The 72,089-nt window shown below is 36.5% G+C and overlaps 2 protein-coding genes across 3 annotated transcripts; one reads left to right on the top strand and one right to left on the bottom strand.

Annotated features, from left to right (window-relative positions):
* The first annotated feature begins 505 nt into the window (after nucleotides 1–505).
* On the top strand, nucleotides 506–2,766 carry LOC135641392 (OVARIAN TUMOR DOMAIN-containing deubiquitinating enzyme 1-like). Its single transcript, XM_065156747.1, has 8 exons — nucleotides 506–628; nucleotides 990–1,088; nucleotides 1,385–1,432; nucleotides 1,845–1,910; nucleotides 2,018–2,101; nucleotides 2,189–2,311; nucleotides 2,386–2,438; nucleotides 2,516–2,766. Exons 1-8 carry the CDS (start codon nucleotides 506–508, stop codon nucleotides 2,655–2,657), a joined length of 738 nt encoding a protein of 245 aa, XP_065012819.1. The 3' UTR covers nucleotides 2,658–2,766.
* A 28,779-nt stretch (nucleotides 2,767–31,545) lies between these two features.
* On the bottom strand, nucleotides 31,546–44,755 carry LOC135639457 (uncharacterized). Of its 2 annotated transcripts, none has more exons than XM_065153213.1 (10): nucleotides 44,463–44,755; nucleotides 44,193–44,365; nucleotides 43,462–43,620; nucleotides 42,053–42,202; nucleotides 39,860–40,003; nucleotides 37,879–38,047; nucleotides 36,004–36,176; nucleotides 35,271–35,326; nucleotides 33,055–33,157; nucleotides 31,546–31,756 (listed from the first exon to the last, which is right to left on the bottom strand). In XM_065153213.1, exons 1-10 carry the CDS (start codon nucleotides 44,677–44,679, stop codon nucleotides 31,667–31,669), a joined length of 1,434 nt encoding a protein of 477 aa, XP_065009285.1. In that variant the 5' UTR covers nucleotides 44,680–44,755; the 3' UTR covers nucleotides 31,546–31,666. The 2 variants fall into 2 exon arrangements, with proteins under 2 accessions (XP_065009285.1, XP_065009286.1); XM_065153214.1 differs by having other exon boundaries at nucleotides 37,879–38,035.
* Between the last annotated feature and the right edge of the window lie 27,334 nt (nucleotides 44,756–72,089).

The raw sequence follows: 72,089 nt of genomic DNA, 5'->3' as shown, positions 1-72,089 counted from the left end.
TTGTCGTGCAAGTTCTAAGAAACTGCGCATTGATCTCCAAACTAATCCATGGTTGGCATTGTCCATGCCAAATATAGGAAAAGAGGACAACAATTGTTTACTACCTTTCTCCTCTCCTCTACACTTACAAAAAAAAAAAAAAGGGTCCAAAGTGAATCAAGTATTACTGTAACCCTTTTTAGAAGAAATACTATGATGAGGGTAAGATTTTAAGAATTGTGGACTTTTACTACATTAGCTAAATGTCCATCATACATAAATTTGATGCATCACCTGAATCAGGTGCGTCTCAATGCAACGATGCATGCGTTCGTGAGGTTACTCGTGTGGCAATCAACTATTGCATTCAGGTCTTTTTGATTGGGTTGAATCGGCTGAGTTATGTTAGACCGGACTCGGGTGTCGAAATAACTTGGGTTTGTCTGACCATATTTGCATGGCCTTATAAACGGGGCCAAATCATCTTCTTCCTCCGCACACAGACTAGCGAGGCGAAAGAGGAGAGATGTGGAGTCGAGCTTGCAGTTGCTTCGGAGGCCTGGTACCGGAGGGGAATTCGCCCGGAGGTGATGATAAAGGGCCTGATCGCAAAGGGAAGGTCATCTCACTCCCCTCAACTGATTATGCTGTGATTCTTGGCTCTTCATTACATGGATCTCGTGGAAGCTCTCTTGTTTTCTAGCCACTGTTCTTTGTGTTTGGATCATCTCATGAGTTGTGTCCCTTGAACTCACAACACTTGTTATTGCCTTTCTTTGAGTTCTTCCTCCAGTAAACTTGGAATCACAATTTCCAATCTGAGATTGGTGTGTAATTTCTTCTCTAACTTGTTTGATTTCTTTCTTGCACATTGACTCTGCTCTTCTATGAAATGATGAGGTGGTTCTCAAATTCGTTTGTGGTGTTTACTCATATTGAATGGCCTGAATGCACGAATATTTTGAGCCTTAAATGCTACAATACCTTTTCTTTTGTTAACTTTCTTGAAGGCCAAGGTGGAGGAGACCGATGAGGAAGATCTGAAGATCGAACAAAAGGTTAGGAGCAGCATCCTCTCTTCGATTCTTGACATCCTTTGGGTTCTTCAAGTAGTGTTCTTAAATGATAGGCTTATTGTGATTTGCATTCATAATGTGTTTTCAACTTTCTTGCCTGCACACTGTTCTTTATGTTGGTTTGATCTCAACTCTTCCACTCCATCTCATGAGACTCGTTACTTGATTACATCGACATGGCTTATATTTTCTGCCTGTGGCTTGTATATATAGTTCTCTTTCTGAGTTCTTTCTTGCACATGACTTTTGTCTTTCTTTAAAACCATCCAGTGGTTCTTGCTCAAATGCAATGAAACATCTGAGCTCTTCTTTTCTTATACTTCTTGAAGGCGGAGGTTGAGGAGAAGAATGAGGAGAAGCTGGCGTTCGGAGAAAAGGTAAGCAGCTCTCTTCAACTAGTTCTTGAACATGCATGCATCATGTTTCTGTTCTTTCAGTTACTTGGTTAAATTCTGGCAAGTGTATTTGTGTTACGGTTGTAATGAATGAAGGAGAGATTATTCTTAGAAGATATCCATATGTGAGAGAAGATTAAAAAAGAGAATTATCTCCTATTGGTAGTGAAAGATTGACGGAGACAATTGAATGACACATGAATTGGAGGAAAATATTAGAAGATATTCATATGTGAGGAGGAGAGACTAAAAAAAAAACAAAACTAAGAGAATAATCCCACTAGACAACTAACAATTACGAACTTCGAAATATACATCACACTTCATCAGAAAAATATACCACAACAAGGCCATATACCTTAAGCACTCTGTTGATTCTCTAATTGTACTGCAGGAAACTTTTCGCTCAATGGTAGCAGAATACCGCAGAAGTGAAAAAGTCCTGCGAGAAAAGATCCAGGTTTCATCTTCTGTTGCTCATCACCATCTCTTCCTCTTTCTTCTCGTCGACTTTACCGTCGCATATAAGATGGGAAAGTTAGGATGAGCATGTTTTCCGACTTTCAGCTGCTTCATCGACTGTATGCTTTCTTTCGGCGGATACGAAACGATGGTGCTTCGTTATACCGAAGCTTTCTATTTGCCTATGTGGTAACCCATCACAACATCTTGAGAAGTTGATGCAACTTAGTGGTTCTGCATCTTCTTATATGGTGTTTCTGTTTCTGCCGGAGTTAGGAGCACATTTGGGTCACACGAGACAACACCGAGGTCGATCGTATCGGACAAAGTCTTACACTATGTCAGTGGACAAATGACATCCGCGGCAATATCTGTGCCAACTTTGAAGAGCTGAGAGAGGTAAGAATGCTTTCCAACTCTATCTGCTTGCGTATAAGTTCTCCTTTGGTCCTTATAAGTGAAATTGCCTTCAGATGTTCCTCCAGCTGCTGTACGAGCACATCAGAGAAGAATCGAGACCACGAAGGTGATTGCTTGAACTATAGTCTCTTCAAGAACTCTTCTACATAGCGATTGAAGCATTCTGTTGCTTTGCGATCTCAGTCACAAGGAGTTTCTGTCGAGGAGCCTGAGACAGTGGGATTCAGCTTCAAGTGGGACGTTTTGCTCACCATTAAATTTCTTGTGTCTTCTCTTCGTTCAGTGTTCTCTAATGTGTTTGCTCGGTCAGTCATTTCACTCTTAGGCTATGCTGCTTCAAATGAAATAGCCAGGCAAGCTGCTGAAATCCTGTTTGATCCAGACACAGACTACGACGAGGTAGGACGCTTTAATTGGCCATCATGCGTGCATGCGCTGAAGATTCACGTACTTTTGCAGGTTCACAGCATTCTTGGCGATGGAGAAAACATCCCCTACCATAGGCAGCTCGCTGCTCTATCGGATGCACTGGGTGTGGCGGTGCGTGTTGAGTTCCTTGACACGAGACTGGATCAATTAGGGCGGCAGTCTCCGTTCCACCGTGACTTCAGCCCTACAACCCAATGGAAAATACCAAGATGGAGCAGAAAGACTTTCCCTCCTGACTCCATCTCGCTGGACGAGGTCCGATATACTCTGCTTGCAGCCCGGCGTGTTGCAACGTCAAGCTCGTCCAGCCGCCGACTGCCCTTCATAACCTTGTTGTATAGGCCCGGTGGCGCTGCAGAAGCCGATCACTATGACATCCTCTACCCGAAGCTGAACGCCATCACGGAAGCTCGCTAGGGCATGCAGACGTACGTTGATTCTTTTGTATGTTAATACGAGGACGTGAATAGTGGATTGTGAAGCCTGGAAGAACATTTTTTGTGATTTTCTGCTGGATTCTGTGGTCCTATCGCTTGTTTACATTGAGCTTTGCTACTCCAGTTCTTGTCTCTTTTACCGGAAGGTAACAACACGACAGTGTTTGTGCGAATGCCTTTTCTTTTTCACTTACAATAGGATGACACTTTCTACAAGTTCTGAGTGCTGTGAACTGCTTGCACCTAAGTCTCCTTAATTAAATGTTAGTCTAGTTGGTTTAATAATTTGGTGGGGGCAAGTTGGGCTAACTAATACCTACCGGACTCAACTGTCAAAACCTATAAGGAGGCTACCTCGACTTCTTCCCACCCACGGGGGAGGAGCTAACGGGGAATCGCCTTTGTCTGCTGCTTGAGACCCAAAACCACAGAGGAGACTGGGCAGGGGCCTGATCTCAGAGGGAAGGTAAATTGCAACTCGTTTTGCTTTTCTTTGCACTTCCCGAAAGGTTCTTGAATCCTGAATCAGTTCCAAGTCCTTGCTTCTTGAAGAGTTCTCGATGATGACCTCCAAAATCAGTGCTTGGCCCTAGCATCATGTGGGTTTCTGTGATGTCTGTATGCGTAGTTATTCTACCCATCACTGTGATTCTGTCTACTGATACACTCATAATCTGTTGTTACCTTATTTCTTTCTTTCTCGAGAAGGTTCAATCTCTTCAAGTGATTATTTGAATTATTTTTCTTCTGTGGAACAGAAAGCAGATTTCTGATGAAGGCATTATGCTGTTGTACTTGGTTTTGACATTGACCTGGGATGTGTTCTTGTTGCCTGGTACACTCTTCTTTTAGGATTGTTTGATCTCCGTGGTTACTCTGATCTGATGAAGGCATTATGCTGTTACACTTGTTGCTTCTCAACTCATGTGACATCCTTCTTTGTGTCGTCTCTTTGAACATCACTGTGCCTTTCTTAGAGATTAGAGAGCTTGCGGTGATAATCAAATACTATTTTGCTGTGTTGGGAAAAAATATGTTAAAGCGGAATATTCTTTTCCCTCTTTGTGTATCAAAATGGGTTCCTCATCAAAATATCAATTTGATATCCAAATGAAAATATCAACCAGCAGCATAAACAATAGAGCAAATAATCAATCATAGTGAGACCAAATCTTTTAACGTGGAAAACCCAATGTGGGAAAAATCACGGGACCGTAGTTCACTTCAAATTTTCACTATCAATAGTACTGATAACAGATTTATAGTAGGTGTTCTCTAGAATAACTAGAGGACCAGAATAACATCAAGAACATAGATGTTGGCTCTAGCATATCATCATATAGGATGGATCTGCTCGTAAGAAAATTTTAAGTCTCACAGAGTGGATATAGCAGGAAAGTACTTTGAAGAGGGTAAACTGCAGATCAACACCGTTAGAATTGTAGAGTTTGCTGCAAGGATTCTTCACATAAAATTTGGGCCGAAACTGACAACGTTTGGCCACCGATCATCAAACAGAAAACTCAGAAATCTAATATTTTTCTCTATATTTCTCTCTCCTCTTTCCTCACCGCACGCTGCACGTCACGCTGCCCCCTCTCTAATTTTACCCTTTCTCTCTTAATTATTGATTTCTTTGATTTGGGCTCAAACGACCCAATTTGTCCAAGCCCATATATGGGTTGGACCCAACAATTCTCCCTCTCCAGCTCATATGGTGAGCTGTACCAAGCCCGTTCTTCGCCTACATGCTTCAAGCTTCTCCTTAGGCAAAGACTTTATCAACATATCTGATCAATTCTCATTAGTATGCACTTGTCAGGACTCTAGCTTGGAGAGTCCTAATTGAGAGGGACATTCTGTTAGAACTCTAGCTAGGAGAGTCCTAATTGAGAGGGACATTCTATTAGGACTCTAGCTAGGAGAGTCCTAATTGAGAGGGACATTCATGTAGGAGGTTGTTTCTTAGAGAAAAATAAGGAGTTGTAAAGGAATAGGAGTCTTGAGTATGAGTCATATTAGGAGTTGGTTAGAAGTAGGAGTCTTGAGTAGGAGTCCTATTAGGAGTTAGAGTTTAGAAGCCCTATAAATAGTCATGTATTCCACCTCTTTTCATAAGCAATAGATGAATCTTTTCTGCAGCCATTGAGCAGCAACTTGGAGGGAGGAACCCCTATAGAGTTTCAAGGAGGCCGATCCCCTAAAGAGATCAATCCCAAGTTTAGAATCTGCAAGGGTTCTAACACCTGGTATCAGAGCAGCGTTCTTGGCATCTCGCTGCCCTTCCACAGCCATCCATCAACCCTCCACAACTGCCCAAAGCAATTCCCACAATTGCTTAAAAGATCGTCGCCAAATTCCACCATCATCATCTCCACCACCACAGATCATCCTTTGATCTCCCCGTGAATTGTAACAGGTTCTGATTTCCTACCTTACTGCTGCTGCAATTTAGTTATCCTAATTCGAAAATCCAAAAAAAAAAAATTTCGTTCCTATATTGCTGTAAATTTTCATCGTAAGTTGTTGAAATTTTTCGACGAGAATTCTGTTATCGTAACTTACACTAATTTTCTTGCTGTTACTTTTGAAATTTTCTTGATTAAATTGGACATCCTTGCTGTAATATAAACTGAGATATTGCTGTCAATTCCCTCCTCAAATCTTTCAAATTTTTTGTGGAGATTTCGTCGAGAAACCGTTGTTTCTTCGACGATAATTCTGCTCTTACAAGACAACACAATTCTGCAGCAAACTTTCACTGATTTCTATCAAACCTATACATGCCTTTAACCTGTCAACAAAAGAGAGATCTTAACATCACAGATTTGGAGTCATATACTATGGCATCTGAGGAGGCAATCAATGCTAAATTTGAAGCCTTTGAGGCACGAATGAAGGATAAGATTCGGACTCTCCTTACTGAATTTAGTTTGGGCCGACCACCAAGCCCGAAGAAATCACATCAAGGAGAGAGCTCTAACCAATCACATCATGCCCAAAGAGATGACTTCCAAGAGAGGGGAGGCTCTATGACTGACCCTAACTATTCGCGCATGAGAGTGGACTTCCCTAGATGGGAAGAAGGAGACCCAATTGGTTGGATCTCACGCGCGGAGCGATATTTTCGATACCATAAAACTGCGGATGCATCCATGGTGGAAATTGCAGCTATACATCTTGAAGGGGATGCCATACAATGGTTTGACTGGTTTGAACACACTTATGGAGTCCTTTCATGGCGACAATTCAAAGAAGGACTACTGATCCGCTTCGGACCAACTTATTACGAGAACATTGACGGACAACTAGCAAAGATCCGACAAACCTCCACCATTCAGGAGTACCAGACCAGGTTTGAAAGGTTATCTAATCAAACTCGTGATTGGTCTGAAAAATAGTTATTGGGGACCTTTATTGAGGGCTTAAAGCCGGAGATCCGGGGAGAAGTTAAGGCACGACAACCTTACACGCTTATGGCAGCCATCTCTTTCGCATGACTTCAAGAGGAGCGATTGAACCATGAAGCCCAGAGGACTAGGATCACTCCACGACCTACAATACTAAAGCCCTCAACCCCCCCTACTATCAACCGAGTCCCTGCACCGAAAAGGTTAACAAGAGAAGAACTTCGGGAGCGATCTACGAAGGGGTTATGTTGGCATTGCGACGAGCCATGGAGCCGCGAGCATCGCTGTAAAAAAGGTAGACTTCTTATGATTGAACCAGTAGAAGAAGAGGTCATTGAACATCTAGAAGAGAGTCTTGAACATAAAGAAGAAGATATGGAAGAAGAGCCACAACCGACCGATATTACGGTACACGCACTAGCCGGCTACTCAAATTCGCAAACGATGAAAGTTAGAGGCCTTCTTAAACAACAGCCGATCATTGTTCTTATCGACACGGGTAGCACTAATAACTTCCTGAGTAGTAAGGTTGCTGCTCGGATGACACTTCATATTGAAGGTTGCAACAAGTTCGATGTAAAGGTTGCCGACGGCAGAATCCTAAAGTGCGATCAAAGATGCCCGTAGGTGAAACTATTACTGCAAGACCAAGAAATTATCACCGATTTCTTCCTCCTACCAATCGATGACTATGAGGCAGTGCTTGGTATAGAATGGCTGACTACACTAGGTGATGTCTCTTGGAACTTTTCTAAATTAATTATGAAATTCTACTATAAGGGCAAACAGATCATCCTACGCGGGAAGCGCGGAAGCAACGTTACCACTGTTTCGACCCAACGAATGGAGAAAGTTTTACACAAGGTAAATGGTGGCTTTTTGATGCACCTCCGGCAGCAACCAGAGGGGAAGAAAATAGAAATTGAAGATCAAAATCTTGCCCAATTGCTTACTGAATTTGCCGACATATTTGCTGAACCACGCGGTCTTCCTCCTTCTCGGCAACATGACCATCGAATTCCAATCCTTCCGGGCAAGCCACCAGCGAACACTCGACCATACCAATATCCTCACCTCCAGAAAGATGAAATTGAAAAGATCGTAAAGGAGATACTTGAAACAGGGGTGATTTGGCCAAGTTGCAGCCCCTATTCCTCACAAGTGCTACTTGTACGCAAGAAGGACGGAACTTGGCGGATGTGCATCGACTACCGAGCTTTAAATGGCATCACCGTCAAGGACAAATACCCAATACTAGTGGTGGATGAACTTCTTGATGAATTGAAAGGAGCTCGAGTCTTCACGAAGTTGGACCTCCGATCCGATTACCACCAAATTCGGGTATGTGACAATGACATTCCAAAAACTGCATTTCGCACACATGATGGCCATTATGAATTCTTGGTAATGCCTTTTGGACTCACTAATGCTCTTTCAATCTTTCAAAGTCTCATGAATGATATATTTCAGAGCTTTCTTTGTAAATTTGTGCTGGTATTTTTCGATGATATTCTCGTTTACAGCTCTTCTCTTGAGACTCACTTTCAGCATTTACGGATTGTTTTGACGATCATTCGGGATAATACTCTTTTTGTTAAGCAACCAAAGTGCAGCTTTCTCCAGCAAAAAGTAGAGTACCTTGGGTATATAATATCAGAAGAAGGAGTGGCGGTAGACCCAACAAAAATTGAGGCAATACAAGACTGGCCGAAACCTACAAACGTGAAATTACTGCGGGGGTTCCTTGGACTAACGGGCTACTACCGAAAATTTGTTAAGGACTATGGGAAGATCAGTGCACCACTCACTTCTTTACTGAAAAAAGATGCTTTCCAATGGTCGGACAAAGCCTCTGCTGCCTTCGACAAACTTAAAGCAGCCATGACAACGACACCGGTGCTTGCACTACCAGATTTCAATAGACCCTTCATCATTGAGGCCGACGCATCTGGAGTCGGAATTGGAGCTGTTCTCATGCAAAATGGTCGACCACTCGCATACACTAGCAAGGCATTATCTCCCTCCCATCAAAACATGTTAGTATATGATAAGGAGATGCTTGCCATTGTACACGCAGTAACGAGGTGGAGACCCTACTTGATCGGCCGGCGATTTCAAATTAAAACTGACCATAAAAGCCTCAAGTACTTTTTGGAGCAAAAGATATCATCCCCTGAGCAGCAAAAATGGGTAACCAAACTTCTTGGATTTGATTATGAAATTATTTACAAAAAGGGAAAAGAAAACGTTGTTGCAGATGCACTCTCACGGCTACCTGAACAAGCTAAGGTTTCAGCCATCTCCCTTCCTACTATCGGTCTCCTCGAGGACATTAGGGAAGAATGGAAGAAGGATCCAGAGATCAGCAACATCATAAAAAAATTGGAGGAGGATCCAAGTGCAATAGCCCACTACACTTGGGATTCGAGGGATCTACGCTACAAAGGTCGCATTGTGCTTATACCTGACTCCCCTTGCATCACAATCATCTTGCATGAAATGCACTCCATACCTTCAGCAGGGCACTCTGGATTCCTAAGAACCTACAAAAGAGTGAAGCACAATTTTTATTGGAGAGGGATGAAAAAAATTATTGCTGAATATGTGGCACAATGTGATATATGTCAACAGCACAAGGGTGAAACTGTGGCAAATCCAGGGAAGCTACAACCACTACCCATACCAGACTCAGTGTGGACTGACATCTCCATGGACTTCATTGAAGGGCTGCCATCTTCCAAAGGTAAAAGCACGATTCTCGTGGTGGTTGATCGACTTACGAAATATGCTCATTTTTGTGCTGTGAGAAATCCCTACACTGCTGCTAGTATTGCCCAGATTTTCATAGAAAATATTATTAAACTGCATGGGATGCCAAGGTCCATCGTAAGTGATCATGACAGGATCTTCACTAGTAAATTTTGGACCAAGTTATTTCAGTTACAAGGCACCAAACTCAAGATGAGCACAACGTATCATCCACAAACTGACGGCCAAACAGATGTGGTAAATAGGTGCTTAGAGACGTACCTCCGGTGTTTCGCTAACGACTGACCAAAAGAGTGGGCGAAATGGCTTCCCTGGGCTGAATGGTGGTATAATACTATATATCATTCATCTACAAAATGTGCCCCTTATGAAGCATTGTATGGTCGACCAGCCCCTGTGATTCCAAAGTATGTAATTGGCTCGGCCAAGGTAGATCAAGTTGACCAAGAATTGATTGATAGGGACAAACTCTTACAACTGTTAAAAGATAATCTCTCTACCGCTCAAGCCAGAATGAAGCAGCAAGCCGACACACGACGAAGTGAAAGAGAATTTTCAGTGGGAGATTGGGTTTATCTTCGCCTACAACCATACAAGCAACTCTCTATCAACACTCGAGCCTCCATGAAGCTATCCCCACGTTTTTATGGGCCATATCAGATCACAGAGTGTATTGGAGCTGTGGAGTACAGACTTAAATTACCTGAAGATGCCAAAATTCACCATGTCTTCCACGTATCATGCCTAAAGCCCAAGTTGGGAGAACACGAGTCACCCCAGATCCAACTGCCCAACACAACTGAGGATGGAGTTATTCAAGCCCAACCATAAGCCATCCTCGATCGCAGGATCATGATGCGTCGCCGACATCCATCTACCGAAGTACTAGTGCATTGGAATAATCTACCACTTGAAGACGCCACATGAGAACCATATGAGGAGCTGAAGACTCGGTTCCCTGAGTTCATGGAATCTCAGCCTTGAGGACAAGGCTGATTTGAAGAGGGCGGGTCTGTTAGGACTCTAGCTAGGAGAGTCCTAATTGAGAGGGACATTCTATTAGAACTATAGCTAGGAGAGTCCTAATTGAGAGGGACATTCTGTTAGGACTCTAGCTAGGAGAGTCCTAATTGAGAGAGACATTCATATAGGAGGAGGTTGTTTCTTAGAGAAAAATAAGGAGTTGTAAAGGAATAGGAGTCTTGAGTATGAGTCATATTAGGAGTTGGTTAGAAGTAGGAGTCTTGAGTAGGAGTCCTATTAGGAGTTAGGGTTTAGAAGCCCTATAAATAGTCATATATTCCACATCTTTTCATAAGCAATAGATGAATCTTTTCTGTAGCCTTTGAGCAGCAACTTAGAGGGAGGAACCCCTATAGAGTTTCAAGGAGGCCGATCCCCTAAAGGGATCAATCCCAAGTTTAGAATCTACAAGGGTTCTAACAGCACTTTTTTCAATTGTAATTCTTTCAACTCAAGTACATCACGAATCCAGTGATATCTCACATCAATATGCTTGGATCTAGAATAGTATGTTGAATTCTTGGAGAGGTGAATGACACTCTGTCTGTCATAGTAAACAGTATATCCTTCCTGTTTCAAGCCCAATTCCTATATAAACTTTTTCATCCATAAAGCTTCCTTGCAGGCTTCAGTAATTGTTATGTATTCTACTTCTGTAGTTGATAGAGCAACACACTTCTGTAACTTAGACTGCCAAGAGACTGCTCCTTCTGCAAATGTCATCAAGAATCCCGAAGTGGACTTCCTAGAATTAGTATCACCTGCCATGTCTGCATCTGTGTACCCTTCTAACACAGGTTCATCATTACCAAAACATAAACATAACCTGGAAGTACCTCTTAGATATCTTAATATCCATTTCACTGTTGCCCAATGTTCCTTTCCAGGATTAGAGAGAAATCGACTGACAACTCTAACTGCATGAGCTATATCTAGCCTAGTACAAACCATAGCATACATCAAACTGCCTACTGTAGATGAGTAAGGTACTATGGACATTTCTTCTTTTTCTTTCTCACTTGTAGGATATTGTTTCGAACTAAGCTTGAAATGACCTGTAAGTGGAGAACAAACTGCTTTGGCTTTACTCATGTTGAATCTTTCAAGAACCTTTTCAAATTAATAAGTCTCCTGAGATAGCTAAATCTTTCTTTTCTTCCTATCACGAAGAATCTTCATGCAAGTATTTTTTTCACCAATCCTAAGTCTTTTATGGCAAAAGACTTACTTAGCTCTCTTTTAAGCTTTCCAATTTTTCCAACATCATGGCAAACAATCAGCATATCATCAACATATAGCAGTAAAATAATAAAATCATCATTTAAAAATTTCTTCATAAACACACAATGATCAGATGTGGTTCTATCATACCCTTAGCTCATCATAAAGGAATCAAACTTCTTATACTATTGTTTAGGTGCCTGTTTGAGTCCATATAAGCTTTTCCTAAGCTTACACACCATATTTTCTTTTCCCTTGACTTTGAAACCTTCTGGTTACTCCATGTAAATTTTTTCTTCTAAGCCACAATGAAGAAATGCTGTTTTTACATCAAGTTGCTCAACTTCTAAATTCAAGCGGGCAGCCAAACCAAGAACAACTCGGATAGAGGACATTTTCGCAACTGGAGAAAATATTTCTTCAAAGTCAATACCTTTCTTCTGACTGAATCCTTTCACAACTAGTCGTGCCTTGTATATATTGTTTTTAGTCTTCAATTTGTAAACTCATTTATTCTTGAGAGCTTTCTTCTCTTTAGGCAATTTTACTAAGTCATAGGTGTGGTTCTCAAGCAAGGATCTCATCTCTTCTTGCATGGCTTTAACCCACTCATTCTTATTCTCATATAGAATAGCTTCTTAGTAAGTTTCTGGCTCTCCCCCATCAGTAAGCATAACATACTCATGTGGAGGATATCTGGTAGATGGTTGTCGCTCTCTAGTGGATCTTCTCAATGGAATCTCAACTGGTGGTGGAGGTACTTGTTCAGTTGGTTTAGCATCATCAACTGTAGGTGTATCATCACTGGTATTCTCACCACTATCTTCTTGTTCATCTCCCCCATGATCATCATGAACTATAGGTGAAGGAATTGGACCCAAACTCCAAGGAATATAAACAGAGGTTTCTGGCTTCTCAATATTATCACCATCATCAAACAATTGGCCTTCAAGAAATACAACATCTCTGCTTCTAATAATCTTCTTGTTCACTGGATCACATAATCTGTACCCAAACTCTTCATGACCATATCCCAATAAGATACATGCTTTTGCTTTACTATCAAGCTTGGACCTCTCATCTTTGGGAATATGAACAAATGCTTTACACCCAAAGACTCTTAAGTGATTATAAGATATATCTTTTCCTCTCCATACTCCCTTTGGAACATCACCTTTCAAAGGAACTGATGGAGAAAGATTTATCAAATCAATTGTAGTTCTCATAGCCTCTCCCCAAAATGACTTTGGTAACTTGGCGTGGGAAAGCATACACCTAATCCTTTCTTTAATGGTTCTGTTTATCCTTTCTGCCACATTGTTCTGTTGAGGAGTTTTAGGAACTGTTTTCTCAAGCCTGATACCATGAAACCTGCAATAATTCTCAAAAGGACCCCTGTACTCGCCACCATTATCTGATCGAATACACTTTAGTTTTCTGCTAGTTTCTCTTTCAACACTAACATGAAACTCCTTGAAAACATCAAGTACCTGGTCTTTAGATTTCAAAGCAAAAGCCCACACTTTTCTAGAATGGTCATCAATAAAAGTAACAAAATAAAGAGCACCTCCAAGAGTTCTAGTTTGCATAGTACAAACATTAGTATGAACTAAATCAATAATATCTGATCTTCTAGATGATGGATATATCTGAAATGTAACTCTATGTGTTTTTCCAACTAAGCAATGATCACAAGATTTAAGAGATGTACCTTGTAACTCTGGTAAGAACTGCTTTCTAGCAAGAGTTTGAAGTCCCTTCTCACTGATATGTCCAAGCCTCTTATGCCAAAGATCTATACTTTCACCTTTTTGAATTGCATTAATCTCTTCTTTATGTATCTTAGCTTCCATGACATAAAAAGAGTTAATCTTCTTTCCTTTTGCCACAATTAGAGAACCTTTAGTGAGTTTCCATTTACTTTCACTAAAATAATGTGCAAAGCCTTCATCATCGAGTCTACCTATAGATATCAAGTTAAGACGAATATCTGGAATATGCCTTACATCTTTGAGTATCAATTTGCTCCCAATACTGGCCTCCAAGCAAATATCTCCAATACCCACAATCTTAGATGTACCACTCTTTCCCATTCTGACATTACCAAAATCACTAGTAGTGTAAGATCTAAAGAAATCACCATGAGAAGTAACATGAAATTAAGCACCAGAGTCAATTACCCAATTACTGTCCTGAGCTACAAGACTAACACAACTTTCATCACAAACAATAGTGATATTACCTTCAGCAGCAACTGTATTGGTCTCTTTCTCATTTTTCTTTATTTCATTCTATTCTCGCTTCCAAAACCTACACCCTTTCTTCATATGATCTAGCCTATTACAGTGAAACATTTGATATCTCTTCTAGACTTGGATCTTTCTCTATATCCATGTAGATTTCTGCTATGACTTCTTCCATGTCTTTCTTATTTTTCAGTAACAAATGCCTCAAAAGAAGATTCACCCTATTCTTTCCTTCTAGCATCTTCATTTAGTAAACTGTCTTTAACCATATCTATAGTTAGAGTCCCCTATGGCGTATGGCGTGGAGTTACAAATTATCACCACATATGTTTCCCAACTTTCTAGTAAAGAGCTAAGAAGTAGTAATCTTTGCATCTCATCATCTATATTCATTTTCATAGCAACCAACTTGTTTGCAAGACTTAGAAATAGGCTTATGTGCTCAATAATGTTACCACCATCTTTATACTTCAAATTTACAAGTCTTCTGAGGAGAGAAATTATATTTCCCACTGTCTTTTTCGCAAAGAGGTTTTCTAACCTTTGCCAAACAACATCAGCTCTGGTTTCATCAGAAATATGCTCATGCAAGTTTATATCCATCCATCTTCTAATATAGGCAATAGCTTTTCTATGTTGAACTTCCCATTCTTCATCGTCCATAGTAGAAGGTTTATCTTTAACCTTGATAGGCTTATACAAATCTTTGCAATATAGCAAATCTTCCATCAGACGCTTCTAAGTGGAATAATTTGATGAGTTCAATTTAATCATACCATCTGACTGCTCCATTTTAATCACACAAGAGAACAGTACCAAATAACCTATTTCTCTAATACCACTTGTTGGGAAAAAACCTGTTAAAGCGGAATATTCTTTTCCCTCTTTGTGTATCAAAACGGGTTCCTCATCAAAATACCAACTTGATATCCAAATAAAAATATCAACCAGCACAGCATAAACAATAGAGCAAATAATCAATCACACAGTGAGACCAAATCTTTTAACGTGGAAAACCCAATGTGGGAAAAACCACGGGACCTTAGTTCACCTCAAACTTCCACTATTAATAGTACTGATAACAGGTTTATAGTAGGTCTTATCTAGAATAACTAGAGGATCAGAATAACATCAAGAACATAGATTTTGGCTCTAGCATATCATCATGTAGGATGGATCTTCTAGTAAGAGAATTTTAGATCTTATAGAGTGGATATAGTAGGAAAGTGCCTTAGAGAAGGTAAACTATAGATCAACACCGTTAGAATTGTAGAGTTTGCTACAAGAATTCTCCACATAAAATTTGGGCCGAAACTGACAACGTTTGGCCACCGATCGTCAAGCAAAAAATTCAAAAACCTAATCTTTCTCTCTCCTCTTTCCTCGGCATGCTGTGTTCTCATGTTGCCCCCTCTCTAATTTTATCCTTTCTCTTTTAATTATTGATTTCTTTGATTTAGATTCAAATGGCCCAATTTATCCAAGCCGACATGGACTGGACCTGATTGCATTATTGTTTTAGTATTAGCTGTTGCAATTAGCTATTATTTTTGCTGATTCTTTTTGAAGGGCGAGATGAACAAGAGGGATAGGATGAGGAGGACATAGGGTTCAGTCTGGGTACTGGAGAAAAGAGTTCTTCTTTAAAGAAAGGCAACTTTCATTGAATCAGAAAAAAGGTAGAAAAAAAAGGGTTGGCGGTATTCCTAGATCGTCCAGCTTACAAAAATGTGAGAACCCAACGGTTCTACAAAAAAAATAAGGGTTAATCGATGCACTTTGCAATATAATGATCTAAGGTATATACTTGAGATCAAAGAATGTTAAAATGTTCATCCTCAACTTAATATTGGCAATTATGGCTCTCTAATACACCAAGGGGGTTCTCTGATTGAGAATCAGATTGGATCTTTTAGGTCGATAATTTGTAATTCTTGAGCATGTTGGATCTCTTTCAATATTGCGAGCGCTTCAGCCATCAATGGATTGTACGCTTTGCATGGGAAGCTAACCATGATAATGATGGATTTGGGAGGTGAGAGTAAGCAAAACCCAATACCTGCAATAAGTTCAGGAGAAGAGAACAAGTCATCACATTGCATAATATAGTCAAAAGCACCACTTCCTAAGTTTGGATCCAGAGAATTGAAATTACTAATGCCCTTAGGATATGGACATGGATTAGAAGCAAGAGCCCTCTCGACTAAAATAGATGGACTGACACGGCGACTGTGGAATCTGATCTCATTCCTATTAAGTCATAAGCACCAAAAGGCATTAACAATAAGACTTAGAATCAGTTTGGAAGAAGAACTATCAAAATTTTCCTCCTCCCAAAGCCTCTACCCAGGAGTAAAAAAAAAAAACATTAAGCTAAGACCAGTTTTAGCTTGCAATAGGTTCCAAAAAGAGAGGGTAGCAGGACATTCAAGGAATATATATATCTAGAGGAATCTTCATGACCATAACGTCCATCTCAAGACAACTTTCAAAGGAATAACTAGATTTTTGGGGAGATGAGAAGATGTAACATCGCCTTCCAACCGTGCCAAGACTCATTATCTTTAGATTTAGTTTGAAGATATTGAGAGGCGAGGCATCAATAGCAGTCAAAGTACCCAATCAATTGGGCTGCCATATCTAGATATCATCATCGGGCTCTCTAGGAATATAAATTTTTTGGATCCTTTCAATGAGTTATGAAAGAGTAGCTGTAATTTGACTACATCCCAACAATTAAAGGACAGAAGATCCGAAACCAGGCTAAAATTGCACATTTTCTCTACATTAACAAAAGCAGGTCAGAAATTTATAGGAAGATTGTCAATTCAAGGATCACTATAGATGTTAGTACTTAACCAATTTCCAATCAGTTTTCTAAATCTCCTCTGATGTCACTAACTAAGAGATTGATATTTCTATGGAACCAAGAGAAGCTTTTTTTGGCAGAATGGAGGTTCCAAGGGTGAAGATCACCATATTTAGCCTTCATGACACATACCCATAGAGAATCAGAATTGTTAAAAGTGGTCGAATCCTTCTAACACAAATTGATAGCTTGATAATTTTGTGATTAGAAAGACCTCAATCATCATAAACTTTGGGTTTGAAAATGATGTACCAACTGAAGTTTTATACGGTAGGAAGAAGGTTGGGAGTTCCAAATAAGTTTCATGCTAAATGCATTATATGATTTAGAATTGAATCTGATATATTACAGTTCAACAATAGATGAGCAGAAATAGAGTCGAGAATTGTTTAATCGGTCTCATTTTTTTTGGTTAAATGCTTGATGGAAGGGGTGGAATGCTTGATAGAAGGGGTGGAATGCTTTGAGAAGTATAGTTTGGATTTTGGAGGTTAAAGTATAAAAAATGTTAAGTGCCTTGAGGACATTGGTGTAGGATTTTTTATTAGCAAAGTTGAAAGGAGTGATCTGCATTCAGTCAACCATCAGGGGGTCTTCTTACCTAATACCTTAGCTTTGAAACTATTAGAACATACACCATTGGTTAGACAAGAGAAGATCAAAGAAAATGTGCATGAATGGGTCCAATCCATGTCAATATACTTAGCAAGAAAATTCATAGCTAGAAGAACCTCCTAAATGGCAATCATGATGTTATCATTGTTAAGACCATATCGGCACTAAGAGGGGGGGAGGGGTAAATTAGTATTTTCGACAATCATGATGAAAATTTTCATTGGATGGAAATTGATATCGGAAAAGAATTTAACTTAAAAGCGTTCGTAAATATAATAAATAAGTAAATCAGTTTACAATATGAATGAAAAGCATAAATTAAATATAAACCAGATTTATAGTGGTTTAGTCGTTGTAACCTACATCTACTCTCGATTCTTTTTCTCTCGAGGCTACTAGCTTCCACTATCGATCTTCTTTTAACGGGTGAAGATCAACTACCCTTATAACTCTTTCTCCTTTTCATAGGCCTAGGAGAGAACCTTTTACACCTATCTTTTATACCTCACTCATTCCTTAGAAAACTTCTAACTCTAGGTGAAAGAGATTCTAAATCCTAAAATTTTTTTTAATTTTTTTCTCAAGTATTCTTTCCTCCTTTTCTACTTAATTTTATGTTTTACTAAGCAAGAAAGGGTGGGGTATTTATAGACCTCAAATAATTTCAAAAATAAAGCTAAAAAATATCTCATCTCGGGTTTCTCGGATCTTGGCGGTACTACCGCCTGTAGCACTAATACTAGGTGATACCACTACCCAAACTAGTGGTACCACTGCCTGACACAGTTTGGGAAACTGTGTCTGGGCAATACCACCGGTTGACATAGTCTAGGAGATTGTGTTTGGGCGATACTACCGCCCAGTCTATAGGTGCCATCGCTTGGGTCAATTATAGGTCATTGAACGGGCCTTCCACTTAGCCCAAAATAGTCTCAATTCAGACCCAATTAACCCATAATTTAGTTGACATTGTTTCACCCTAATACCGACTTAATTAGATCTAAACTATCTTAATATAGACATAATTGATTACAAGTATGAATCCTATACTGTCCGACATGTTATTGGTTCATCCGGCGCTTCGTCCGATCCTTCAGTGCATCGTCCTCTTCTTCGACATATTGTCCAATCGGTATATTGACTATCACAACTTCTGATCTCCTTGGCATAATGTCCGATCCTTCAGCCCGATACCTGAACTCATGGCACGAAGACCTTATGGTAATACATCGACTGATCCTCCGGCTCAATATCCAATCTCCTGATATGTTTCATTCCGGCTCAATTTCTCTTACTTTAATTGATTTATATTTTCTGATCGAAGTTAGTCCTATGTTACTCAAAACATAGATTAGATCGTAAACTCATCAATTAATTTCATCATCAAAATCCGAGATGAACAATCATACATATTTTTTCTGTGATAAAAATTGACTATTAGCATGGACCGCATTACACGTAGCAATAGCAATAGAGCAAGAGTCTCTGAGGATTCTCTTTTTTTTCATAATAATGATTAGGTGGGTCCTACCCCCAACTAGGGGGCAAAGGTTAAAAAGTCTTAAAAAGAGAAGTTAAGAATAGGATTGTTAAGTACTAAACAGAAAGCCCTAAGGAATTCTTTATTGAAACCATCGAGACGTGGGCTCATGCCTAGTCTCATTTGGTGAAGAGCAACTTCAACCTCCACCGGAAAGAAAGGTCTACAAAGGTTGTGATGAACCTCCAAATGTATGGAAGGAAGAGGAGGGCACTGGGATCAATCAAGAGGTCTATGGTGTCTGAATTGTCCTATAACTAAGAATACTAAAAGAAAAATGAGCTGAGGATCTGATTGGAACAATCATTCATAATATAAAGAATTCTATTTTTGGTGTGCTTAAAGGAAGCTATTCTGTGAAAAAAAATTATGTTTATGTCCCCATGTTCAAGTCATTGAATCTTGGCCCTCGACTACTACTTTAAATGAAGTTGTCTATTGAGGGTTATGACTCTATTGTAGAGGGACTAAAGATCAGTAGACTCCTTATCTGAGAGATTACCATTGGCATCCTTGAGCTCAAGAACATAGAGCTCGACCATGCTATGTTAATAGAGTTTTCAAAATTCAATCCAATAGATTTCCTCCATTTGGATAGGGAGAAACTAAGAGTAGCAAGGCTCTATTGGAAAGCAACCATGGGATTTAGGAGTCTTAGATCAAATTGAGGAAAGGATTTGTTGGTTATATCATGGACCTGAGCATGTTCTAGCCAAAAGGTCTCAAAGCAAAAGGGTTAGAGAGTATTGTAAGAGATTGGGTAGTCATCTTAGCTAAAATGAGGGAGTAGTCTGAGTGAATTTTAGGAAAGTGGACAGTTTTCAAACAAATGAGGTATCAAAATACAAAGCAGAGATACAAGATGAAACAGTAGCATGTTTTGTTTGAATGCAGAATTACAATATCGTATCGTTCGAAGCACTTTTTATTCATACAATCGAGGAAAGGTAATTGGAGTATATCATTGGCATAAGGAGCATATCGATGACATATGGTAATTTCAAGGCATAACAAAGACGTAAGGAGCATTTTGGATATCATGAATGCAGAATTATGATGTCATTTCATTCGAAGCACGTTTTGTTCATACAATCGAGGAAAGGTAATTGGAGCATATCATTGGCATAAGGAGCATATCGATGATATATGGTAATTTCAAGGCATAACAAAGACATAAGGAGCATTTTGGATATCATGAATGCAGAATTACGATGTCATTTCGTTTGAAGCACGTTTTGTTCATACAATCGAGGAAAGATAATTGGAGCATATCATTGGCATAAGGAGCATATCGATGACATATGGCAATTTCAAGGCATAACAAAGACGTAAGGAGCATTTTGGATATCAATGGCATATGAAACAGTTCGGAACATATCAATAGTGAATGAAATGCTTCAAAACGTATCAATGTCATATAGAAATATTTCGGAAGCATAAGATGCATTTCAGAACATATCAAAGAACAAATACGAAATAGAAGCTCAAACATCGTACTCTAGCATAGTGCATGTGAGGTTTAACTCAGTGGTGGCTCCACGCCGTGATGAGTTCTCGACTCCATCCACGGGTAGCCCTTTCCTACTCGAGCCCTCTCACCCTGCCCAAGTGCTAGGTCGACTCTGAATTTCATATCAAACAGATAGAAGGTGAAGTGGGATCATAACATAATATGGTCCATCCATTTCTGAATGACCACCAAACATAAGTCTCCTACGTTTGGGAGCTCCATCCACCCACGTCTGAGTGAAGTCATAGGGGGCCGGTAGAGTATCGCGGGCTCTAAACATAACTCCCTTTACCATTTCTAGCAAATGTTCACATTTATCCCACAAACACCAGAGTACAAAGGGATAGTATGAATAATGGAATTAGCATATATTGGAAGCACATGCGGAACAACGAAATGTACATATGCCTTTCGAGTCAATACGATACAAACATAATCTTTCACAAATGTATTCAGATTTAAAAGGAAACAAAAGCAAGAGTATACAAGGATTTCAAGAAATCACATATGGCTCAATTGAAATAAGAAAGTTAGATGAATTCATTGTCCAAAGAAATGAAACTGGAAGAGGCACATATCGAAAGCAAATGCGGAACAATGGGATGCATGTGCCGAATCATTACGATGCAAACATGAACTTTAGATGATAGCTGCAGATTTACAAATAAATAAAGGACAAAAGTATACAGGAATTTAAGGTAATAATGTAAAGCTTAACTGAAGAGTGTTGGCCGAAATCGATTTCCAAAGAGAAGAAACAAGGAAAGCTCGATTCTGGCAGAATTTGATAGGGACATTTTATGAACTTTTTGGATAACCAATTATGCTCCAATTTATACAAAATAGGTGTCATTAGAAAGCTTTATTAATCTAGTTTTAGGCAAATCAAATTTAACAAGTATTGGAATTTACAACAGGGAGTTACAGATAATTTCATAGCGAAAGGTCTGAAAATATTAGCTCTGTTTTACTGAATCCATAGGGTCGATAAAAGCAGATGTTTCAGTTAGCAATTCTAATCCAAAAATTTCAAATCATGTATGTACAGAAAGAATTTTGAGTCTATCTTCGAATAAGTTATGCTTTGTATGAATCTGAGTTCACAGCAGAAAGTTATAAGTAGTTAAGCAACAAGAGGTCAGAAATTTCAGTCCCTATTTTGCAGAATCTGTAGGGTTAATTTAGACAGATGTCTTAGTAGGCATTTAAACTCCAAATCATTCGATCTTTATATCATAATAAAGATTTTCTTGTCTACTTTCAAATGGAATAGGTTTTGTCTAAATCAGAGTTTATTACAAAATGTTATGACCGAAACATTACATAGAGGTCAGATTATCGAAAAATTACAGATTCATAGCTTAATATCAAAACAAAAGAAAGTCTGGTTCTCAGTTGAAATCTTTCAAATTTTGCAGAATAAAATGGAAACAGAGATTAAGGTTACTGTGGGATGGGGTTAGAACACTTGCCTTAAAATTATTTGAATCCCAAATGTGGGAAAATTGATGAAAAACCTCAAGCTCTTCTTCTTCTTCTTCTTCTTCTTCCCTTCTCTTCTCAAACTCAAGTTGGCTGCAACTCTTCAGGTTTGTTTCTTTAACCTTTCATCTAATTATTTGGGTTTTGGCTAATGCAAAAGTTGCAAGGTGTCATGCATGCATGAAAGGGGCTAGGTGTCGTCTTTAGAGCAAAGATAAGTGGCACCAACCTTAGGTTAGCTAGTGACACATGTCCACTATTTTTTTATTTTTTATTTTTAACTTAAATCTGAATCTTTCATAAATTATATCAAACTTCTAATATTTACTCTTAGGTCCCTAGCCATAAACTTTTAATATAATATTATTTAATATAAAATAATTATTAAATAATCCTTATTTTTACAAACAAACCTTTTACTAAATTTTTAAAAATGGGGGATGTTTCAGCTAAGACCCTGGAAACCCAGGATGAGACATTTTTTTGCTTTATTTTTTAAGCCATTGGAACCTATAAATATCCCACTCTTTCCTGCATGAAAGAACACAAAAAGTGTGAACAACACCTATCTAAGAGAGGTGTGAGGCTGGTAAAAAATTGTCTCCTAAACTTGTAAAAAGGAGAAAGAGTTATAAGAGGGTAGTTAAGGTGGCCTCAATGGAGGAGGAATCAAGAGTGGACATAGGTCATGACGACCGAACAAATATAAAATTGGTGTGCACTTTCTTGTTGCTCTTCATTACTGTTGTTTTCTGCCTTAATTGCTTATCACTCTTATTCTAAGTCAAGCACACTTTCAATATATTTTCCGATGTGTTTTTATCAAGTTGAAAGTTTCAAAATATTTTTTCGATAACATTAATTCACCCCTCCCCGCCCCCCCCCCCCCCCCCCCCCCCCGTCGCTTAGTGTCATTCATGATTATAACATTTGGTATTAGAGCAAAGTTACTCTCTATTTGGTTTAAAACCTAAGAGAGATTGCCAGCAATCAAGCGGGTCTTTCTATCACTCGTCCTCCTATATTCAATGGGACATACTACACGTATTAAAAAACTAGAATAAAAATTTTCTTGCTTTATATAGATTTCAAATTGTGGGACATAGTTGAAAGTGGTTTTGAGAAGTCTTCCAAATCAATGAACGAATGGAATGATTTGAAAAAGAAGACTTTCTCTTTGAATGCCAAAGCAATGAACACTTTGTTTTATGCTCTTGATAAAAATGAATTTAATCGTGTTTCCATATGCAAAACTACACAAGAGATTTGACACATACTTGAAGTCACACACAAAGGCACAAGTAGGATTAAATAGTCAAAAATTAATTTTTTGGTTCATAGCTGTAAGTTGTTTAGTATAAAATAAAGCGAGACTCTTGGAAACATGTACACTCATTTTATAGATATCGTTAGTGGTCTAAAAGCACTTGATAAAAGTTTTTTCAATTTTGAACTTGTTAACAAGATATTAAGATCCCTTCCAAAAAGTTGGGATCCTAAAGTAACAACAATACAAGAAGCAAAAAACCTAAATAACTTTTCGTTTGAAGAATTTATTGGGTCCTTGATGACCTACGAACTGATGTGTATAGCACATGATGAACTTGAGAACAACCTTCCAAAGAACAGGAAGGACATGATACTTAGAACCAAAGAAGGCCACTTGGGTGAAAACTCTAGTGATGATGATGCTGATGATGACTTAGCACTCCTTACAAGAAAGTTTAAAAAATTCTTAAAAAGGAACAAAACAAAACAAGACTTTAAGAACAAATGTGAACTAAAAAAGGATCAAATAATTTGCTATGAATGCAAGAAGTCGAGGCACTTCAAAAATGAATGTCCCCAAGTGAAAAAGAAGCTACCAAAGAAAAAAAAGGCACTCAAAGTAACTTAGGACGATTCGAGTGCATCCGAAGATGAGGAACCAATCAACAAAGACGAAGTTACAAATTACGCTCTAATGGCTCTCAATGATGAGGTAAGTGACTCAATCAAATCTTATTTAGCTTATGATGATTTACTTATTATTTTTAATGATCTATATGATGAATGTAAGTTAGTAAAAAATATAAGTTGTTAAAAAAGGAGTATGCTTCTCTTGTTAGTATATTTCATAAATTAAAAAATGAGCATGATGATAGTATGTTAGCTTCTTGCACCAAAGTGTGATGAGACAGATTCACTTAAAAAAGAAAATATCTTACTATAAGAAATATTAGAAAATTTTAAAATAGGTAATAAATATCTAAACATGATCCTTGCTAATAAGGGTCATGTTCATAGAAAGGAAGGAATTGACTTTATGAGTAACACTTAACAAAAGCTAACTATCTTCGTTAAAGGACCTACATTACATGTCTCACCTAGAGAAAAATATATTTTTTATAAAAAATATTGTCATTTTGCTTACAAAAGTCTATTTAAAGGGTATAGTCTGTAACACCCCTGATTAGTCCCACGTCGTGACGAGTCCTCTGACTCTGTCTACGGGTAGCCCTTTCCTACTCGAGCCCCCTCACCATGCCCAAATGCTAGGTCGGCTCTGATACCAAATATCATGACCCGAGTCTGATGGGCTAATTGGCCTATCAACTTTCGTTTGGTCTAAACCACTGACCAAAATGCTTAAGCTGAAGTTGATAGTAGTATACTCATCAAACCCTCATAAGTCAATCTTAATCCTGTCCACTTTCGATGTGGGACTAATCAAGGGTGTTACATAGTCCATACAAATTAGTTTGGGTTCCTAAAGGAACCATAAATCACTTAATGATAGGTAGATCTATTTATGAAGGACCCAAGGTTAAATGGGTACCTAAAAGAAAACCCCCTTTCTTATAGATATGTCTATAATCACAAGCTAGAAGCAAGAGATGATACCTTGAAAGGCACATGACTAGAGATCCAATACACTTGTCTAAGCTCACTAACCAAGATGAAAGATTTGCCACGTTCGGAGACAACAATAAAGGAAAAATTATTGGCAAAGGAAATATAGGTAATAAATTAAACTTTTGATTGAAAATATTTTATTAATAGATGGTTTAAAACATAACTTACTAGGCACTAGTCAATTGTGTGATAAAGGTTATAATATTAAATTTGAATCTAATGCTTGCATTATATAAATACCACACATAAATAGATCTTTGATTACCTTAAAAACCAATAATGTCTATACTATTGATCTTGATAAGTTTTGTGACGAGACTTGCTTTTCAGTTTTAAATGATGATATATGGATTTGGCATAAAAGATTAGATCATGCAAATATGAAACTAATTTCATAAATTACAACTAAAAAATTAGTAAGAGATATGCCTAAAATTAAATTTGTCAAAGATAAAGTTTGTAATGCATGCCAACTACAAAAACAAATGAAAAAAATTTAAAATCAAAGAATCAAATAAGCACCTCTAGACCACTACAATTGATCCATATAGATTTATTTGAACTAATTGATATAACAAGGAGGTAGTAAATATGCCTTTGTAATTATTAATAATTATAATGGATATGCTTGGACATACTTCTTGATATATAAAAGTGATTACGTTAAATATTTTTTATAAAATTAGTTTAAAATAAAAAGGATTTTATGATTGTCTCTATTGGAAGTGATTATGGTGGTGAATTTCAAAATTATGATTTAAAAACTTTTGTGATTTCAATGGGTATAACCATGACTTCTCCACTCCAAGAAACCTTCAACAAAATGAAGTTGTTGAGAGAAAAAAATAGGAGTTTATAATAAATAACAAGAACCATTATTAATGAATATAGTCTACCCAAATATTTTTGGGTCGAAGCCATTAACATGATATGTTATGTCATGAACATGGTTCTTGTAAAACCATTACTTTCCAAAACTTTTTTTTTTTGGTAAGTATTACTTTCCAAAACTCCCTATGAATTGTGGAACAATAAAAGATCCAATATTTCATATTTTAAAGTTTTTGGTTGTAAATATTTTATTTTAAATGAAAAAGATACCTTGAAAAAATTTGATGCAAAATCCGAAGATATTTTTCTTAGTTACTCCTCTTTGTCTAAAGCTTTTCGTATATTTAATAAAAGAACTTTGGGTATATAGGAATCTATTTATATTTTTCTTAATGAGCTCCCTGAATTTAAGAAAAATAATTTTGATAATGACTTTAATTTTGATGCTTTAAATTTGAATGAAAACTCTCCTCCCCTAAGCAACTTGGATGCATCTTCTTCCAAAGAATCCTTATCTAAGGATTGAAAGTAATATATATGCTTATTCTAAGGAGCTAATAATTGGAGACAATCAAAAGGTATTCAAATTCGTTCTTCTTTTAAAAAATTTTGTATGAAGCCAGCCTTTTTATCTTAAATTGAACCAAAATATATTGACGAAGCCCTAAAAGATTATTCATGGGTTATTGCAATGCAAGAGGAGTTAAATCAATTTGAGAAAAATGATGTGTGGAAGCTTATTCCTAGAACTAATAACCATTTAGTAATTGGTACTAAATGGGTCTTTAGAAACAAATAAGATGAACTTGGTATCATGGTTAAAAACAAGGCTAGATTAGTGGCCAAATGTTTCAACCAAGAAGAATGTATCGATTATGAAGAAACATTCACTCTTGTAGCTAGATTTAAAGCCATAAGGATTCTCCTTGCCTATACTAATTATAATAATTTTAAATTATTTCAAATGGATGTTAAAAGTGCTTTTCTTAATGGCTTCATTTCCGAAGAAGTTTATATTGAACAACCACCTAGATTTGATAATATAATTTTTTTAAATCATGTTTTTAAGCTTTCTAAGGCTCTCTGTAATTTGAAACAAGCCCCAAGGGTTTGGTATGAGAGACTTAGTTCCTTTCTAATTAAGAATGATTTTTTGAAATGCAAGGTTGATACCATGTTGTTTATTAAATATTTTAAAAATGATTTTCTTATAGTTCAAATATATGTTGATGATATTATTTTTTGTTCTATGAATAAGTCTTTATGTGAATATTTTGCCAAAAGTATGAGCCAAGAATTAGAAATGAGCTTAATGTACGAATTAACTTTTTTCTTAGGATTGCAAATTAAGTAACTAAGTGATAGAATTTTTGTAAGTCAAACTAAATATGCTTTAGATCTATTAAACAAGTTCAATATGGATAGTTCTAAGGCTATTAACACAACAATCATCACTTCCACAAAGTTAGATATGAACGATGATGTAGAAAATTTTGATCAAAAGACTTATAGGGGTATGATAGGTAGTTTACTATATCTCATCGCAGCTAGACCAGATATTATGTTTAGTATTGGATTATATGATAGATTTCAATCTAATCCTAAACAATCTCACCTAAAAGCTATTAAGAGAATTTTTAGATACTTAAAAGGAACTTCTAATCTAGGATTATGGTATCTAAAATTTAAAAACTTTGAATTAATTACTTATGCTCATGCATATTTTGCTAGATATAGAGTAGATAGAAAAAGCACATCAGGAACATGTCAACTCTTAGGTCATGCACTTGTTTCTTAGTCTTTCAAGAAATAAAATTCGGCTATATTATCTATAGCCGAAACTAAGTATATAGCAGTAGGTGCATACTATGCACAAGTTATATGGATGACAAACACATTAGAAGATTATAGAATTCACTTGAAAAATATCCCTATAAAATATGATAATACTAGTACAATATGTTTAACAAAAAATCTCATTCAACACTCTAGAACTAACCATATTGACATTAGGCATCATTTTATTAGAGATAATGTTAATAACCATGATATATCTTTAGAATTTATTAATATAAAATATCAATTAGTTGATATTTTTATAAAACCTTTAAATGATGAACAATTTAATTTTACTAGAAGAGACTTAGGTATATTAAATCTTTTAAATGCATGAGTTCCTTTAATATATTTTTCGGATCTCTCAGTACTTTTTTCGAAATTGAATTTTCGTTTTATCGAGATCATTTCCTATCACCTTCTTAAAGTTTTATTCATGAATTTTTGATCCTTTATTTGATGATCTTTTCCTATGAATTTTTCCTCTCTCTACTCACGAAAGAAGAGTTTTTTTTTTATTCATGGACTTTTGAACTTGATCTTTTATGTGATGATCATTTCCTATGAATCCTTCTTCCTTCTATTTACAAGAATAGGGATTTGATTCATAAATTTTTAGTATACATATTTTGATCTTTTATGTAATGAATCTTTCTCTCTGGTTTAGTAGAAGTTTGATTCATGGAAGCTTGATTAATGGACTTTTGGTTCTTCTAACTTGATTTTTCTTATGATGAATAAATTCCTCACTTTTTCTTCTTCCTCTTCTTATTTTTATGACAAAAGGAAGAAAGAAACTTGCTAACATCTTTAAAAAAGTAAAAAAATGCTAGCTTGCACATCTTACGAAGAACCAAAAAGTACTTGCATATCGAAAGAGAAGTGCTAGCTTCCTCATTTCACAAATTTGTTTAACATCTAAAGTGGTTATCTTGCAAAGATTTTTCTTAACTTCTCATTTTACAAACTTACTAGTTTGCATAAATGGGTGTAAAACTTACTTGTATAGTTTAAAATACTTGTATAAATTATTGAATGATTCTCCTTTTTATTGATGACAAAGGGAAAGAAATGATGAATGTTTGGAATCATAATATTGTATTTGGTATCACGTATGAAGTTATAAATGGTTACAAAAGGCTTTAGTACTATATATGTGATGCTCAAAATGATTGAAAATATGAATTCTTTGATATCATGTTATGCCCAAAATGATTAAAAATATGAATGTTTTGGTATCATGAATGTTATGTCCAAAATTATATTAATTTTGGTATCATGCATAAAGTAGATGCTTTAGTATCATATAGGTTATGCTCAAAGTAATGTTGATTTATTATGAAGTGATGAAATTGTGCATGTTATACTTTAATGACTTGGAACTATGATGATGCACAATATGAAATTTTGATATATTGCATTGATCGAAATTGTTTCACTTGAATTCAAATGTTATGATTCCTTTTGAATTCAAGTTTGCCTTATCTCGATATGACATATAGATAGAGGGAGTTAAGGTTAACTCCGTCGTCAATTGGTTGTCATCATAAAAAATAGACAGATGGTTGAATCTCATATTTTGATGATGAAATCAATTGATGAATTAATAATATAATCCATATGTTAAGATAAGTGATGTAGGACTAACTACAATCATGAGATAGAGGGAGTTAAGGTTAACTCCATCGTCAATTGGTTGTCATAATAAAAAATGGACAAATGGTTGAATCTCAGATTTTGATGATGAAATCAATTGATGAATTAATAATATAATCCATGTGTTAAGATAAATGATGCAGGACTAACTATGATCATGAGATAGGCAAAACGATTAAAGAAGAATCCAATGTTAGGCCAGAGTCAATGATCGGGCATTAGGCCAGATGAATCGGGTGATACACCGAAGGATCGAATGTAGTGAAAGCTCGTTGGAAGTTTACTGGGAGTTCACCGAAAGCTTGTTGAAAGTTCGTCGGGAGTTCGCCAAAAGCTTGCCAAAAGATCGTCGAGAGTTCGTCAGAAGTTCACAGAGAGTTCAATTGAACAATTGACGTACTGGATAACTTAGATTCCTTGTATCATAATTGTTTTAGCCTTAACTATCATAGTTAGGACCTTAATTTGAGTTAGTTTTAGGAGAAATCCTACTAACTCAATTAAGGGCTAATTAAGCCCTAAACAGGACTGAATTGGATTGGTTGGATGGCTCATTCAGCCACTTGGAGTCACGTCAAGCAGTAGAATCACTTAAGGCTCAACCTCCCATGTGGTCTGGGTGGTGGTATTGCCCAGACTGGGTGGTGGTATCGCTGGTAGTTAATGCTGCCAATCGATGGTACCACCCTATTAGGCGATGGTACCATTAGATCCCGGTCTCCGAGGCTTTGTCAAGCGGTCATACTACCCAGATTGGGTGATGGTACTGCCTAGTGTCTATCTGTAGGGGGTAGAACCACCTAGTACCTCGGAAATCCGAGATAAGACACTTTTTGGCTCCATTTTTGAAGATATTGGGGCCTATAAATACCCCACTTTTTTCTGTATGAAAAAGCAAAAAAAGTGTGAACAAAAAGTCTTGAGATTTTTGTTGTAAAAGTGTTGAAAAAGTGCTAAGTGTTTGATAAGACCCTAAAGTCTTATCGTAAAAAAGAAGAAGAGAAAGGGGATGATCACTTCGAGGGGATCGGCCTCCTTGATCGCTTCGAGGGGATCAACCTCCTAGGGTTTGTCAAAAGACAAAAATAGTATTTTTCATAGATGATCGAAAAGAAGCAGTTACATCCCTATTTATAGAGTTCCGACTTTAGCTAAACTAAACTAAACATACTTAATAAATACGCAGAAAATAAAAGGAAAGCACAAAAAATAAAAGGAAAAATAAAAGGATCCTAACAATCCCGCCTCCTTTAATTCAGCCTTGTCCTCAAGGCTGAAAATAAAGGCGGTGGACTCTGGCCGAAAGTGGGGCAAAGCCGGTTGCTGGCCGGAGAGCAGCGACGGGCGGCGGGTGGGCTGGCCGGAAGCAGGGGAAGCAGGGGTACGTGGTGCAGTTGCTGCTGCTTCTTCTCTCTTTCTTTCTTTCTTTCTTTCGTTTCTTTTTTTTTTTTTTGATAGCTTCGTTGCAGCGAGAACGCCAAGGATCGTCGCTTTGATACCAAATGATAAGACTCTAAAGTCTTATCGTAAAAAAGAAGAAGAGAAAGGGGATGATCACTTCGAGGGGATCGGCCTCCTAGGGTTTGTCAAAAGATAAAAATAGTATTTTTCATAGATGATCGAAAAGAAGCAGTTATATCCCTATTTATAGAGTTCCGACTTTAGCTAAACTAAACAAACTTAATAAATACGCAGAAAATAAAAGGAAAGCACAAAAAATAAAAGGAAAAATAAAAGGATCCTAACAGTGTCCTCCTTCTTTAGCTTTGTGATCAATCTAAGAGAGATGTGAGGCTTGTAAAATGTTATCTCCTAAATTTATAAAATGGAGAAAAAGTTGTAAGAGGATAGTTAGTGTTTACCCATTGATGAAAAATCAGTAATGAATGCCATTGGTTTCAACAGAAGAGGAATCAAGAGTGGACGTATGTCACAACAATCGAACCACTATAAAATTAGTGTGCACTTTCTTGTTACTCTTCGTTACTATTATTTTCTACCTTAATTTCTTATCACTCTTATACACTTTCAACATCTTTTTCGATAAATTTTTATCAAGCCGAAAGTTTCAAATCGATTTAATTTTTACTATAGCATTAATTCAAATAGTAAAATTCTTTAAATGTTGAGATTCTAGTCCTTCGTACTAACCTCGTTTATAAGCGACGCCGCGGCGGATCATTCCTGTCGCTATGACATCCTCCGCCCCAAGTGAGGCTTTGCAGGCATGGCACGTCTTTCCCTCTAATGGAGCCCCATAGAACCCTTTGGTGGTGGGGTGTTGGTTTCAACTCTAGAACACGAGCAGTACACATTGATCAGCAGTTCGTAGTCCCAGAGTTGGTTTATATTGTCTCGACTGTGCCACAAGAGAAGCGATAATTTCTCTAATTTGCCATAGTGATGAACCGGACATTGGTATGTCGGAGATCAGCACGCAAATAAGTCTGCAGAATAACTGTCATTATTATCTCAACTCAAACAGCATTTATTTATCACGGACACATATGTATATTACATATTTTTATATATACTAGAACATTATAAACATTCATGAATTTATATTTACAGATAATTCATTCTTTTTGGAAGATAGATTCCCGCTCTCCTAAGAAGATCATCTGAAGCTTGCATTGCTAGCGATGTTACTTCTTCCTGTTCATGGAAGAAAGGGCATCATCACACTATGTTAAATCAAATCAAATCAAGAGGCTACATAGATAAACTGGCAGGCCCAGTTATAATAAAACACAACTTAAATGGAATATATTACGCAATGAAGAACCTATTTATCAATAATAATAATAATAACAAGTTGGACACCTGATTTCCTCTGTTACGTAATGGAATTGATAATAAAATATATTACGTAATGGAATTTATAATAATAAAACACAGGCCCCAGCTACAAGTTTGCATCTTTATACTTGTGAATAAGTTGGACACCTGATTTCCTCTGTTAGGCATGGCCTTTAACATCAGTTAGAGCATACCTTTCAGTATAGGTTCTTATAATGTTATCTGAGAGGATGTAAATTAGGATTTTTGCAATTTAGCAGATTAATGCAATAAGTAATAAGAATCTTAACACGTACATTATTAGTTGTCAGGAATATGATAGTCAATTAGCCAAGACATAACAAATGTCAGAAAACAAGGCAAAATGCATTACCATATTAATACAAAGTCCTAGAAAAGGTTACAGTGAGCAATAAACTAAAGCAAAATTTGCTGGGAGACACCAAAGACGAACCTAATGATGATGTGTGAAGCATTGGTCACATAATCAAAATGTTAAGTTTATAGATAATAAGATTTAATGACACTTAGCATTACAATCTTATACGGTTAGAATACATCAGCAGAATAGGAAGATGCATCAATGACTCTTAGAAATTATAATTTAATTGACAAAAGTTGCTCTTGCTAAATTACATGCAAGTAATTTGCACTATGACGTTGCAGCTCTGCACTAAAACCTTTTTTGTTTTCATACATGCTGTTATCAGATACATTTTCAAGCAAGCTATACTTCCATATTTCAGCATGAGTACTGAAATTAGTATTGCAATCGATGAGATTGTCAAAGAAAACTTGTTACTTGTGGAACTTATAAATTAAAAATGGGTCAACAGTAATGAATATGACATTAGCAGGTAGCCAACCCCTCCCCCCCAAAAATAAAGATTATTGTTATTACAATAAACACCATGTAAATGATAAACATTTGTTATACATGAAGTTTGACCTTGGAACATAATTAAGCTCATGCTTATTGTTAGCCATACAATTTTCAATACATATTATGACTTGAACTATATCAGTTATATTACAGTCTCCACCAAATAAACAACATAGTTTGACAAATATATCTATATAAGAAGCATGCACAACTATGTAAGTTTTGTATTCATTACTAGGTGGATTTTGCACATAAGAGGATGACAAAGTACCTCATTTACATTCAAGATCTTATGATCCTTCATAATCCACTGACCATTGCACATGACTGAATCAATATTCTCTGTTCGCATGCAGTAGACGAGGCTAGAGATGCTGCATGTTGGAATTCAAAAATATTAGCAAGGTTCTGTTCATGTAGAGCTACAAAAGAAATCATCACCAAACAGGCCAATTTACACATTTTGTAAACCAAAGTGTACATGAAAATGTATAAAGCCTTTCTATTTACGTAGATAAGTGTTTTATGTAGTGGTAAGGTCATAGGCAAGGAATTAAATCTAGGTCAGATACACTTTTGGTAACTTATCAGACTTGTACCACCTGATATCATTGAACAAAACTATTAAGAAAATGGTATTGCACAATATCAAGCAATATGTTTTGAAATTAATATTACATCAAAACTATAAATCCTGGTTGGTACACACCAGTCCCTCCAATATTCAAATCCTTGGTCCTAAGTTTAACTTTTGACATTGTTTATCTACTTACAAATTTGAGGTTCATTTCATTAATACAAAGTTTAATTCATATTTTGAAGTTTAGCAAAGATGGTTCTCAAATTTTCAGTGTACCTATTGCATTCAAGATAACATGAGAACAAAGTTTTGACAAACTTCTGATTGGTCCTTTACATAGGTTAAGTACTTGAGAGTCCTTTGGGTGTTGTTTGAATCCTGGTCGAATCCATGCTGATCTAGCCAAGGTTCCCAAGGACACACAAAGACCCACACAGATGCACAAAGATCTTGGCTGGATTCGCCTAGTTCAACAAGAAATTTGGATGGACCAATCCATGCGTAACTGAGACCAATCTATCAGATCTGCATATATCTATTCTAGATTCGTAACTATCCTTTCAATCTCCACTTAATTCTTTTCTTCTATGCTAAATTTGTTTATACATAATCATACTGGACATGAATGGCACCAAAGCAACAAATTGACAATGTCACATGGCAGCACATATATCACTGGAGCATCATCATTATCGGTAGTGCATCTACTGCAACTATGCTGGTGGCAATAAAGCATCATTTAACTGGTGCATTTCCTGATGTGGTCGTATACATCAAGGTCCCTCAAGAATTCAGGCAAACTTTTAGGCACAATTAGACTTCAAGAAAACCCTACAGGGAAGAGCTTGACAAGTAGGCATCCAAGCTTCACATATAATATCTCTAACAGATTAGAGTAGCCAGTAATCATGATGATCCAAACTTGTTAATATTTGTGCGTTATGGGGCACTATCATATGCACAAGGAGAATATTAGACATCTTTGATCCATCTCAATATAAGCATGGTGATGGAAATGGCAGTGGCAGTAAGCGGTGCAGTAACACTTTTGTTGACCCTTCAGCATGAGTTCCCACATGAGGCTAGATGGTGACAGTGGTGCAGCTGATGGTGTTTCTGAGCTAAGCAGGAGTACTATTTAAGATGACCAGTCTCAGCCCGACCCCAGGGCATTGGGAGATTCTTCAGCTCATTATGTAGGAGAACAGTACTGAATGTCAGTGATATTGACCCATGACATTCCCTCATATACCAAATAGGCTACAATCAACAATGCTAATAAAGTATAAATAATGCCTAGAATTGGATTGAACCAACTAGAACCAATAGGTATCAGCTACAACAACAGTGTGAACCAGAGGGAGAATATATAGCTTCCACCAATAATGAGAAACCCAAGCCAGTCCTGAATTTTGACCTTGGCATTGGCTTCAGTCTAACAGAACATGAAAACCTCAAAGCATGACAATACAATAACCATGCAGGAGATCTTCACCAATTGCTATCAAGTAGATCAAGGAAAGACAAGTGCTCTAAAACATACTGAATAAATTGATGGGTTTGGGGATCTGGTTTGACTAACTCTTAGAGTTCAATTTAAATAATTTAGTTGATGGAGTTTCTCTTTTCAGTTAGCATGACGTATTTAACTCCTACTACTTCCCAGGTAATTCTAAGAGCATTCATCCAAGTCAGTTCAGTGTGTCAGTCTGGACTTGCAGACAGAAATATTTCAGCTTCCTAAAAGAAATAAAAATAAATTCTCAGGTTATAGAAATCTTTTCAAAAAAACTTGTGAATTGCAGCTATTCTTCTGCTAGATGCAATTGAAACCAGTAATAGCACCATATTGATAAGAAAAAGAAAAGAGATATTCTTCTACGAAATCATATGAATCAAATATGTACCGATCATGCAAAGGAACCATGGTCCATGAAAAAGGATTCACAACTATCATATCAGCCTGCAAAATGATAAAACATAGACAAGAAATTTTTATGATCAGAAATAAGAAAATACAGTCACGAGCAAAGCATTCTAGAATAAAACAAAAATGATGTTGGTAGTGAAAAAAATAATGTTATCAATGAAGATTTTTTAACAATTCAGCAATCTGAACTTGTCTATTCCTGATCATATGAATTTCCAATAGAGAACAGCCATCTAATAAAAATATACTAGAGATTCAACTTGCAACTATGGAACATTTCAGCATGCCAAAATAGATTGGAGAGTTGAGGTGCAGCATAACCATGAACATGAATATTCTCTTAAAGCACAAGCTTCTTTCCGAGCCCTCCAAGGTACAAGGATGAACAAAAAGCTTGGTAAAAGAACTTGTTCAAAGGGATGATTTGCGAGGGCAGAAAGAATTACATTTGCTGATTGGCTGAGATGGTAATGGCAACCCATAGTTATGGATCTAAATTATTCTATTGCCAAAACATCGATCTTTGTGCAATAAATGAGCATCTAGAAAACCCCATTTCGCAATAAATCAGCATCTAGAAACCTCTTTGTGCAGTAAATTAGCATCGCTAATATTTTGAAATAAAAGGTGAATATGAGTCAACTGCATAATTATGCAGAATTATATAGCAATTACTAATGAGGAAAATGACAAAATGTAACTGATCTAACCTTTTTGCCAACCTCAAGAGACCCAATCTCATTGTCCCATAGCACTGATTTTGCACCATTTATTGTGACCATCTCTAAAATTGCTACAGCAGGTAGAGCAGTTGGGTTGGTTTGCCCATTCATATAAGCTTCTCGACCTTTATTTATAAGTGAAGCTAGATACATCTCATCAACTGTATGGAGAAGAAAGAAGTATTACATCCAAATACACCCAGAGGATTCAGTTTCAGAAAACATAATAAACCTCCTGATTATCAGAATGTTGACACTTCACTGTAAAGCATCAAACCAGACAGGTATATGGATTCAATATAACTTGAATAGGCCAATATGGTAAATCTTCTGATAAATACAGTGAGGATATTGCGAGCAATTTGAATATATTTGTACTTAATGATGCAGTATATAATATAATCATTTAAGTATTGCATAGCTTACTAGAAAATTGTGCTTATAACTGTTGAGATATGATTTGGGTAACAAGGATCCGTATGTTCTTAATCCTTGAAATACATATACAGCACTGAAATTAAGATGAGGGAAATTACACATTGCCATAATCCACAACGGCACAACATACTTCACACCATGGATTCTGAAAGCTGGTCAGACTGGCACATAACAATCAGTATTTATTAGTTCAGTTGTTTACCATTATGTGGACTAGTGTCTACTAGGGGGTACCAATTCATACCACCCAACAAACTTACCTAACCATCGACACATCCAGTATACCCACTATGGGTATTGTATTACACCCAGATTGGATGGTATGCATATCACACTCTTTTTTCCAAATCAACCCCTGTCCTCTCTTATCCGTTTATCCCTTAAACAGCACTCAACAGCTTTCTTTTACATTTCTCACTTTTATATTCAATCATATCCAATCAATCTTCAGATGTCAAGCGAAGGATGCATACATTTGCGAATCAGAGTATGAAGCTACATTTCATGATTTAGTGATTGATTTAAATGTTTGCTTGTTTCATGATCATTTTAAGTTTTATTACTCGTTTTCATGTCACCATTTAATTATCAATTTAAAAATATCTGATTTTTAATTGGCACCACATCTGCGCATATCTAGCATAGATCTATTTGAACCTAGGTAATTTTCCACTGAATACAGCATAAATCTAGGCAAATCTTGGCTAATCCACATGGATCTTGATTGGAACTGCATGGATCTGTGATAGATCCATCTGGATCTGACCAAGATCAGCATAGATCTAGATAGATTTATGAAAATCCAATCTAGATCCATCTTGATATGGCCTAAATCTGTAGGAATCTGTTCTAGATACACATATATCCAGCCTAAATATATGTGGATCTATACTAGATCCCATGGATCCGACCTAGACCTGCGTAAATCTAGGCCAGATCTATGGGGATCTGACCAACTTTCTGATAAATCTAGGTAGCCCACAATGGCTCTGGCCTGGTACTCTTTATGAAACTCCATGCATAAATATACCCGAGAACTCCCAATATTAAATTATGAAGTTTTGAACATATGTATCATAAAAGAGTAGGTGAATGCTATTTAGTATTTAACAAGAATCACGAACTAAAGGAGTCATGAGCTAACTTTAAGAAAAGCATAACTATGGGAAATGATCAAACAGCTAAGAAATGTTAAATGACACATCAAAATTAGTCTAGATGCTTTTGTCAAACAAACACTTGGAAACATTTTAATAGCTATATCAAGATCTCATTAAAATTGTATGATCACCAGTCTCTTGTCTGACCTTCTGTCAAGGAAATGAAAATTGGGTCATCCAGTTAAAACCATTATGGAAAAAACATTTTCAAACTGATCTGAACCAATATTCTTCTTGTCTCACAGATAAGGATTTCAAACTGTACCAATGCTCATCCTATTGTTGGATGGTGCCCCATCTGTACCAAGAGATACACAAATACCAGCTTCAAGCATTTCTTTTACAGGAGCAAACCCAAGCATGCGCATTGCAGCAGCAGGGCAGTGAGAAACCTTCACACCAGCGTTAGAGAAGAATTCGATCTGTAAAAGAAACTAGCAAACTTCTCAGTTATTTGCTTGCAGTCCTTACATAAGCTATAAGATAAAACAAAATTATGATCTACAAAAGCATCCATCCACAAACCCCTGCCAGACCCTTCTGTTCACTTATTTTTATTCAGTCTGATACCTTTTTCAAGGTACTGGCTGAAATACCTCCACTACTTGACGAACCAGGCCAACCACTTAAACTGGTTTCCTGAAACTGCTTGCTGACGCTTCTTGTTTCTGCATGGACAAGCCTTCTGCATAAAAAGGGTCCACTGAAAAGGTACATCATAGTAGGATATATGCAATTGGTAGGAATGATAAGTAGTCATCCCATTTTCTTTCTATAGCAGTGCCACCTCATCCACCTAACATTCTAAGTTTTTCAATAAAGTTCTGACAAGCCATATATAATGCTAAAGACCTTTATATTGAGGAAAACATATTAACCAAATTGCCAACTTCTCACTAGAAATCCATCAAAATTAACCCAAAATCGATCGAATTTGAAAGGAGTTGCCCAGTTTTAGCTTGCAATAGCCAATCTAACAGCCTCCAATGCAGGAGAAGAAGAAGAGGAAAGAGCAGAAGGCCAACAGTTACCACACACTGCACCCATAGGAGGGGAAGGAGAATAAAAGGGAAGCAGAAGAAAGGCCAAAAGACCGTATTATGACTGAAATAGAGGAGAAGGCATGCTGCTACCACTGGATTTACCAGATTGTCGATTGTGGCTATTGCTGTAATGTTCATCATCCAATGTTATGCAAGACAGAGGAAAAGGTTGAGGAAAAGGAAAGGGAAAGATATAGAGTAACCATTAACCTCTTAGTGAATAGAATTGACATTATATAGAAGATATCATGAAACTCAAGTATTATAATGAAACCCCACAGACACTCTTCAAATAAAGCATATTTCTGTCTTTGCATCACCCAAATTCCACTCACATAGTGATCTAGAGAAACATTGAGACCAAAAAAGGGAACATCGCGACAATAATATCTTTGTATGATACAATTAATATGCTTAGCTATCTTTTAATATATTTTCTCCATTGTTTCTCATTATTATCTTTGATATCAGTTCCTTTTAAATTTTCACTATCTTATAGAATGTGAAGGAAAATAATCATGTAACTTTTAACAATATATTTGTAATTTGTCAAATCAAATTTTATTTATCCACATTTTATTTTGTTTTTAAATTATTTTCTCTCTCAATCTCAATAAATTTGATCTAACCAATCCAGATGGTGTCAATCTCCACACCTACCTCAATCATATGAACCATGAACTTTATAAAGGCACATAATTGTCTGTGGATTTCACAATTGTTAAAACGAACCAGGAAAGAGACACCAATACATCATTGCAAAAATAATTCAATTAATTTTGAAGAAACATAAACAATTTTCTCCAGGTACACAAGAACTTTGAGGACAGTTAAATTATTTTGCTTTATTTAGGGGTTCAGAATTTGCTCTTGTTTATCAAGACCTTTTTTTTAACTTCTTTACTGTAAGATGTACCAAATGCAGCATGCAATATATCTTCTAGCTGGTTTCCACCAATCTGCCATTAAAATTCTTGTGTCATCTTTGTAATTTAATAATAGTGAATCTCATGTTATGGTAGAAACTACAACATGATTCTGGACATACATTGTTCATTCACCTCAGACTAGTTAAAATGCTAATTGGTAGGAAAACTTTAGTACATAAATCAGAAATGCAGCAAAGCATGCAGCTTGCGATATATGTATGAACTAGAAGTAGACACTAAGCTAGTAGTTATTTATAGGAACCGATATGCTCACCTCTTCTTCATTTATCCAAACAGAATGAGCTGCCAACAAGTTGCTCCGTAGAAGACCAATTTTCTCCAAGTATGTTACTGTACCATGATTAATTTTTCTGGTGTTCATCACAAGCTGATTTTCATAAGGAATTTCTGCAACATGCTATACATTCATAAAATTACAATAAGACAACTGGATGAATCCACCTTTACCATAATAACATCAAGTGTGACCTACATTAATCATCCAATTAATGGTGCCATGAATGGCCCATCCCCTATAAGTCAACAATACTTTTTAGTTTCTACAAACTAAATGTTGCCACACATTGAATTTTTACAAGATTAATTAAAAATGCATATCAACAAAATGTAGGATATGTAATGAACATAGCATAGTTTTACAAACTATAGAACCTTTTCTAATCCGACCCAAGAAATTCATCCTCAATATTGATGACAAAAGCCAAAGGTACAAATGTTTTAAGCACAATAATGGCATAGCCAATTATGCATAATAAATAGGAACATATAGCATTCTCTTTAAATTAAAATGCAAAAATAGCATTCAGAATTTGAAAGAAAATAATTCCTATATAAGGTACAATTAATAATTGAATTACACAGCTTTATTTCAAACAATCCATAGAAACCATTGCAGGCTACAGAACAAGGTATCTCTAAATGTTTGTCATTCCCATAACAGACATATCAGACAAGCATAGTCATTGGATACTGTTCAACTACTTGTCCAAGAACCACACTGAGGTAAAGATTATTTAAATAAGCATTTAAAAAGAATTCTGGATAATTGAGTGACAGTTTGTGGATTATTTCATGGGGAGTTTTGTTTTCTTGATGCTATATCTTGATGATGTATATAAATAGATAAATGGTTTTCTAGACATATTGTTTGGAATCACATGGTCAGTAACATATTAGGGTTAACAAAATCAAAATGATACAGACAAACAACAAAGTCCTAAGTCGCAATTATTTGGGGTCGGCTATATAGATCTTTTGCCGCTATTGAGATTTGTAAAAAGTCACATGATTAGTTAAGTTTAGAATACTTAAGTTTTTATTTATAGTTTCTACTAAGGTCCTTTTAGGTCTTCCTGTACTTCTTCTCACACCGCTAACAAAATTAAAATGACAATTCATTTAATTTTCATATCAAATATTCTTGTTAACTTCTTTACTTCTTTACTTCTTTACTGTTATCAAAATAACTTCTTTTTTGATGAAAAAATTTGTATTACTTTGTAACTTCTATAACTACGTATGCTAGCCCCCCAAAACAAAATCCACACCTCTATATCACTGTATCAGTGTAAGACAAATTTTACATAGCTTCAAGGTTTCTAAACGTCCAAGAATTCAAGACCTTATAAAAATGACATAAGTAGCCAATTATCAAGAGCTACTCACATTCATTAAATGTAATGTGTAACTTAAAAGTAATATAATACTTAAATGAGGCCAAACAAAATGTCAGTGAGTGTCAAATAAAGAAGCCACTCCTACCATCCTATCAAGAAACAGAAGCTATTTCACTATTAACATAACTAAGTGTAACTTATCTATCATTCTAAGTACTTCCAAGATGAAACCAGGGAAATAACTGCATGGGCATTGCAATCAAAGTCTGAATAGTCCTGCATGAAGTATCTGGTTTAATTACTAGATAAATGACCATCTCAGTGTGAAGGAAAAGACTTCAAGTTCTATGCTCTGAACATACAATCATTCCTTCCATAGCAATGAAGTTGTGGATAATATGAACAAAACTACAAGCGCCAGTTGCTGCAAAATTGTATTATGGTACACATAATGACACTGAGTTTACATAATAATGAAGAAAATTTCAATTTCTGAAAAATGCCAAAAGATCAATGTCTGATGTCAACAAACACAATTCAGCACTCCTAGGAAAAGACTCAGTCCTGAGACATAAACCAGCCTCTTCCATATCACACATAAAAGGGTGTAAGAGAAGGTTATGAAGCAATCTTAAGTTAAATATAAAAGAAATAGGATACAGAATACATGGAGAAGATCTACATGAAACAGAAATTAATCAAAATGTTTCAGAGATTGCATTGAAATCGGAACAATCTCCTTCACAGACAGCTTCACAACCTTTGCAGAACCAGAAGATAAACAAAACTTTTGATTAAAACAATGAAAACAGCTGAAAGTAAATGAATACCATATGGATGCCTGTCTTCAGTTCCTCAGCCACATCTCTTGTTTTGAGCAATAACTGATCAGTTGCATTCATAATTTGTCTCAATCCAAACCATACTCTGATACGACCATCTGCTGTATTATGATGCTTCTTGTAAAGTTCCTTCTGAGACTGTATACCAGTGAATGCATATCTATCAGTTACATGATGAACAAGAATCAACTATGAAAAAAATGAATTTGCATGTATTATTAATAGGGAACAAACTGACACCAAGTATTTAGATTTCAGGATCCTACTCTTTTGCTATTCTCGGCAAGTCATTGCCAGCCACCAGTGCCTAAAAGTGCATTGTCAATGAGGTATTGATGAGTGCAGCACACCTTTTTAAGCCCAGAGAAGGTTCACAGACTCCCACTCATGCATGTGACCGTTACATTAGTTCAGAAAGGTGGTGCCACTGGTTGAGTGAAGAAAGCCTGAACCCAACTGAGGCTAATGCCAGAAATCTCAACCATTTTTTATAGGCCAATAATTTTAATGAAGAGAGAAGATTATTGGTAAAGCTACAGAATGTCACAATCAGCAATCTTTTCAGTTAAAGTAACATATCAAAATTACAAGTTCAAAATTACACAAGTTCAAAATTACAACCAACACAAAATTAAAGTTGATTTCTGCTTTTTGTATCCTCTAACATATACTAACTTTTGTTATGTAAACAGAGAAGCCAACACTTCTATACATGAAATAGCGAATTTTTGTTGCTCTTCTAACTCTGTACATTAGGGCCTAATCCCAACAGTTCTTTTTATACAAATGTTGTACATTTTTCGGTTGCAGGCTGACTGATAGATGCTTTATTTCAAATATATATACACTAACCTTTGAACCAACAAAAAGATCAAAAGGATCAAACTTACTTTCAAAAGTTATATGACTTGAAAGATAGCTAACTAGTAAGATAGCAATATCAGTTAGCAAATAGCAGTAAAGTAATATCTGTTTATAAAAATTTTGGATAAAAATAAATTATAAATCAAAGAAATTAATATCATAAAACAAATATTATTCAATATTTCATATCATTGTATACAAAGGTACATTAAATGTGTTTATTTTACTGGCACTAAATGAGTCTCAACAAAAGACCTATTGTACAATTTTACTTCTGAACAATTGGATAGAACTGAATTAAAGAAATACATATGGCCAAATTGAACTTTGTTATCTAGCTAATCATATGCCATTTGTTTCTTTTAATATTAATCTTGATTGCCACTTTTCATTGTTCACAATGTTGACTGTCTTACCTTTTCGTTCTCTTTTATGCCCAAGCTAGCCTAGATTACATGAACTGATTGATCTTCCAACTAGAGTTTCGAACTGCGTTCACAGAAGAAAGTCAAAGAAAAAGTACAGCCTATGACCTGAATACAATCATCAGTAGAAGATGCACTCCAGTTTTCAGGCAATCCGTCACCTGTGTCCATAGTGGATTGCGTTAAACATGCACGCAGGCCCAATTCTTTTACTGCCCTGGCCATTCCACTAACGTGCTGCCCACCTGCTTCAGCAAAGCAGGTTACCTGTTTCATGAATCCACAAAATTGAGTCACACATCTCCAATATGCAACAGAAGTTACAGTTCTATGATGTGTTATGGTTTACCACCCAAGAAAATAACGCCCAATACTTCAAAGGAAGAAAAATAAATACAGTCCAATTTCATGAAATACAAACCAAATCAACTAGCATCAACCCAACTATTGATTGTAGAAACTTACTGCATTGACTTATGCAAAATACTATCGAATCCTAATCAGAGCATTGCATGAAGAATCAAATCATAGGCCGAATCCACAGATCCAATGCCTCAGAACATGAAACATAAATATGAATCCCAAAAAGGTGAGTTTGATTCGGGATTACCGAACATTCGTGGTCAGAAAGTTCGACGAAGAGAAACAAAAATGGCCTCAAGAATGTAACTTATCAACATAGACACATTATCATTCCAAGAATTTCCAAATCATAAAAATAATAAGTAAAATAGCGGCCTTCCAACATTTGCGATCCTTCAAAGACGCTCGAATCAGAAGAAGAGATTGAATTACAACACAAACTGAAGGAGGGAGAGTAAGGTATGTCAGTCACCCACTCCAGAATGGATGAGCTCGATCCCACAGAGAAGCGTCGAGAGGTAGGAGTCCTCCTCCGTCATGCGAGATTCGTACGGCCAAATTCGCTCATGGAGCCACGTCTTCAGGTCCACGTCGTCGGCGATGCCCCTGGCCAGCTGCTGCGACGTGTGCACATGCGTGTTGACGAACCCTACAACACTCCCCGGCCACCAAGAAAGACGAGAATCCGTGAAAAGGAAAGATGAGCTATCCTATCATGATCGAGAGGAATGAGAGCATTGGAACACCTGGGAGGAGGAATCGGGAGCCGAGGTCGACGATCGACTCGGCAGCGGCGAGGTGGGAGAAGTCACGGAGAATCTGGGCGGAGGGACCGAGGGCCTGGATACGGTCGCCGACGACAACGAGGGCGCCGTCGCGGAAGACGCGGGCGGCGGGGTCCATGGTGACGAGGAAGGCGTTGTGGAGAATTAGGGGGCTGCGCGCCTCTTTGACGTTCCCCATCTCCCCCTTCCTCTCTTCTGCCTTTCTCCAAACTCGCGATCGACTCACCGGCAACGTGAAGTAGCCTTGCGAATAGGCGGAAAGCAAATAAAGATTACTTTTTTTTTTTTTTTTAATAAAAGAAAATTATATCATTCGACTATTAACATATGAACTTGTATAAGTTTTTTTTTTTTTTTTTTTCGGAACTTGTACAAGTTAACATATATATATATATACATATATATATACATATATATATATATACATATATATATATACATATATATATATACATATATATATATACATATATATATATACATATATATATATATATATATATATAAAAGAAACCTCACTTGTGGTAAAATGATTAGCTTTCCTAGTAATTTCCACGCAAAATGTAACAAAAAGGATATTTTAAATAAAAATAATTTAGTCTTTTATATAGAGATTGAATGTTACTAAAAACATGATTATTAGAATATGTGGTTCATTATAATTAGATAAAATATATAATAAAATTAATTATTGAATATCAAATTTTGATGATAAAAGTAATTGATATATTAATGATCTAATACATGTGTTAAGATAAGTGATACAGGATTAACTACGATCGTGAGAAAAGTAAAATAATTAAAAAAGAATCGAAGTTGGGCAAGAGTCAATGATCGGGCATCGGGCCAAATGAATCGGGAGATACACTTGAAGGATTGGACGATGTAGTGAAAGCTCATCGGAAGTTTGCTGGGAGTTCGCCGAAGCTCGTCAGAAGATCGCTTGGAGTTTATCGAAAGTTCACCGAGAGTTCGGTTGAATAATTTATTGAATCTTGGATTTTGATGATGAAATCAATTGATAAGTTTGTGATCTAATATACGTTTTAAGTAACCTAGGACTAGCTTCGATCATGAAGAGAATTTGATTAAAGCAGGAAGAATCAATATTGGGCTGAAGTAAAACATGTCAGAAGATTGGATGTTGAACCGAAGGATCGGTCGATGTGTTGGCAAAAGGTTTTGTGTCATGAGTTTGGGCATCGGGCCAAGAAGATTGAATATTGTGCCAAAGAGATCAGATGCTATAAGAAGACAACATGTCGATTGGGCAATATGCTGAATGAGAGGATGATGCACCGAAGGGTCGGAAGAAACACCGGATGAACTAATGATATGTTAGACAACATATGATTAATGCTTTGTAATAATTTATCTAGATCGAGTTAGTTTAGGTCTAATTGAGTCGATATTTGGGTGAAACAATGTCAACTTAATTAGGGGCTAATTGGGCTTGAATCAAGGCTAAATTGAGCTTGTTGTTTGGCCCATTCAATGTCTTATAGCAAGGTTTGGCGGTGATACCACCCAGAGTAGGCGGTGGTACCACCTAGAGTAAGCGGTGGCACTGCCCATACACAGTCTTTAAGACTTTGTCAAGCGGTGGTACCGCCTAGACACAGTCTCCCAGACTATGTTAAGCGGTGGTACCATCAGACTATGCGGTGGTATAGCCTAGTGTTAGTGCTGCAGGTGGTAGTACTGCCCAGCACAGGTGGTGGTACTTCCAGGACTCGAGAAACCTGGGATGATACTTTTTTTAGCTCCATTTTCGAAGTTATTTGGGGTATATAAATATCCTAGCTATTCCTGCATGGAGATGTAAGAATTGAGTAGAAAGGGGAAAGAATTCTAAGTTAAAAAAGTGTTGTAATATCTCTAAGTTTAGTGAGTCTCTTCCTCCTAGAGTTAGAAGGTTTCTAAGGGAGGAGTGAGGTCTAAAAGAAAGATAGGTGTAAAGGTTCTCTCCTAAGCCTATGAAAATGAGAAAAAGAGTTGTAAAGGTAATTGATCTTTTCTTGTTAAAAGAATATCGATAGTGGAAGCCGGTGGCCTCGAGTGAAGAGGAATTGGAAGTGGATGTAGGTCACGACGACCGAACCACTATAAAACTCGATTTGTATTTTTTTCATGCTTTTCATTTATATTATAAACTGATTTACTTGCTTATTACTTTCACTACGCTTATGAACACACTTTCAAGTCAAGCACATTTCTAATACGAGCTTTTATCGAATGAGATTTTTGAATCGATGTAACTTTTATGAAAGCACTAATTCACACCCCCCTCTTAGTTATGACTTAGTCCTAACAGTTGCTATTAGAGCCAAATTTTTCTTATTTGGTTTAACACCTAAGAGAAATGGCTTTTACCAGTAATCAAGAGGGCTGTTCTATCATTCGTCCTCCTATGTTTAATGGGAAGGATTCCACATGTTGAAAAACTCGAATGAGAGTTTTCTTACTTTCTTTAGATTTTAATTTATGGAATATTGTTGAAAATAGTTTTCACAAGTCTTCTAATCTAATGAACGAATAGAATGATTTGAAGAAGAAAACTTTTTCTTTGAATGCTAGAGCTATGAACGCTTTATTTTGTGCTTTGAACAAAAATGAGTTTAATCGTATTTTTTTATGCGAAACTACATATGAGATTTGACACACACTAGAAGTAACCCATGAAGGCATGAATAGAGTTAAATAATCTAAAATAAAAAATATATCTATAAAATATGGTAATACTAGTGTAATATGTTTAACAAAAAATTTCATTCAACACTCTAGAACTAAACATATTGATATTAGACATCATTTTATTAGAGATCATGTTAATAACCATGATATATCTTTAGAATTTATTGATACAAAACATCAATTAGCTGATATTTTTACAAAACCTTTAATGAGGAACAATTTGATTTTACTAGAAGAGAATTAAGCATGTTAAATCTTTTAAATACATAAATTCCTCTATACATTTTTTATATTTGTTGATTTTTCATAATTTAAGTTTTCTTTTTAAATCAAGATCGCTTCTTTCGTTCCTTCTTCTTGCAATTCACCAAAGAAGAGATTTGATTCATGAATTTTTTTGGCAAACTTGATCTTTTATGAATCCTTCTTCCTTCTATTTACAAGAATAGAGATTTGATTCATAAATATCTAGTATGCATATTTTGATCTTTTATGATGAATCCTTTCTCTTTGCGAATGTAGAAGCTTGATTCAATGAAACTTATTTTTTCATGGATTTGATTTGGTTCAATTCCTTTCATGGATTTGGTTCTTATAACTTGATTTTTCTTATGGTGAATGAATTTCTCCTTTCTTCTTCTTCCTCTTCTTTTTATTTTTATGATAAAAGGAAGAAAAAAACTTGCACATCTCAAGAAGAACCAAAAAATGCTTGTACATCTCAAGAAGCAAAAGTAGTTATCTTGCAATGTTTTTGCTTAATTTCTCATTTTACAAATTTGCTAGCTTGCATAAATGGGCGTAAAATTTACTTACATAGTTTAAACTACTTGCATAAATTGTTGAATGAGTCTCCTTTTTATTGATGACAAAGGAGGAGAAATGATGAATATTTGGAATCATAATGTTGTATTTGGTATCATGCCATAATGTTGTATTTGGTATCACGAATGAAGTGATAAATTGTTAAAAAATGATTTAGAATCATGAATGTTATTCCCAAAATGATGTTACTTTTGGTATATGAATGCCTTTGATATCATGTATGTTATGCCCAAAATGATTGAAAATATGAATACCTTGGTATCATGAATATTATGCCCAAAATGATGTTAATTTTGGTATCCTGCATGAAGTGATGAATGCTTTAGTATCATGTAGGTTATGCCTAAAGTAATGCTAATTTGTTATAAAGTGATGAAATTTTGTATGTTATACTTTGATGACTTGAAACTATGATGATGCACAATGTATAAAATTTTGATATATTACTTTTGATCACTACGATCAAAATTGTTTCACTTGAATTCAAAAGTTATGATTCCTTTTGAATTTAAGTTTGCCTTATCTTAATATGGAATATAGATATAGAGAGTTAAGGTTAACTCCGTCATCAATTAGTTGTCATCATCAAAAAGGGAGAGATTATTAAATCTTAGATTTTAATGATAAAATAAATTGGTGAATTAATGATCTAATCCATATGTTGAAATAAGTGATGTGGGACTAACTATGATCATGAGAAAGGTAAAACGATTAAAGAAGAATTGAAGTTTGGCTGGATAAATCAGGGGATACACCGAAGGATTGGACGATGCAGTGAAAGCTCACCGGGAGTTCGCCGAAAGCTTGCCGAAAGTTCACCAGGAGTTCGTCGAAAGCTCATTGGAAAATCACTAGGAGTTCGTCAGAAGTTCACCGAGAGTTCGATTGAACAATTATATGCCAAACGATCTAGATTACTTGTATTGTAATTATTTTAGCCTTAATTATTGTAGTTAGGACTTTAATTTGAATTAGTTATGGGAGAAATCCTACTAACTCAATTAGGGGTCAATTAGGCCCTTAATAGGGTTGAATTGGGCTAGTTGGATGACCCATTCAACCACTTGGAGCCATGTCAGGCGGTGGTGTTAGGATCGGAGCGGCACTAAGAGGGGGGGGGGGTGAATTAGTGCAGCGGATTAAAACTTCGGTTTTAGAAAAATCTTTCGTACGATAAGAACGGAACTTGAAAAGCTTAGCTTGAAAGCGTATTATTAAAGTTGCGCAGCAAAGGTAATAAGGAACTAAAGCATGTAAGAAGGTTTGCAGTAATGTAAATAGCAATAATGAAATACAAACCAGAGATTACGCCGATTTTAGAGTGGTTCGGTCAAATGACCTACATCCACTTGCGAGGCCCCTCTTCGATGAGGCGCCCACCTTCCACTAGCAAATCTCTTGAAATGGAAGGGTAAATACCCCTCTTACAACCTTTTACAAGCAGTTCAACCTCTTACAAATTTTCAATAAGAAAGAAGGAGGAGAACTCTCTGGCAAATTGAAAACAAGACTTGCTAAGACTTTCTAAGACTTTTCTCTCAATCAAATGCTTCTCAAAAGTTATAATCTCAGCTAAGATTTGAGGGGTATTTATAGGCCTCAAGAGGATTCAAATTTGGGCTCCAAAATTTGAATTCTCTTTAAGTTCCCGATGCTGGCGGTGCCACCGCCCAACCAAGCGGTGCCACCGCCCAGCGTTCGGGTGCTGGACGGTGCAACCGCCCAGCCCAGGAGGTGTCACCGCCCAGCCAGGCGGTGCCACCGCCTGGCTCTCCGGTTCACTGGTTTGGCTTAATTTTAGCCCAAACCAAATCTAACTTTTGGCCTAGTTGGCCCCTAACCAGGATATAGGATTATCTCTTAATCCTAATCCTAATTACAAGTGAACTACATAACAAAACACATCCTAAGCAAGTTTTCAACCGCGAACATCGAGTCTTGTTCCGGCGAGCTTTCCGATGAACTTTCTTCCGACGGACTCCCATCAAGCTCCCGAACTTGTGATGACTTTAACGAGGAGCCGAGCCTTCTCGGTGATCTCCGTGAACCTCCGACAATCTCTTCGGTGAACTTCCAAAAATTCCGACAGGTTCCCGATTTCTTCTCGGTTGGTTCCGGCAGCATCTCCGACGATTCTTCGGACTCTTAAACGTCCATCGAACTTGACTCTGGTATCCTTGCTTTATGTTTTCTGGTTATCGTAGTTAATCCTGCACACTTAACTCAATAATATGGATTAGATCAATTAACCCACCAATTGATTATATCATCAAAATTCGAGATTCAACAATCTCCCCCTTTTTGATGATGACAATCAATTGATGACGGAGTTAAACATAACTCCCCCTATCTATATGCCATATTATGAGAAGATAAAAATACTTGAATTCCATCCCATTGGATTCAAGCATAACCCGATAAGTTCTAACCGTAGAGCTTATCGTGATCCTCATTAAACAATAGTAAGTATGAAACTTCGATGAAAATCATAAGTTAAATGAAAAGGGACAAATTTTACTACGACAGAAGATAAAGATTTTCAATATAAATTTCATGATATAGATGTAAGGCATGCTTTCAATATGATCAATCAATCTTATGATATTTTCAAAGATTTTGCAAGGCATATAAGACATTCATATCACACAAGTTTTTGTAATTCATATAAGTCATGCTATCGTTATGGTGTAAGTCATCACTTAGTCATCACTTCTCCCCCTTTGTCATCAACAAAAAGAGACAAGCCAGCTAATTGATGGTCATAGAAAAAAGGTTTAGCATTTAATAGTAAACAAAGTTCATCATTCAAATTTGCCAGAAATAGTTTATCATCATTTATGCAGATCAAAACAGTAGTTATCTAAAAGGAAGGATCAGTTATCGTTCAATCGATGACAAACTTTGAGCTTGTTGTTAAAAGCAAATAGAACAGAATAAAAAGATACATCAATTTAATCCTTAGGAGGTAATCCACGGTGCTGATACATGATATCTATTTTTTCATTCATTTGTCGTAGTGTCTTCAAAATTTCAACTTGTTGATTTTGAATTTGTTCTTGCTGTGATTTGATCTGAGACAGTTCCGCCATAATGAGATCTTCAGAGGAGGAAACAGGAGCTGAAGGTGCTGCGCCAAAGGGACTAGGAGGAGGAGATTCATTTCCCATAAGAATTGGTGTTTCGGGGTGTTCTATTGGTGGAGGAATTGGATCCGTCCTTCTAGGCTGCCTAACCCATATGCCATTGCTAAAAGTGCACTTAAGTCTTTTCAGTAGGTTTTTATTTATTATGTTATATCGATCATTTTGAATAGATTCTTCATCGGGTGAGATGCAAATGTCATAGGCATGAAGAAATCTAGTGATTAACCTCCCATATGGCAACATAGTATCTTTAGCCATAATATCCTGTATGTGTTGCCGAATTGAGTACCCAAAACAATTATGCTGACCGGTCATAATCCAATACATGGTACTTATCTCTATTTGACTTATTTCGTCAAGATGAAATTGTTTGGGGAATATGATGCTTGTGATAATGTGATGAAGAATTTTAGAGTTGAAAGGCAGTAAGTGTTCACAGCTCTTGGGTAGGAAGTCAAGGTTTGGATTTGCAAAAATTATTTCTACAGCTTCGGTATAGGTTGCTCCTATTGTGTTGACGTCCCATTTACCTTTAAAATAGCATCCCCTATCTTTTTCAGTTATGCCAATTAGCTCACAAATAGTGCTGTCAAATATTCTAATGGGTGTTCCTAGAAGGTAAGTGCTTAGGCTATCGTTGTCCTCATATAGGTTGGCATAGAACAATCTAACTAATCGCGGATAGATTGGTTCATCTATTTGTAGTAGAGGTAGAGCTTCTAGGTGTGCAAACCACCTAATGGGTTCTAAGTCCTCTAGTTCATCCAGATCAACGTATTTTCCCTTATGGATATATCGTGTTTCAAATTTTGGAAAGCTAAGGGCTACCTCTTTTGATCTAAAAAGATCATGGTCAAATGAATCTCCTTCAATCCTTTTTCCTTTCGATCTCTTAGGAGCCATTATCTAGACAAGATGATGATGAAATTATGAAAAATAAGCAAGGGAAAGAGAAAAGAAAAGAGAGAATGGGATACCAAAAAGAGGGATTTCAATACCTTATGGAGATTATGTTGAGAGATGGAAAGCTTGGACCACCAAGAATCCTTCTCCAATGCTTCTAAGAGTTAGAATGAGGGTTAGAGGGAATGAGAGAGGGTTTTGAGAGCTTTTTCTTCGGGTTGGGGGCGGTGTCACCGCCGGCCCTAACCCCTCGGGTTAATAAGGGTCGCTCGGTCGGTGCCACCGCCAAACCGAGCGGTGTCACCGCCTAGCGCTCGAGCGCTCAAGCGGTGCAACCGCCGGATCTAGCGGTGCCACCGTTGGCATCCCGCGGAGGAAAGAAAAAAAATTTTTCTTCCTCCCTTTTGTTTAGCTTCTTCCCTCAAGATAATAAGTTATACTTTAATGGATCATTTTGAATTGAAGAAGAAGGAAGAAATCAAATCCACAAAAGAAAGGAAAAAGGACGAGTCATTTTTCGTGAAGCTCATTTTAGGGACAATTTAACATGCCTAATTCCCTTCTAATGAATTCAAATTGATCTTCGTTCAAAGCTTTTGTAAATATATCTGCTAATTGATGCTTTGTGTCAATAAATTCTAGAACAACATCATTGTTAAGGACATGATCGCGTATGAAATGATGCCTAACGTCGATGTGCTTAGTTCTAGAGTGCATAATTGGATTTTTAGTAAGACATATGACACTAGTATTATCACATTTTATGGGAATGTTTTTAAAGTGAATTCCATAGTCTTCTAATGTATTTTTCATCCAAATGACTTGTGCACAACATGCACTTGCAGCAATGTATTCGGCTTCCGCCGTAGATAGTGCAACTGAATTTTGTTTCTTGGAAGTCCAAGAAACAAGTGCATGTCCTAAAAATTGGCATGTTCTAGATGTACTTTTTTTATCTATCCTGCATCCGCCAAAATCGGCATCTGCATAAGCTATTAGATCGAATTTTTCAGATTTTGGATACCACAATCCTAAATTTGGAGTTCCTTTAAGATACCTAAATATTCTTTTAACACTCTTCAGATGAGATAATTTAGGATTAGATTGAAACCTAGCGCAAAGTGCTACACTAAACATAATATCTGGTCTAGTCGCGGTGAGGTAGAGTAGACTACCTATCATTCTCCTATATGTTTTTTGATCGAAATTTTCACTATTTTCATCCATATCTAACTTAGTCGCAGTACTCATATGGGTGTTTATTGCTTTTGAATTATCCATGTTAAATCGTTTTAACAATTCTAATGTATATTTGGATTGGTTAAGAAATATACCATCACTAAGTTGTTTGATTTGTAATCCTAAAAAGAAAGTTAATTCACCCATTAAACTCATTTCAAATTCATGACTCATACATTTGGCAAATGATTCACATAGTGATTCATCCGAAGAGCAAAAAATAATATCGTCAACATAAATTTGCACAATAAGAAAATTATTTTTAAAATGTTTAATAAACAATGTAGTATCAACCTTGCATTTGATAAAATTATTTAAAATAAGAAAGGAACTAAGCCTTTCATACCAAGCTCTAGGAGCTTGTTTCAAGCCATAGAGAGCTTTAGTCAATTTGAATACATGATTAGGAAGAAGAGAATTTTCAAATCCAGGAGGTTGTTCGACATATACTTCTTCGGAAATAAAACCATTCAAGAAAGCACTTTTGACATCCATTTGAAATAGTTTAAAATTATTACTACTAGCATAGGCAAGGAGCATCCTTATGGCTTCTAATCGAGCCACGGGAGCGAAGGTTTCTTCGTAATCGATACCTTCTTCTTGGTTAAAACCTTTGGCCACTAATCTAGCCTTGTTTCTAACCACGATACCATTTTCGTCTTGCTTGTTTCTAAAGACCCACTTAGTACCTATGACTAAGTGGTCACTTGGTCTAGGAACAAGCTTTCATACCTCATTCCTCTTAAATTGGTTCAATTCTTCTTGCATTGCAATGACCCAAAAATCATCTTTTAAAGCTTCGTCAATGCATTTAGGTTCAATTTGAGAAAGGAAAGCAGCGTTAGCACAAAAATTCTTGAAAGAAGAACGAGTTTGAACCCCTTTTGTTGTATCTCCTATAATTAGCTCCTTTGGATGAGCATCTACATACTTCCATTCTTTGGGTAAAGAAATTTCGGAAGAAGATGCATTCAAATGGCTATTTTGAGGAGGGGGTTTGTTTAAATTCAAATTATCAAAACCAAGATGATCATCAAAATCATTTTTCTTTAAATCAGAAATTTCATTAAAAACTATATGAATAGACTCTTCTATTACTAAGGTCCTTTTGTTAAAGACACGAAAAGCCTTAGAAATGGAGGAGTAACTAAGAAAAATGCCTTCATCGGATTTAGCATCAAATTTACCTAGGGCATCCTTTTCATTTAAAATGAAGCATTTACAACCAAAAACTTTAAAATAAGAAATATTTGGTTTTTTGTTATTCCATAATTCATAGGGAGTTTTTAATAGAGATGGTCTTATTAGGACCCTATTCATGATGTAACAAGCCGTATTTACGGCTTCGGCCCAAAAATATTTGGGTAAACTATGTTCATTTAACATAGTTCTTGCCATTTCTTGTAGGTTTCTATTTTTCCTTTCAACTACTCCATTTTGTTGAGGATTTCTTGGAGTTGAGAAGTTGTGATTGTACCCATTAACTTCGCAAAAATTTTGAAAGTCACGGTTTTGGAATTCACCACCGTGATCACTCCGAATTGATGAAATCATGAAGCTTTTTTCGTTTTGAGTGAGTTTACAAAATTTAGAGAAACACTTGAAGCAATCACTTTTGTGAGCTAAGAAATAGGTCCAAGTGTATCTAGAGTAGTCATCCACAATCACAAAAGCATATTTGCTTCCACCTAGACTTGTTGTATCAATTGGTCCAAATAAGTCCAAATGGATCAATTGTAATGGTCTAGTGGTGCTAATTTGATTTTTTGGTTTGAAGCTTGTTTTTATTTGTTTGCCTAGTTGACATGCATTGCATACCTTATCCTTAATAAACTTCATATTCGGAATCCCTCGTATTAATTCTTGAGATGAGATTTTAGATATTGTTTTCATGCTTGCATGACCTAATCTCCTATGCCAAAGCCAAGCATCATCATTTACGGTGGAGAAACACATTTCATTACTTAGTTCATCAAGATTGATGGTATAGACATTATTTTGTTTTAAAGCAATCATAGTCATGTTATGATTTGGTTTTTCAATAATGCACATATTTGATTCAAATCTAACGATGTAACATTTATCGCATAGTTGACTAATACTCAAGAGATTGTGTTTCAATCCATCAACTAGTAAAACATCATCAATGGAAAAACTAAATTTGTTACCAATAGTTCCCTTGCCAATGATTTTGCCTTTGTTGTTGTCTCCGAAGGTGACGTACCCTTCTTCTTTGCTAGTGAGCATAGAGAAATGAGATGGATCTCCAGTCATATGTCTTGAGCATCTACTATCGTCATGAGCTTGACATGTCATTTCGTAGGTCATTAGAGACCCAATGAGTTCTTCAAGAGGGAATGCTTTAAGGTCTTTGGCCTCTTGAATGGCCGTAACTTTTGGATCCCAACTTTTAGGGAGGGATCTTAAGATTTTAGTTACTAGTTCAAAGTTAGTAAAATCTTTACCAAGAGCTTTGAGTCCATTGATGACATTCGTAAACCGGGTGTACATGTCTCCGATGGACTCACTTGTTTTCATTCGGAAAAGTTCGTAAGAGTGCACAAGGATGTTGATTTTGGACTCTTTCACTCGACTAGTGCCTTCATGAGTGACCTCAAGAGTTCTCCAAATATCAAAGGCCGAATCATAAATTGAAACACGATTAAATTCATTTTTGTCTAGTGCACAAAACAAGGCATTCATAGCCTTTGCATTTAAAGAAAAAACCTTCTTCTCCGATTCATTCCATTCACTCATCGGAAGAGAAGATTTTTGAAATCCGTTTTCAACAATAGACCAAAGCTCAAAGTCCATAGAAATGAGGAAGATCCTCATGCGAGTCTTCCAATATGTGTAATCCGACCCATTAAACAAAGGTGGTCGTGCAATAGAATGGCCCTCTTGCATGCCGGAGTAAGTCATCTCTCTTGGGTATTAAACCAAATATGAGAGATAACCTTGCTCTGATACCACTTGTTAGGATCGGAGCGGCACTAAGAGGGGGGGGGGGGGGGGGGGGGGTGAATTAGTGCAGCGGATTAAAACTTCAGTTTTAGAAAAATCTTTCGTACGATAAGAACGGAACTTGAAAAGCTTAACTTGAAAGCGTATTCTTAAAGTTGCGCAACAAAGGTAATAAGGAACTAAAGCATGTAAGAAGGTTTGCAGTAATGTAAATAGCAATAATGAAATGCAAACCAGAGATTACGTCGATTTTAGAGTGGTTCGGTCAAATGACCTACATCCACTTGCGAGGCCCCTCTTCGATGAGGCTCCCACCTTCCACTAGTAAATCTATTGAAATGGAAGGGTAAATACCCCTCTTACAACCTTTTACAAGCAGTTCAACCTCTTACAAATTTTCAATAAGAAAGAAGGAGGAGAACTCTCTAGCAAATTGAAAACAAGACTTGCTAAGACTTTCTAAGACTTTTCTCTCAATCAAATGCTTCTCAAAAGTTGTAATCTCAGTTGAGATTTGAGAGGTATTTATAGGCCTCAAGAGGATTCAAATTTGGGCTCCAAAATTTGAATTCTCTTTAAGTTCCCGATGCTGGCGGTGCCACCGCCCAGCCAAGCGGTGCCACCGCCCAGCGTTCGGGTGCTGGACGGTGCAACCGCCCAGCCCAGGAGGTGTCACCGCCCAGCCAGGCGGTGCCACCGCCTGGCTCTCCGGTTCACTAGTTTGGCTTAATTTTAGCCCAAACCAAATCTGACTTTTGGCCTAGTTGGCCCCTAACTAGGATATAGGATTATCTCTTAATCCTAATCCTAATTACAAGTGAACTACATAACAAAACACATCCTAAGCAAGTTTTCATCCGTGAACATCAAGTCTTGTTCCGGCGAGCTTTCCGACAAACTTTCTTCCGACGGACTCCCATCAAGCTCCCGAACTTGTGATGACTTTAACGAGTAGCCGAGCCTTCTCGGTGATATCCGTGAACCTCCGACAATCTCTTCGGCGAACTTTCGAAAATTCCGACAGGTTCCCGATTTCTTCTCGGTTGGTTCCGGCAGCATCTCCGACGATTCTTCGGACTCTTAAACATCCATCGAACTTGACTCCGGTATCCTTGCTTTATGTTTTCTGGTTATCGTAGTTAATCCTGCACACTTAACTCAATAATATGGATTAGATCAATTAACCCAACAATTGATTATATCATCAAAATCCGAGATTCAACAAGTGGTACCGCCTCAAGCTGAGCCACCCAAGTGGTCTGGGCGGTGGTAATGCTCAGATTGGGTGATGTTACCGTCGGCAGTTATTACTGCCAAGTGTTGGTACCGCCCAGTACTGGCGATAGTACCGCCAGTACCTTAGAAATCCAGGATGATATACTTTTTGGCTCCATTTTTGAAGTCATTTGGGCTTATAAATACCCCACTCTTTCCTGCATAAAAGAGCACGAAAGGTGTAAACAAAAGTTTGAGATTTTTGGTTATAAAAGTGTTGAAAAAGTGCTAAGTGTCCTCCTCCTTCATTAGCTTTGTGATCAATCTAAGAGAGGTGTGTAGCTTGTAAAAGGTTATCTTCTAAACCTATAAAAAGGAGAAAGAGTTGTAAGAGGGTAGTTAGTCTTCGCCTATTGAAGAAAGATCGTTAGTGGATGTTGGTGGCCTCAATAGAGGAGGAATCGGAAGTGGATGTAGGTCACGATGATCAAAGCACTATAAATTTGGTGTGCTTTCTTTCTATGTCATTTATTTCATGCTTTTCATTCTCATCACTCACTGATTACTTGCTCACTGCCCTCAATCACTTACATACACTTTCAAGTTTAAACGTATTTTCGGATACAAGCTTTTTCGAATGAATATTTTAATTAACATCATTTTATCGAAAGCCCTAATTCACTCCCCCTCTTAGTGCCAACTTGATCCTAACACTAATTGGATTCTGAGGACAAATATTGACTAATAGAAAAGACATATTATAGTAGGATTTCTTAAGGGATGCCCTTAATGGGAGAAACTCTCCTAATAACTTATCCTATAAATAGGCAGGATCTCTAGGAGCTAAATAATGTATCTCATAAAGGATGCAGTTAAGAGATTATAATTTCTCTCTCAACCTCCATGAACCATCAATCCAAGTGATCCTATGAAAAGATAGGAAGAGACGAGAAGGAGAGTCTAGTTCTCCTTGTAGATTGATAGTGATTTTGGATCTAAAGATGGTGCCCATATTATATAGAGATCCTTTTCAGATGGCATAAAAGGCACACATTTTAAAAACCGATCTAATTGTTAGGATCAAGAGCGCACTAAGAGGGGGGGGGGGGGGGGGGTGAATTAGTGCAGCGGAAAACTTTTACGATTTCAAAAACCTTGTTTCGATTAAAGACGATTCAATTCAATTCATTTCGGAAGAAATTTAAGCTTAAAGTCTAAAGTGAAAATGTAAGAGAAGGCTAAGGTGATTTGCAGCAGTGTAAATCACAAAAACATAGATTTTGTAAAGTCTTCATAGAAAGTCGATCTCGGAAGATGTTTTACGTCAAAGTGAATGTAGACATATTTAAAGCACAGTAAGGAGGAGAGGCAATTTGCTATAAAGGAAAATTTCTCAAAGTAAATGCAAACTGAGATTTTAGAGTGGTTCAATCAATGTGACCTACATCCACTATCAACTTCCTCCTCCGACGAGGTTACTGGCGTCCACTAGGGGCCTTCCTTCAATAGGCGAAAGCCAACCACCCTTTTTATAACTTTTCTCCTTTTGACGGGCTTAGGAGACAATCCTTACAAGTTTCACTCTTCTCTTGAATGATCTCAACACTTAGAAGAAAGAAGGAGGAGAACTCTAGCTTTTACAACACTTTAAGGCCTCAAGACTCAAGAGTATTTCAAGAATTCATTGCCCTTTTATGCAGGAAAGGGTGGGATATTTATAGACCCCAATAAGTTCAAAAATAGAGCCTAAAAGTGTCCATTCCTGGATTTTCGGGGTCCTGGTGGTACCACCGCTATTACTGGGTGGTACTACCACTTGTCATCGGACACTAAGTGGTACTACCACTCAGTTTGGGCGGTACTACCGCGTGAAAGCGTTTGAAGACCGAGCTCAGGCGGTACCACCGCTTGATAGGGGCGGTACCACTACTGACAGTAATAACTGCAAGCAGTACCACCGCCTGACAAGGGTGATACCACCGCCCAGAAATCCTAGGAGATCGAGTCTCCCAAGCGATGCCACCGCTGACCAAGATTTCAAGGGCCGAATGGGCTATTCCATTCGACCTAATTTGGGTCTATTAAGGGCTCAATTGACCCTTGATTAAGTTAGTGGGATCACCTCCCAATCCTAACTTAATCTACACTCTAACTACGATAATTAAGACATCATTACTGTAATTCGTGTTCCGGTGCGTCAATTGCTCTTTCGACGAACCCTCGGCGATGCTCCGGCAGACTCCCGGCAAGCTCCTGGACTTCACGACGATCTTCTTGGTGAGTTTCGATGAGCTTCTATGGCAAGCTCCTAGACTTCTCGGCTGGTTCCTATAGAACTTCCGACGAATATTCGAAATTCCGACGAACTCTCGGACTCTTAACATGATCTTGATCTTGACTCCGGCATAACAACTGCTGCATGTCTTACTGTTATCGTAGTTAATCCTGCACACTTTTCTCAACATATAGATTAGATAAACAAATGACAATTGACTTCATCATCAAAATACGAGATTCAACACTAATATTATTTGATTTCAATCCTAGCATAATAGTTTTTCCACATTACATATAGCATTTCACAGATTTTATACTTACAATTAATATCAGAGCCTAGGTTCTTGAAATCAAATATCTTAGATCTGTTGTTTTCTAATTTACGATATTTATATAATCTATATTTTGTCAATCTAAATTCCTATCTATTATGTCTTGTCGTCTACTTATGGGCGATGTTAGATTCCTTGTAATACGATCTTCAATGGTCGTGAAGTAATGACGTCCGACACCATTATCGAACTCACTACGTACAACCAATGGATCTGCTGGCGATAGCAGTTGTGTGTTGGGTTAGCAGCCCACAAATTGAGCCCATAGTAGGCTTGGGCAGCCCACAGCTCACCCCCTCTTAACCTAACCCTAATTAACATTAGGGGGGGTGTGGTGGCTACGTTTTGGAGGCAGAAAAAGGCATAAATAGGTCAAGAACGTGGGAGAAGAAAACAGCCACGGGATTCCAAAGAAAAGGAAGAAAACAAGGCAGAAAAGGAAGAGAAAGAAAGAGAAGAAGACAAGGACAACGCAGAGGTTGTTCTCAATTATCTAGCAGTGTTCTCATCTCAGGTTAGATCAAATCTATAGTAGACTCTTGCTGTGATTACTTAGGGAGGTTTTAGATATTGTAGGCAATGACGTGATCCTTGTATCCCAGTTATTCTCTTGTGATTGTTGCTAGAGTTTTGGGCAAGAGATTGAGATTTGTATATTCATTATTCTCATAGTGGATTATCTCTAGTTTGCCCTGTGGTTTTTACCCTTCACATTGAAGGGGTTTTCCATGTATATCTTGGTGTTCTATTTGATTGTGGTTCCATTTAATTCCGCTGCGTATTATGGTCTTCTAGTATTTGTTCATATACAAAGGTTACTCCTGTTTAGATCCCCATCAACTGGTATCAGAGCAAAGGGTTTTGGTGATTTAATTTTGTATTTGAACATGGAGGCCAGTAATGTTTCTCGCATGATTAGTTTAAATGGAAACAATTGGATGATATGAAAACCAAGAATGGAAGATCTCTTATATTACAAAGATTTGTATGGACCTTTGCAAGGGGATAGTGCAAAACCCATAACTATGACAGATGATAAGTGGAAGAGGTTAGATCGAAAAACAATTAGATTTATTCGATAGTAGCTTGATGATAGTGTCTTTCCCCATGTTTCTACTGAAATTTCTACATATTCTCTTTGGAAAAAGTTGGAAAGTCTCTATGAAAGAAAAACAACTGGCAACAAAGCTTTTTTGATCAGAAAACTTGTGAACCTAAAATATAGAGAGGGTGCTTCTATTGCTGAACATTTGAATGAAATGCAAAGTATTACTAACCAGTTATCCTCTATGAAAATGTCTCTTGATAATGAGTTGCAAGCATTGTTACTTCTCAGTTCATTACCAGAAAGTTGGGAGACACTAGTGGTTTCCCTCAGTAATTCTGCGCTAAATGGTGTTGTCACTATGAGTCAAGTAACAAGCAGTTTGTTGAATGAGGAGTTGAGAAGAAAGAGTTCAATAACATCTCAGAATGATTCACAAGCACTTATCTCAGAGAACAGAGGAAGGTCAAAGTCTAGAAGCAGTTCACGCATGGGTAGAAGCAAGTCAAGATCAAGAAAAGATATTGTTTGCTATAATTGTGGTGAGAAAGGACATTATAAGAACCAATGTAAGTAACCTAAGAAGAGCAAGAAAAAGGAAAAAGAAGTGGAGTTTATAGAGTCAAAAGATAATATCACAGCTACAATGTAGGGTGGTGATTATTTGATTTTGTCTCATTCTAATGATATTTTTTTTTGTGTGTGTCAGGATCTTGAGTGGGTGATTGACACAGGTACTTCTTATCATGCTATACCACAAAGGGAGTTTTTTGCTACATACAAGTCTGGAAATTTTGGTGTTGTCAAGATGGGCAACTATGGCACAACAGACATCATAGGCATGGGTGATATCCATTTAAAGACCAACCTAGGCTGCAAGTTGGTGCTTAAGGATGTGAGGCATGTGGTTGACTTGAGGTTGAATTTAATTTTAGTTGGAAGGCTAGATGATGAAGACTATGATAGCATATTTCACAAAGGGTAATGGAAGCTCAGTAAGGGTTTTCTTGTTATAGCTAATGGAAAGAAATGTCATACTTTGTACAGGTTGCAGGCTAAAGCTTATGGTGAGCAGTTAAATGCTACAGAAAAAGACTTCAGCATGGAGTTGTGGCATAGGCGACTAGGACACATGAGCGAGAAGGGGCTGCAAGCTCTTTCCAAGAGAAAGATATTACCAGACCTCAGAGGTATACATCTGAACCCTTGTATTGATTGTTTGACAGGTAAACAACATAGAGTTTCATTTGCTAGTCCTGCTTTGTCTAGAAAAATGCATGCCTTAGACCGTGTTTATACAGATGTATGTGGTCCTTTGAGGATAAAAATTCATGGTGGATCTGTTGATGTTCTTGGTATAAGTGATGCACTTTATTTTGTCACTTTTATAGATGATTTTTCTAGGAAAGTTTGGGCCTATGCTTTGAAGACTAAAGATTAGGTGATTAATATCTTCAAAGAGTTTCATGCTAGGGTTGAAAGGGAGACAGAAAGGAAATTGAAATGCATAAGATCAGATAATGGTGGTGAGTATACAGGATTGTTTAATGACTATTGCAGGTCACATGAGATCCAACATGAGATGACAGTTCCTAGTACACCTCAGCATAATGCAATTGTAGAGAGGATGAACCACACCATCATGGAAAAGATCATATGTATGCTTTCACAGGCTAAGCTACCTAAAAGGTTTTGGGATGAAGCTTTGAGGATTGCAGTTGATGTGATCAACTTATCACCATGTACAACCCTAGATGGTGATATTGCAGAGTATGTATGGTCAGGGAAAGATGTTTCCTACAAGCATTTGAGAGTGTTTGGTTATCGTGCATTTGCACATGTTCCAGATAATGAGAGGTCCAAGCTGGATGGTAAGTCTAAACAATGTATTTTTCTTGGCTACTCACATGATCATTTTGGTTATAGGCTTTGGGATCCAAAAAAGCAGAAGGTGTTTAGAAGCAGAGATGTAATCTTCTTTGAGGATCAAACTTTTGAAGATTTGAAGAAAAAGGCACCAGCCAATACTTCTGCAGAAGGATTAGCAGATTGTGACCCAATTACTCCTCCAGTATATCAGGGTGATGGGGGAGATGTGTAGGAAGATAGTGTAGAGCCTGAATTTGATCTACCTGTAGGACATGTTGAGCAAGAAGAAGTTGGAGAGCAACTTCCCGCAGAACCTCAATTGAGAAGATCTTCTAGACAACGTCAACCTTCCAGAAGATACTCTACATATGAGTATGTGATGCTTACTGATGCAGGTGAACCAGAGAGTTACCAGGAAGCAGTTGAAAGTGAACAGAAAGAGAAGTGGTTAGTTGCTATGCAGGAAGAGATGGATGCTCTTTAGAAGAACCACATTTATGATTTGGTGCTACTACCAAATGGAATGAAGGCTTTGAAGAACAAGTGAGTTTTCAGGTTGAAGACTCAATAATATTGTTCTCAACCAAAGTACAAAGCTAGATTGGTTGTGAAAGGCTTTGGTCAAAAGAAATGTATTGACTTTGAAAAGATTTTTTCTCCTGTTGTTAAAATGTCTTCTATTCGTGTTGTTCTTGGGATTGCTACTAGCCAGGAATTGGAGGTTGAGCAGTTAGATGTGAAGACAGCTTTCCTTCATGGGGATTTGGAGGAGGAAATTTATATGGAGCAACCAGAAGGCTTCAAAGTTAAAGGTAAAGAGAACTTTGTCTGCAAATTGAAGAAGAGCTTATATGGGCTAAAGCAAGCTCCAAGACAGTGGTATAGAAAGTTTGATTCATTTATGAAAGAAAATGGATACAAAAGAACGACTTTAGATCATTGTGTGTACATCAAATGGTTTGGTGAGGATTTTATTATTCTCTTACTTTATGTTGTTGACATGCTTATTCTTAGAAAAGATATGTCTAAAATTGACAGATTGAAGAAGGAACTAAGTGAGTCTTTTGCAATGAAGGACATAGGGCCAGCAAAGCAAATACTAGGTATGCAGATTTCCAATGACAGGAAAAATAAGAAGATTTGGTTGTCACAGGAGAAATACATTGAGAAGATATTGGAAAGATTCAGTATGAGCAATGCAAAACCAGTTGGTTCTCCTCTTGCAGGTCACTTCAAGTTGTGCTCAGAACAGAGTTCGTCAAGTGATGAGGAGAAGGAGAAAATGCAAAAGGTTCCTTATGCTTCAGTAGTTGGAAGTTTAATGTATGCAATGGTATGTAGGAGGCCAGACATCGCATATGTAGTTGGTGTTACTAGCAGATTTCTTGCAAATCCAGGCAAAGAGTACTGGGCAACAGTGAAGTTGATTTTTAGATATCTCAAAGGGAGCTCTAAGGTTTGTTTAAGCTCTGGAGGTGGACCACATGTGTTGATAGGTTACACAGATTTAGATATAGCAAGAGATATAGATATGAGAAAGTCTACTTCAGGTTATGTACTTACTTTTGCAGGGGGAGCTATGTCATGACAATCCAAGTTGCAAAGGTGTATTGCTCTCTCCACCATAGAAGCAGAATATATTGCTGCTATAGAGGTATGTAAAGAAATGTTATGGATAAAAGAATTCTTACAAGAATTGGGGCTAAAACAGAAAAATTAGGTGGTGCATTGTGACAGCCAGAGTGTCATTCATTTGTGTAAGAACTCAATGTTTCATTCCAAGTCAAAGCAGATGTCAGATACCACTGGATTCGAAATGTATTTGAAGAAAAGCAGTTGCAGCTTCAGAAAATTCACACAGATGACAACGAAGCAGACATGTTGACAAAAACTTTACCAAAAGAAAGACAGGAGATATGCCGACAGCTGGTTGGCATGGCTTCACATTGAGGAGTCATGGGACAGCCTCCCTTATGGGCTGAAGGGGGAGGTTGTTGGGCTGACAGCCCACAAATTCAGCCCATAGTGGGCTTGGGCAGCCCATAGCTCACCCCCTCTTAACCTAACCCTAATTAACATTGGGGGGGTGTGGTAGCTGCGTTTTGGAGGCAGAAAAAGGCATAAATAGGGTAGCAACATGGGAGAAGAAAACAGCCACGGGATTCCAAAGAAAAGGAAGAAAACAAGGCAGAAAAGGAAGAGAAAGAAAGGGAAGAAGATAAGGACAATGCAAAGAGGCTATTCTCAATCATCTAGCAGTGTTCTCATCTCAGGTTAGATCAAATCTACAGTAGACTCTTGCTGTGATTACTTGGGGAGGTTTTAGATATTATAGGCAGTGATGTGATCCTTGTATCCCAGTTATTCTCTTGTGATTGTTGCTAGGGTTTAGGGTAAGAGATTGAGATTTGTATATTCATTATTCTCATAGTGGATTATCTCTAGTTTGCCTCGTGGTTTTTACCCTTCACATTGAAGGGGTTTTCCACGTATATCTTGGTGTTCTATTTGATTGTGATTCCATTTAATTCCGCTGCGTATTATGGTCTTCTAGTATTTGTTCATATACAAAGGTTATTCCTGTTTATATCCCTATCACCGAGTAGCGTATGTGTCATAGCAACAACAGCAGCCATAGGCGACTACGCATGGTGGCAGCCACACTGGTGATGGTCGCAGACCAAACATTGGGCTGATCGCATAAGTGTTGGCCTGGTGCGGACAACAATTATACATAGGCACGTAGGCAATTGCATGGGCGGCAGCATGCACACACGATGATCGTAGAGCAACAGTCGCTCCCAAGCGATGGCCGCATGCCAGGTTGGTACTGTAGGGGGGCCGCACAAATGGTAGTCTCCTGTAGGCAGTGGTTGCGTAGGCGACGGTCGCACAAGCGATGGCGATACAGGCAACAGATTAGGGTGTTTAGGTAAATTATAGTTTTGCCCTACGGTTTTCTTTTAATCAAATTATAGATTTTTCATTTTATATTTTATTAATACCTTTTAGTATTTTAACAGTTCTACCCTTTAATAATATCATAATTACACCTTATATCCTATCAATAAAATTATAGTTTTACCCTTATGCAATTGAGAATTTCTGATTTATATCATCAATTATAAAATTGATCAATCTAATTTAATTGAATTTGATAATGACTATATTTTGACTAGTTATTAATTGAATTTAGTTTCGATTAAATTTAGAAAGGATTAAATTTTGATCAATTTTTTATTTTGATCAACCTATTTAATTGGACTGATGTTTAGCCTAATTCTAAGCTTGCCTAAATTAAATAAAATTTGATTGGATTTAATTTTGATAAAAATATAAATTATGGTTTTCTTTTATAGTTTTCTCATATGACTTAGTGATTACATTTTACATGTGGTTAATAAAATCCAATTTTTGTTTTGGGATATTTCGTTAGTTATTCACATGTAAATATTTAAAATTATAAAATAATATACATGAAAGTATGATTTATATGTTATCATGATTATAACTATCATATGAGTTTTTTTATTAATATTCAATAATTATTATGATTGTTATTCTATTATTGAAGCATAAATTAAATTGAAAAAATTTGATGAATATTATTTGTAACTCATCTCCCTAAGTTTTATCTGACTTGTAGCTACCAAGGTGGCTTGGGATGATAGGCTTTTGAAATGTGAATTACAATAAAAGTTTCATCATTTATAGGATATTTTAAATTATATTTTATATTATTGTATTGGTCTTGTAGTCACCAAAGTGGCCTAGATAAATGTATTATAAAATTACATTAAGGAACTAGTCCTAAATGACATTAAGAAAATAATATTCACAATGTCACACATAATTAGAAGATTTAGATAATCCAAAAAGAGAATCTACTTTAAATAATTATATGATGGAGTAAGATGATACTGTTTTCGATATCCTTGTAGTTTAGGGTTATATACCCAAAGGTAACAATACTATACCATAAGGATAGTATCAATTCTCCTTAGATGATCTTAAGTAAACACTAAATATGTCAATATTTCACCCAAAGGTGAAATATGGATTATATCAATAGTTCATCAAATTTTGAACACTCAAAGCATTAATGTTATTTTATATTTTACAGTGTTACTTCGTCCATGCATTCTCATGCTTCTAGTGTCCCTGTATTCTCTGGATCAAATTATTTAAAATGGTTAGAGCATGTGCAATTCACACTAGGCCTATTATATCTTGACTTAACATTATCTATTGAAAAGCCCACATACTTGATTGATAAAAGTATTGTTAGGACCGAAATCAACATCAAGAGGGGGGGGGGGGAGTGAATTAGTACTTTTATAAAAATTATATCGATTCAAAAATCTTGTTCGATAAATCCCATATCAGAAAGATGAGTTTAACTTGAAAGCGTTTGTAAGCATAGTGAATAAGTAAATCAGTTTGCAATATGAATGAAAAGCATAAAGTAAATGCAAACCAGATTTATAGTGGTTTGGTCATCGTGAACTTTGTCCACTCTCGATTCCTCTTCACTCGAGGCCACCAACTTCCACTACCGATATTTTTTCCAACGCTTGAAGATCAACTACCCTTATAACTTTTTTTCTCCTTTTCATAGGTTTAGGACCATTACAACCCACCCTCTTTTAGACCTCACTCCTTCCTTAAACACATGATTCAGAAAATTAACATTCTCAAATCCGGGAGGTTGTTCAACATAAACTTCTTCAGAAATAAAGCCATTAAGAAAAGTACTTTTAACATCCATTTGAAATAACTTAAAATTATTACAATTAGTATAGGAAAGGAGAATCCATATGGCTTCAAGTCTAGCCACAAGAGTGAAGATTTCTTCATAATTGATACATTTTTCTTGGTTGAAACCTTTGACCACTAATCTAGCCTTGTTTCTAATCATGATACCAAGTTCATTTTGCTTGTTTCGAAAGACCCATTTAGTACCAATTACCAAATGCTCACTAGGTCTAGGAACAAGCTTCCACACATCATTTCTCTCAAATTGATTTAATTTCTCATACATTGCAAGGACTCATGAATCATCTTTTAGGGCTTCATCAATGTATTTAGGTTCAATTTAAGATAAAAAGACTGCATTTGCATAATAATTTTTAAAAGAAGAATGAGTTTGAACACCTTTTGATATATCTTGTATGATTAGCTCCTTATGATGGGCATCTACATACTTCCAATCCTTAGGTAAAGATTCTTTGAAAGAAGATGCATCCAAAGTGCTAGTGGGAGGAGAGGTGTCATTCAAATTTAAAGCATCAAAATCAAAATCATCATCAAAATCATTTTTCTTAAATTCGGAAACCTCATTGAAAATAATATAAATAGTTTCTTCTATAGCTAAAGTTTTTTATTAAACAAACGAAATGCTTTAGAAGTAGAAAAATATCTAAGAAAAATGCTTCATCGAATTTTGCATCAAATTTTCTTAAGGAATCTTTTTCGTTTAAAATAAAACATTTACAATCGAAAACTTTAAAAACACGAAACATTAGGTTTCTTGGTATTCCACAATTCATAAGGAGTTTTGAAAAGTAATGGTCTTACTAGAACCATATTCATGACATAGCATACCATGTTAATGGCTTCGGCCCAAAATTATTTTGGTAGGCTATATTCGTTTAACATGATTCTTGCCATTTCTTATAAATTCCTATTTTTTCTTTCAACTACTCCATTTTATTGTGGGTTTCTTAGAGCAGAGAAATTATAGTTGTACCCATTTGATTCACAAAATTTTTGGAAATCACAGTTTTAAAACTCACCACCATGATCACTATGTATAGATGGAATCATAAAGCCTTTTTTTATTTTGAACAAGTTTACAAAATTTTAAAAAATACTTAAATAATCACTCTTGTATACTAAGAAGTATATCCAAGTATATCTACTATAATCATCAATAATTACAAAGGCATATTTGCTACCTCCTAGGCTTGTTGTATCAATTGGTTTAAATAAATATATATAGATCAATTGCAGTGGTCTAGAGATGCTTATTTTATTCTTTGACTTGAAACTAACTTTTATTTGTTTTCCTAGTTGACAAGCATCACACACTTTGTCTTTGACAAACTTGATGCTGGGGATTCCTCTTAGAAGTTCTCTAGATAAAATTTGAGAGATTAGTTTCATGCTAGCATGACCTAACCTCCTATGCTAGAGCCAAGCATCATTGTTTAAAACCGAAAAGCAAGTTTCATTACAAAACTCATCAAGATAAATAGTATAGATATTGTTGGTCCAAGGCAATCAAGAATCTATTCATGTGTGGTATTTCTATAATGCAAGCATTAGATTCAAACTTGATGTTATAACCTTTATTACATAATTGACTAATGCTTATCAAGTTATGCTTTAAACCATCTACTGATAAAATATTTTCAATCAAAAGGTTTGATTTGTTACCTATATTTTATTTTTCAATAATTTTTTCTTTGTTGTTATCTCCAAATATGACAAATCCTTCATCTTGACTAGTGAGCTTAGAGAAATATGTTGGATCTCCGATCATGAGCCTTGAGCATCCATTATCAAGGTACCATCTTTTGCTCGTAACTTGTGATTATAGACATATATATAAGAAAGGGAGTTTTCTTTTAGGTATCTATTTAACTTTGGGTTCCTTATAAATAGATCTACCTAATATATCATTTTGCATTGTATCTACCTTATAAATAGATCTACCTAATAAATAGGTATCTATTTAACTTTGGGTTCCTTTAGGGACCCAAATTAACTTATATAGACTATACTTTTTAAATAGACATTTATGAGCATAATGTCTAAATTTACAGCAAAAGTTGTATTTGTTTCGAGGTGAAACATGCAAAGTTGGGCCTTTAACAAAGATGGTTGGCTTTTGGTGAGTGTTACTCACAAAGCCGATTCTATCTCTTCTATGAACATGATCTTTATTAGCAAGGATCATGTTTAAGGATTTGCTTCCTATTTCAAATTTTTCTAAGGTTTCATGTAGTAACAAATTTTCTTTTTTAAGCCTTTCTAATTCTTCATATTTTGTGCAAGGATGCAATATTTCATTATCATACTTAATCTTTAATTTATCAAATTCACTAACAAGAGAGTCATGCTCATTTTTTAATAATTTATCATTTTTTGCTAACTAATTTACATTCATCAAATAAATCATAAAAAGCATTCAACAATTCATCAAAGGATAAATGTGCTTCGATTGAGTTACTTACCTCGTCGCCAAGCGCTATTAAAACATAGTTAGCGACTTCGTTGTTGGATGGCTCCTCGTCTTCGTATGCGCTCAAATCATCCCAAGTAGCTTTTAGCGCTTTCTTCTTCTTTAGTTGCTTCTTCTTCACTTCGGGACATTCACTTTTGAAGTGCCCAAACTTCTTGCATTCGTAGCAAATTATTTAGTCATTTTTAATTTTATTTTTTTTAGTATCATATTTAATTTTATTTCTTTTTATAATTTTTTAAAATTTTCTTGTTCGAAGTGCCAAGTCATCATCATCATTGTCACTTGAGTTTTCTCTCAAATAGTCTTATTGAGTTCTAAGTGCTAAATCATTCTTATTCTTTAGAAGGTTATTCTCAAGTTCTTTATGTGCATTGCATGTCATTTCGTAGGTCATCAAAGACCCGATAAGTTCTTCGAGTGGAAAGTTGTTCAAGTCCTTAGCTTCTTAAATTGCAGCTATTTTAGGATCACAACTCTTTGGAAGGAATCTTAATATCTTGTTAACAAGTTTAAAATTAGAAAAACTCTTACCAAGTGCTTTTAGACCATTGACGACATCCGTAAATCGGGTGTACATGTCTTCAATGGTCTCAATTGGTTTCATGCGAAACAATTCATAACTATGAGCCAAAAGATTGATTGACTCCTTAACTCTACTTGTGCTTTCCTGTGTAATTTCAAGTATGTGCAAAATCTTATAAGTTGTTTTGTAAATAGAAAATTGATGGAATTCAATTTTATTCAAAGCACAAAACAAAGCATTCATAGCTTTGGTGTTCAAAGATAAAGTCTTCTTCTCAAAATCATTCCATTCGTTTATTGGAAAAGAAGACTTTTGAAATCCATTTTCAATGATATTCCATAACTCAAAATCCATAGAAATCAAGAAAAATCCTCATTCTTGTTTTCCAACATGTGTAATTCATTCCGTTGAACATGGAATGATGTATGATAGAATGACCCTTATGATTGGCGACAAAAGTCATCACTCTTAGGTTTTAAACTAAATTGAGAGTAGCCTAGCTTTGATACCAATTGTTAGGATCAAGTCGGCAATAAGAGGGGGGGGTGAATTAGTGCTATCTAAAACTTTACATTAATTCAAAAATCTCATTCGATAAAAGCTAGTATCAGAAATGAGCTTGACTTAGAGTGCACATTTGTAAGCATAGTAAAAGTAGTAAGTAAAGTAGTTTGTAACGAAAGTAAAGAGCTTAAAGTAAATGCAAATCGAGTTTTATAGTAGTTCGATCGTTATGACCTATATCTACTCTTGATTCCTCCTTGTTGAGGCCACCAGCGTCCACTAACGGTCTTCCTTCAATAGGCGAAGACCAACCACCTTCTTACAACACTTTCTTATTTTTCGGGTTTAGGAGACAACTCTTAAAAACCTCACACTTCTCTTAGAATGATCACAAATATAAAGAAAGAGGAGGAATCTTAGTAATTTTACAACACTTTCATACCCTAATACTTTAATATTTTTGTTCACACTTTGTTACCCTTTCATGCAAAAAAGAGTGGGGTATTTATAGGCGCCAATAACTTCAAAATTAGAGCCAAAAAGTGTCTCATCCCGGGTTTTCGGGGTACTAGTAGTATCACCGCTAGTATTGGGCGATACTACCGCCTAACACTTTGACACTAGGTAGTACCACCGTCTAGTCTGGCGGTACCACCACCCAATCTGATAGTACTACCACCTTACAAAGCCTCGAAGATTGGGCTTTGGTGGTGCCACCACCCGATAGCATTAATTGTCGATAGCACTATCGCCCAATCTAGGTGGTACCACTACCTAGACCACTTGGGAGACTGAGCCTCAGGCGG

Source organism: Musa acuminata, chromosome BXJ3-6 (genome assembly GCF_036884655.1).
Source record: "Musa acuminata AAA Group cultivar baxijiao chromosome BXJ3-6, Cavendish_Baxijiao_AAA, whole genome shotgun sequence".
In the NCBI taxonomy this organism is placed as follows: Eukaryota; Viridiplantae; Streptophyta; class Magnoliopsida; order Zingiberales; family Musaceae; genus Musa; species Musa acuminata.
The sequence above is the reverse complement of the archived record's forward strand: the minus strand, read 5'-3'. Positions and strand labels throughout refer to the sequence as shown.

Coding starts and splice junctions, on each gene's coding strand:
- LOC135641392 (XM_065156747.1), top strand. CDS start 506: ATGTGGAGTCGAGCTTGCAGTTGCTTCGGAGGCCTGGTACCGGAGGGG. Junction 629..989: donor TCCCCTCAACTGATTATGCT/GTGATTCTTGGC, acceptor ACTTTCTTGAAG/GCCAAGGTGGAGGAGACCGA. Junction 2,439..2,515: donor GAAGAATCGAGACCACGAAG/GTGATTGCTTGA, acceptor TTGCGATCTCAG/TCACAAGGAGTTTCTGTCGA.
- LOC135639457 (XM_065153213.1), bottom strand. CDS start 44,679: ATGGGGAACGTCAAAGAGGCGCGCAGCCCCCTAATTCTCCACAACGCC. Junction 38,048..39,859: donor TTTGGATAAATGAAGAAGAG/GTGAGCATATCG, acceptor GAAGTTTGCTAG/TTTCTTTTACAGATCGAATT. Junction 31,757..33,054: donor AGATCTTGAATGTAAATGAG/GTACTTTGTCAT, acceptor TTCCATGAACAG/GAAGAAGTAACATCGCTAGC.